Source organism: Rhinichthys klamathensis, unplaced genomic scaffold, assembly GCF_029890125.1.
Source record: "Rhinichthys klamathensis goyatoka isolate OS25496 unplaced genomic scaffold, OSU_Roscu_1.1 h1tg000133l_1, whole genome shotgun sequence".
NCBI lineage: Eukaryota > Metazoa > Chordata > Actinopteri > Cypriniformes > Leuciscidae > Rhinichthys > Rhinichthys klamathensis.
Genome location: NW_026606668.1, coordinates 2298045 through 2370133, shown reverse-complemented (window position 1 = coordinate 2370133; position 72089 = coordinate 2298045). Strand labels below are relative to the sequence as shown.

At 37.7% G+C, this 72089-nt stretch overlaps 1 protein-coding gene across 1 annotated transcript; it reads left to right on the top strand.

Annotated features, from left to right (window-relative positions):
• Nucleotides 1-11816: 11816 nt before the first annotated feature.
• klhl5 (kelch-like family member 5) lies at nucleotides 11817-70709 on the top strand. Its single transcript, XM_056256816.1, has 11 exons — nucleotides 11817-12513; nucleotides 24729-24911; nucleotides 33761-33897; nucleotides 34671-34867; nucleotides 37147-37359; nucleotides 59392-59578; nucleotides 61987-62211; nucleotides 63266-63428; nucleotides 63541-63753; nucleotides 69621-69792; nucleotides 70342-70709. The coding sequence occupies exons 1-11, from the start codon at nucleotides 11957-11959 to the stop codon at nucleotides 70396-70398; spliced, it is 2304 nt and encodes a 767-aa protein (XP_056112791.1). The 5' UTR covers nucleotides 11817-11956; the 3' UTR covers nucleotides 70399-70709.
• Nucleotides 70710-72089: the final 1380 nt, after the last annotated feature.

The following is a 72089-nucleotide window of genomic DNA, read 5'->3' as shown; positions in this document are numbered from 1 at the left end:
TCGTTCTAGCTCTCCTGCATGTGGACGTGTGTTTCCCTCGTGGCCGGTAGAAGAGGGGAAACCTGAATGATCTGTATATTTACAGTGTGAGGTTGCAGCAGTATTTATGATCCTTAAACGATAAGCCTTCGGGAGACTCGTAAAGGAGATGTGTGTGTTTGTGTATGAGTGGGGCTTGACTCAAGTAAAGCAAGACTAGGGACAGGAATATTTATTTCTTTGTTTATGTTTGAGAGAGAGAGAAAGAGAAAGAAAGAAAGAGAGAGAGAAAGAGAGGCATTGTAGGAGTTCAATAATTCAGGATGTGCTTTATGATCTCTTGAAGATGCTCTAGATCTTTAGGGTCTAGAGGTTTTAAACTTGTGTATTAATTTCATTTTAAGACCTTTCTGTTTATTCCCTCTTTGATGGAAAGCAAACGGTGTCAAGATCTCCTGATCTTTAGCACTTATAGGGTCTCAGTCTGTATGTACGATTTATCAACACCATAAAAATAAGCTATGAAATATTATGAGTCTCATCGAGGACAAATCTGTCTCCTAGGAAACATATGCCTAGCAAACACAAACACATACTTAATGTACACTCAAACACACTGTTCACACCTTACAAAAGCGTACTGTGGCATTACTAATCGCATCAGATGGTTTACCACCATATTATGATATACTGCATAATATTCCATATACAATGCTATTTATTCCTAGATCAAATACCATAAATAACAAGAATATCATTATATTTCCATGATACATGTACCACTGTAACATCATGGTTTTGTATACTGTACTGTATATTCACATATCATGATGTTACTATGGTAACATGTCTGCATTACCATATTCAATGTACCATGGCATTTATTTTTAGGTAGAATGGTATGAATACCAAGCATAGCAAGGTGTTACTATGGTATGCTACTGTTCAAAAGTTAGAGGTCAGAATGACTTTTTTTTTTTTTAATAAATGAATAATTTTATTCTGCAAAGACACATTAAATGGATCAAAGGTGGTGGCAGTAAAGACATTTACATATAATTTTACAAAAGATTTCTATTTCAAATAAATGCTGTTCTTTTAGACATTCTATTAATCAAAGAATTCTGAAAAGTATTGTGGTTTCCACAAAGCTATTTATCAACACAACTGTTTTCAATATTGATTATAAGAAAAGTTTCTTGAGCACCAAATCAGCAAATTAGAATGATTTCTGAAGGATCATGTGACACAGAAGACAATGATGCTGAAAAAATATTTGTCATTGACCTATTAGCATATTCCATGTACCATGGTATTAGGTAGAATACCATTCTAATATGATGGAACAGGTACATGCCTAAAAACATGGTATTTGACCAGAAACCATGGTATTATCATTAAACATGTCCAAAAAGCAATAATATAATGATACTCTGTCTGGGAATACCATAGTATTACCATGGTACATTTGCAGAAAAACATGGTATTGTCATGGTAACATCTCTGATTAACAATTAAATGTACCATGGTGATAGAATACCATGAACATTATAATTTTACTGAGGTATTTCCATGATGCATATCCAAGAAACTATGGAAATTTTCAATTTCATGTTTTAGTGTGTCTTTAAATGTACGTCCTGGGCTGGAGTTACAACAGAAATCCTGAGGATTTTCAGGCTCTTCAGTATGTAAAGAAAAAGAAGAGGGATATTGTTTCTGGAGGTGGTCTGCCAGCCAGATGTGTTCGTTTCTCTTAACCACGGGCCTGCAATGGGTTTTTTTTCAGAAGGAAATTCTTTTTTTTTTTTTTTTTTATCCATTCCTCCGTCCATCTCCTCTGGCATCTAAACCCTGCTGGCTTGCCCCTGTATCACCTCCATCTGCATTCAATTCCCGCACTGCTTTCTGTTCAGCTTAAGGGAGACCTATGAGAATCAGTAAAAGGAAGGATGAAAATGTCATTTCTATGTGCTAAATGGGCCTGGTGAAAATGGCCTGGCTGATGAGTTTAGATTGAATGGAGTGTTTGTGTGTGTGTGTGCGCGTGTGTGTGTGCGCGTGTGTGTGTGTGCGTGTGTGTGTGTGCGTGTGTGTGTGTGCCCATCCGGATCTGTCCTATAATTTCATCCATTGGCAGTAGAGGAAATATGAATGCACCAGAGCAGGAAGAATACTATTTGGAAACGAACACACATTGAATAGTAAGATGTTTGTGCGTACATGTGGCTTTTTGTAAAACAGAAATGTGCTCATATTATCGTCATGCTGTGTGTAATACATACTGTTGTATGACTATAAATACCCATAGTTTCAGGGAAATGTGTGTCAGATGTGTGTAGTTCTTTTCTCTTAAGAAATGAAACATATTTCCTCCCACGACTGTTGCAGACATGAATCAAAGAAATGAGATTTCTAACCTCTCAGCCCGGTTCAGTTTGGGGTTTCAGGGATGAGATTACATGGTGTGTGAGTGTAAGTAGGTGGTGTGTGTGTGTGTGTGTGTGTGTGAGTTTAATGATGGATGCAGCTGAACTGAAGTGTGGAAATCTGTATCATAGCATAACCTGATGAGACAATGCAGACATTACTGTGTGTGTGTGTGTGTGTGTGGACTTGTACGACTATCTTTGTGAGGACCAGTTTGAGTTTTAGACCATTGGAGTGAGGACAAAGAGAGTAAAGTGAGGACATTTTGGCCGGTCCTCACTTTCTGAGACCCCTTTAAAGGCCTGTTTGAGGGTCAAGACTTGGTTTTAGGGATAAGGTTATAATTAGGTTAAGGGTAGGTTTAGGGTAAGGGTTCGGGTTAAGCACTTAGTTGTGATGAGTAAGGTTAGGGTAAGCGGCTAGAGATTGCATTGTGTCAATGAATGTCCTCATAAAGATAGATGTACAAGAGTGAGTGTGTGTGTGTGTGTGTGTGTGTGTGTGTGTGTGTGTGTGTGTGTGTGTGTGTGTGTGAAAGAGGAAATGAGGACTCTGCTGTAAAACCCATCCTGTTGTCTTTTCTCCACATACACGTTTGTAGTCTCACTGTTTAACCCTCTATTGGACATGTTATGAAAGCAGTGTTGAAAATATAATTGATTGATTTCAGTTTTGTTTATTTTATAGGATGGACATTTGATTAGATAAAAAAAAAACGATATTCAGAGATGAGGCTGCAAAATCTGCTACATTAGAATTGGCTCCTATAGGTTAAATATATTCAATTGATTGAATTCACTTTCTAAATGTTATAAATGTATCTAAAATATATATAAAACATATGATACCGTAACTGTAATATATTCTCTGTAGTGGCTGTATTCATTGCATCCATCCATATCCGCCAATATCCATTCACATTCACAGCATTGTTATATACAGAGAAACAGAGTTTTTGTTTACCACACATATCTCACCTGTGTATGTCGCATGTGTGCAGGTTTGTAGTCCTACAGCAATCCTTCTTTTCACACCACAAGGAATGCTGAATCATGCGATAGTTTAATTAGTCTGCCCAGCATCTCCTCCATATGCCCATTTGTGTGATATATTTGCTGGACGGTTTTGATTTACATGCAGGGAAGATGAAAAATGAAATCAAGGGGTGGAAAGAAGGAGAGGGAGTGAAGGAGAGACGGATTGGATTAACCTTGAGAAAATAAGTAGGGGCCATAAAGAATAAATTGCTTAATCATCCTTCCAATCACTCAATGATGTTTTGTGCAGTCGCGCTAGCCATAACACTTTGTGACAACAGTGTGTACGAATGAATGTGAGTGTGTGTGAGTGTGCGTATTTATGATCACACATACAGAGGTTAACACTCCTGTCAGGCTTGCTTCCTCCAGACCTGAATCAGTGTGAAATAAAGCTTTGACCATCACAGGGTCACCATTGACTCTCTCCTCGAAGCTAGTATGACTACTGGCCTGAGACCTGTGTTTTCATGCACTGCAGTCTCCGTTCCAGCTGACAGGAGTGCAGCATTGCTGTCAGGGAACAAAGCACTCTGGGACAGCATTAAATTCCTCCTTGGAATTAATCTCCTCCCACATACACAAGTGCCACATGCATTCCTTTAAAGTGACAGCTCGCCTAATAATTAAAATTCTGTCATTATTTTCTCACTCTCATATTGTAAATGCCTTGCTTCCTTCTCTGGAACACAAAAGGAGATGTTTTGAAGAACATGCATAGTGCCTTTTTTCATACTAAAGCATATATTGACCAGGAAATAAAAAGCTAAATAAAATATGACTAGTGTGCATGCAATATCCCAAAGCCTTTTTTGAATCCAGACAGTAAAGTTTTTAGATCATGCAGTCACAAAAATGCCATTGGCACTCATGTCTCTCATAACTGATTGTGACACAGCAAGATTGATTGTGCGTGAATGAGATTTGAGATGAGATGTAACTGTAGTGACAGATCTTTTCTTCCGAATTGAAACAGATCCTTCACCCTCACACAAAATTTGTTATCGCTTAGATTCTTGTTGAAATTGGATTATTATTGACTGGGTTTTGCCTGCGAAAATTCACTGAACAACAATGTGACAATCCTTAAGAAAGGGGTGGGGTTTAAGCAGATTAAGTGATTTTTGGAGAAGTCTGGCATAGGTCACCAGAAGATCAAGTTATGACATTTTGATTAAAAATTACGATCAATTCGATCAGTATAACATGTTTTTTTAGATCACTTTATTGTCATTTTTGGAGCTTGTCAGCCCTTACGAAAAATACGTTTATTCAGGTGTGCTATTAGTATACTTCTTTTAAACTAAAAATATGAAAGTATACTTTCAGTCTACTTTTTCGTACTTTTCAGAAATATACTTAAAATTGCACTTAAGTATACTTGACTTGTAGTGACAGAAAAGTGTATATTTGGCCTAATATTTTGATCGAGATATTGGCCTACTTAAAAGTATAATTAAGTAGCGATTGTAGTTGTTTACTTTTTTGAATGAGTATCCTATTAACTACTTTTTCACATAGCCTAGTTTTACATACTGTCTTATAAACTTACATTGTTTGAAAATATTGTTTTATTATTAAACTTACCCACATTCAATTGTTGATAAAAAGGATGAAGCTACAATAAAATGTTTTTACAATGTAAAGAGTTAAAGTACAGTTAAAGGTATATTTCAAGTATAACAAATTAATATCTAAATGGGAACATAGTAGTATACTTAATGTGCAAAAATAATATAGTAAAGTTTAAGTATGATGTTATGTTCACTTAAAGACAACTTACAAATATATACTTGCTGTTTAAAACTACTAAACTATAGTTTACTGAGAGTATACTTCAAAGTGTACTTTCATACACTAAAAAATGTGCCACAAGTATTAAAACAGTACTACTAGTATACTTATAAGTTCACTTGTAGCATAGCTGCCAACTCTCACGCATTGGCCGTGAGACACCCGCATTTGATTGGTTTCACACGCTCACACGCCACACTCCCGATTTCTCACGCTGAAGTGTCAACCCGGGCGGTCAAATGCCTGGAAGATGAGTTTATCTATATATCTACCTGTTGAGCCACTCGTGATCGACTAGTTATACCGCAAATTCGTTAAAAATCTCCCGTTATCTAGAGCGAGCGTTCATGCGAGACAGAGATTGTGCTCCAAACCGCGTAGAGCGAGCGAGAGACCTTGCGCGAGCGAGACCCCCCCCCCCCGTCAACAAATCTCACTCGTCTCTACCACCCACCCCCCCCCCCCGTCAACAAATCTCACTCGTCTCTACCGCCCCCCCCCCCCCCCCCCCCCCATCAACAAATCTCACGCCGAGCAAAACTCAAAAGTTGGCAGGTATGTTGTAGTACAGATGCAGTACAAACGAGAAACGTAGTTGTGAACTTGTACACTTAAAGTTTACTACTGTTACACTTTTAGTACATTTAGTATACTTTATATATACTAAAACGTGGGCCAATTTAGTCCCAAGTAGTATTGAGTACACAAGTTTACTACAAGTACATTGTAGACGAGTATACTTACACAAAGTATACTTAAAAATAGGCTATACTTGAACGTTACTTAAGTATACTTAATCAAATTAACTTGAAGTATACTTATTTTTTGTAAGGGAGGCCATGCATGCTCTAATTGTATAGAAGAAAGCAGTGTAAATATTCTTCAAAACATCAATGGAAGACTTCCATAAAAAAGTAGAACAACATGAGTATGAGTAAATAATGACAGATCCCTCCCCCCTCCATTATTTTTATTTTTGGGGGATCTATTCCTATACCCTGCAGATCTTTCAGGGAAAGTGCTTATTTCAGGCATAAGCTATATTTGGGAAGCATTATGGGTAAGATGCTCTAAAATCTGCCTTTTTTGCATTATGTGGTTTGTATTTGGTTGCCCGATGAGAATGGTTCAGCTCTAAACCAGTAATTTTCTGGGACATGATAAAATGAAAGAATCCTGGTCTCCATATTCCACTAGTATACTAATGTTGTGCTGCTTGTCAGTGGCACTCGGGGCACGTGGGTCTGGCTGCGTTTATTTAATGCGCCCTTAGAGCCAACATCTGTGAATAATGTTACAAAAGCAGGCAGAAATTCCAGCTCTCTGTTGTGGTTTGCATGTCCAGAATTGAGACCAAACTCACTGCTGATCCTACTGTGAACGATTTACCCTTTGTGTCTCACTCTCTCTCTCACACACACAGACTGCAGTTTGCCGTGGTGGCATCACATTCACTCTTGCACAGAACATAAATTAAAGACAGGTTTGTGGCAAGGAAAATACTTAAGCTACAGAACCCAAACTCCTCCCTTCCCTTCCCTTCCTTCCTTTCTTTCTTTCTTTCTTTCTTTCTTTCTTTCTTTCTTTCTTTCTTTCTTTCTTTCTTTCTTTCTTTCTTTCTTTCTTTCTTTCTTTCTTTCTTTCTTTCTTTCTTTCTTTCTTTCTTTCTTTCTTTCTTTCTTTCCTAGCATGTGTGGAACAGCATATAGAAAACAATACAGTCGTTTATGGACTCTGTGTGGCAGATGGACATCTCCTTTTGCATCGTTGTCTGTTAAAATGAAATACTACAAACATCTATTGACTTTTTAAATCTCTTTCACACTTCATAGCTCAGTTTCTCTTGTTCACATTAATTTCTCTCACATTTTCCTGCCATTCATTTCTCTCATCATCCTTTTGCATTTCTATTGCATTTGCATTGTGTGTAAGCGATATTGCACTTAATGAGTGGTATTGATTGTATAGAGCGGTTGTCTGGTTTGCATTTCCATTGACTAAGTGAGTTATAAGTAGAAAAGGTCAAGGAATCAACAGGCGTAAAATTTTAGAGGGATGCGTGTGCTAAAAACAGCAAAGTGGTGTATTTGTCAAGGTACACATTTTTAAAGTGTGGTGGAAATAAAGGTTACCTTGAGACTCTGGGGGTGATGCTGGTGGAGCACTTTTAGTGGAATCTTTGCTGATGTGCAAAGTTACAGTGTTTTAGGCTTACCTTAAAAACGATTGTGTGGGTCTGATGTGACTGAGTAGTGGTTCATGTAGGCTTAAATAATTTCCTTAGATGATGACCTCATTGTAGATTTTTTTAAATGACTAATACAATACAATACCCACATTGCCATTCATAGAGAGATGAGGTGTTACTTTTTTAAAATGGTATTTAAGGGTACACTGCACCATCGGTTTTGTACATCAAGCTCTTCTACTGTTCATTCTTGATCTGCAGCAAGACAGCTTGGCTGCATCCAAATATGCATACTTTCCTATAGTGGGCGAAAAATGTCAGCATGTTGAATTTGTCCAGATTACATTTATACTACACACATTAAGAACCTAACGGTCATGAATTAAGTGCCTATTAAAATGGAGAAGTGAGTATGCGATTCCGAACAAAAGGTGCATTTACGCCATGCCGTAGTTACCGTAATTACGAGATTCCAACTTGTAAAAAGTGCTCACGTCCTCTCGTAAATACAACTGGTAAACTGGGAATTTTCTGAGAGCTCATTCTTGTACCACATGACAACTGTACAACCTGACCGCTGCAGATTCATCCGTTGATATTGTTGCCATAAAAACGCATAAATCCCAGTTCGAGGACGTGAACAGCTTTGAGTAGAACGTCATTTGATGTCATCACGAAATTATGGTAATTACGACATGTCAAGTGGTGCTCACTGCAGAGCCAAATTACGGCTCCCAAACGACGGGTCCCCCTCTCTTGATTTAATGGGTGGAGCTTGACCTAGTCCAGATCCACCTCTGTGGACCTAATGGGATGAGTTATGTTTAGCAATAGGTTATGGGTAGGGTTAGGGTGTGGTTGGACCATCTAGCTCCACCCATTACATACAGCGAGGGGGAGCTGGACGTCAAGCTCCGCCCACTGGCTCTGCAGTGAGCAGCCTCTCCAGTAAATGCCCATGAGGTGACCTGCTCCAATTAAAACTGCATTTTGTAGAATAGGGTTTCCCAAATTGGGGTTTGTGAGTTGATGAAAAGCTAAAAATGAAATGGTGAAAATGTGAAATTAAATTATATCAAGGCAAGTCAAGTCAAATTTTATTTCTATTGCACATTTAAAAGCAACAGAGTTGCGCCAAAGTGCTGTACAGTAAGACAATGTGAAAAAAAAAAAAAAAACATACAAAGAGACAAGGCAGATATACAGATAAAAACACATTACACTCAATACAATCCAAATAGTAAATATATAAAATCTATCAATAGCGATCAAATCAAAAGCCAGAGAGAATAGATACGTTTTAAGAGACGATTTAAAACTGGCTAATGAAGGAGCAGACCTCACAGCGAAGGGCAGACTGTTCCATAGTTAAGGTGCTGCTGCAGAGAAGGCCCGACCACGCTTAGTGGTACAACGAAAACGTGGGACAGTTTGAAGCAACTGATTACAAGACCTAAGAGTTCTTTGGGGAGTGTACGGAATCAGAAGGTCACGTATGTATTTTGCTGCAACACCAGATAGAGCCTTATACACAAAAACAGCAATTTTAAAATCGATTCTGAACTTAACAGGAAGCCAATGTAAAATCGCTAAAATAGGAGAAATGTGATCTCTCTTTTTAGTACCGGTAAGAAGTCTCGCTGCAGCATTTTGGACAATTTGCAGGCGAGAGATTGTAGTTTGAGGCAGGCCACATACAGGGAATTACAGTCCAGAGTCAGACGTGATGTAATGAAGGTGTGGATTACAGTCTCTAAATCTTTTGGAGACAAAAACTGTTTTACTTTCGCAATCGATCTCAAATGAAAGAAACTGCCCTTTACCACGGAACTGATTTGTTTTTCAAAATTTTGTGCCGAATCCAATGTAACACCAAGATTCCTTACATGAGGTTGAACACTGATGGGGATAGAACCTAAATTAAAAGGGGATGAGGACCTAGATGGGCCTAAAATCAAAATTTCACTCTTGCTTTCATTTAATTGCAGAAAATTATTTTCCATCCAACATTTAATCTGCATAGCAGTGGTAGGATTTGTTTCTCAAAAATGACACCCAATGGCAGCATATAAAGTGAAAAGAGGAGCAGGCCTAAAATGGACCCTTGGGGCACACCACATAATAGGGGAACTGATGACGAAGAAGACTTCCCCATGTCTACTGAGAAGGTTCTGTCTTTAAGGGGATACTCCACCGTTTTTTCATATTAAACTATGTTATTCCCTTAAAGGTGAACTAAGTAACTTTTTTACCTTAACCGAACAGCTTTGGACTCATTGTAATGTTTATATTACTGATTTCGTGTTGAATGGTGGTCGTCTCGCACCCCCCTGGTGCCTGTGAGCCGCAAAACCACCCTTGCAACTTTGGACCGGCGAGCCGCCGCCCTCAGTGTTAGGAAGTATCGTGTGATATCAGGTCTCGCGAGGTAACGAATTGCTTTACGGCAAAAAACAGATCTGATAAAATTCTGATAAAATGAGCATCAAACAGAAATAACCCGGCGCCGTATACATGTGGTGTTGGGCGCGCACAGCTCTTAAAGGGGCCATACCTTATTTCCACTCGTTACAGCGTCCATCCTACTGAACAGGTACCGGTGTACAGGGGGAGGGGATCCGGCCGTGAGTGCGAGCCATCTCTGCGTGAGTGCTATTCACGACAGTACAAGTACTCCACAGCGACTCTAGGGGTCGCTGTTTGACAAAAACGGAATTCCTACTTAGTGCTGCTTTAACTAAGACGAGTTGATACATGCCTCTCTCGTCTCAGTGCGTGCACTCAATCGCTCTGGCGCGCGAGACACTTTGATAGCACTTAACTTAGCCCAGTTCATTCATTAGGATCCAAACAGAGAAGCGACCAAACACCTCCGAATTTTCCCTATTTAAATACAGTTACACGAGGAGTGTAACTCGACCAAGAATGGTGACACAAAATAAAATGAAAAATAACCCGGCGACAATGGTGTGGTGTTGTGGTGCTTTTCTAAGCGTGTAAAGTGGATAACTATAATGTATGGCGGAATACCATAGCAAGTGCTTGGGAGCACTTCGACTCGGCGCATATATATCTATGGACTCGGCGCAGTAATATCATCCCTCCGGAGAGGGAGAGGGGGAGATGACTTTTCACGAGTGATGATATTACTGCGCCGAGTCGAAGTGCTCCCAAGCACTTGCTGTGGTATTCCGCCATACATTATAGTTATCCACTTTACACGCTTAGAAAAGCGCAAAGTTTTATTTTGTGTCACCATTCTTGGTCGAGTTACACTACTCGTGTAACTGTATTTAAATAGGGAAAATTCGGAGGTGTTTGGTCGCTTCTCTGGTTGGATCCTAATGAATGAACTGGGCTAAGTTAAAGGAGAACTCCGGCGAAAAAATGAACCTTTGGTCTAATAAAACATTGGTACCTAGTCAACCGTTCTCTGAGATTTGTTTTCATGATAATCGAATGTAAAGAGTTTTATCTCTAAAAACTGTTTAGCGTATAACGCTAGTAATGGGGGCATTTAATAAGTAAAAAGAAATCGCTAGTTAATACCACTAACAAGGCTCAAAATAGCCCCACACTAACACAGTAACATAATGAGGGTCCCTACATAACATAGTTTAATATGAAAAAACGGTGGAGTATCCCTTTAAGATAAGAGGCCAACCACTGCAAGGCGACACCCTGAATACCCACCACTTTTTCCAACCGATGCAACAAAAATACTATGGTCAATTGTATCAAAAGCAGCACTTAAATCCAACAAGACAAGCACTGCATGCGAACCGGTATCGAGGATATATAGGCTATACAATTATATATATTTTAAATATATATTAGAAATATTTTATTTGTTTACCTGCATGTAATTTGTAATTTGACCATGAACCGACATAATCATGAACATGCAAATGTATTTTTAAATTATGGAAATATTAACTTAAAAACAAGTCTGGAGTTCAGCTGACAAAATAGTTTGTGAATTTCTCTCCAAAAAGAATAATTTCAAGTGAGAGAACGCCATAGGCTACTATTTATATTTTTCAAAAGTGGTTTTAATTTATTTATTTGCAAAACTTTTTAATTAGAAAAATAATATAAAGTGCACCTTTAAGTCTATTGATTCTCCAAAACATCTTTAATATAGACTCCAAAAATATCATTTTCTGAATTCATCAGCACGCTGCCAATGAAATAGTCATGCCAATAAGGTTCATTGAATTGACATTTGGCTGACAGATTATATATTTTTTCTTTCTATTGATGTAGCCTACGTAGGTCATTGAAAAGTGAAGAGAGGTTTTACCGCACAAATTACGTGCTTGACTCTTCCGCGAGAGTGAGAGAGCGCGCGCGCGCGCGCGAGAGAGGTGTGTATTTTCCTTGCCCTCCGTACTCAGTCTCAGTCTCACTCTACTCGTCGCCTCCGTGATCTTCGCCAGCAGCGCTCGCGTGCTCCGTTACCAAGACAATCACGGATCACGAGGCTCGTTTTTCCTTCACCGCGTCTCCTGTTACCGGAGTCTCGGGCATGTCGAATCCCAGGAAAGACTTTGACGTGAAACAGATCTTGCGCATCCGCTGGCGATGGTTCGGCCACCCTGTATCTCCTCCTTCTCCCGGTAACCAACCTCCGGGAGATCTCTTCAGCAGCAGCAGCGGTGGTAGCAACCGGGGGACCTCATCCGGCGGTGATCAGCCCTCCCTCGGCGGCTGCAATAGCCCCAACGCCGCTGCCGGTGCCAGTCCGAGTAACGGCAACTCTTCCTCCAACATCAACAACAATCGAAAGTTTGCGGATTCTGGTCCAAACAGCGGGCACTCAGCGGCAGCAGTGGTGGTTAATGCCTCCGCGTGTCCTCGGTCCATGAGCCAGCAGGAGTGCCGGAGCACCCCGCCGGCGCCTTGGGTCTTCCCGGCTCACTCGCGCTCCAGCGAGAGCCTGGAGCCGCTCCAGCAACAACAAAAGCAGCAGCAGCTGAAGCCGCAGAAGCAGCAGAAGCAGCAGTCCACGCGTGTATCAGACGCCCCTGGCCCTGGAGACGAGGAGAACAATAATAACGTGGAGTCTGACTCCAGCTCGTGCAGGTATGGGAAGTATTACTGGTGTGGTTCCAGTCGAGCACAGCAGGGCGCTTGTACCGAACTGGTACCACTTCACAACAGATGCATCGCCAGCTGTTCTCTATTAAGATTAAACTGTTACCACGAGCCCTCCTTTTTGTTTCCTCACACTTTCTCTGTATGCATATGATATATTCAAATAATTAACTGGTTGTCAAAAACATTTTACAGACAGTAAAACGTGCTTGCATTTATTTTTCCCTAAATATGAGATCTTTGGAATTTTCTTTTAGTGCGTACTTTTTGTGTAAAGTGTATTTGTGGATTTTATTTATATTAGGCTGTACTGTGTCAATTGTGCTGAACATAGTTGGTGTTGGTGAAAAGAAAATGCATTCACACCTTAATGTCATGATGATGTTGAGTATTTAATGCATATGGGCAGTTGATATGAAATCTTTTTTTGGGAATCTGCGGTGAAATCATAATTTAGAAATCGTTAAGCATGACGCTTTTATGACCTCATATTAACTGAGACATTGCATTGAATATTTGTATTTATTAAAATTAATGTTCACACTGCAGGAACATTTAAAATGAGAAAAAAAATAAATCTTGACCAGTTAAGAGAAGAACCGCACCCCACCTCTTGTTTAGGAGGTTGAATAACAACAGCAGTCATATATTTAATAGATTTTGGCAAATGTCTTATCGAAAGTGTTCTCCATGGCTGTTTTGTGTTGGGTGTGGTGTTACTTCACTTAACAATGCCAATTTTGTCATCATTTACTCACCATTGTGTTGTCCCAAACCTATAAGACTTTGTTTCCTCTGCAGATCAAAAAATATTATTTTTGAAGAATGTCCTGATGTATCTTTTTCATGCAATGACAATGAATAAGTGACTGGTGTCAAATCTCAAAAAGGATAATAGGACCATAAAATTATAACTGTTATGTACTATATTCAAGGCCTTGAGAAGCCATACAGTAATTTTGTGAGTAACGACCCACATTTAAGTTGTAATTCACTGCTAATCATCTGTCTTGTGAGTTATTAACATCTACGAGCAGATCGAGTCAGTGAGCTAAATACACTCAATCAGTTTGAAGCATGAATGAATCATTTAGGGCTGTTTCCCAAAAGTATTGTAAGCCTAAATCATAGAAATCAATGCCACCAATATGCGTACAGTGCTTTTGGGAAATGCTGCCCTGGGCTGCGATTCCGAAAATTGTAAGATTAATTAGATTGTAGAACCATTGCCACCAATTGTCTCTTTACTAGTTGTCAGGTCTTTGCAACAAAAGTAGCCCAATGGCCAGTCAAAGTAGCCCGAAATATAGCCCAATGCGATTTTCTCCGTCGGGCGGCCACATTCTCCACTGAATTTGTACGGGGATGTTTTGGGGGAGTTGGAGAGCCACAATCTTACATACGGGGGTAGAAATCAACCCACGGGGGAAAAAAAATTAACCCAACAAGCAACAACTTAAAAGTAGCCCAATTTCGTGGGAAAACTGCAGACTTGGCATCACTGGCCTCTATGATTAACTTAGCTCACAATGATTTAGAGGAATGCAGCCCAGAGCAGTTTTGTGAATTAGATCAACCGATTCATTGAAAAGGTTAGACTGAAACACATAATTTATTCAATAATTAGACATCCATATCTCTTATGATTGCTTCATACAAGAGTAGACTAGGGCGGATGTCAGGTTTGTCGGAATGTGTTTCTCACACAATCACTACTGTATGGCCTCAGAAGGCTTGAAATATAATACATGACTTGTTGGACCACTATGATATTTGATAAATTTTTGCGTCCATTATGAAGCTTGACATCTACAAGAATCAGTCATCATTATTTTGTTTTATTTCATGAAAAAGACAATTTCTTCATTTGTTGTTCCACAGAAAAAAGTAAGCCTTGGAACAACACGAGGTTTCACAAATAATGACAGAATTTTCATTGTTTGGTGAACTATCGATGTGAGAGAAAGATTTGAAATATATACTCCTTTTGTGACATGAAAAGCTGTTATCTCACCTTTGATGCATTAGCTCTCTTGCGTGTAGTAGAGCGAATATGATGTAACGTCCATTAAACACTTTTGTTTCAGTAAGAAAGTGATGTGTACATAAATTGTGCTTAATGTTCCCTCACAGATCCTTAGTGTGATGAACAGCTGTGAATCTTTTATGCGAGAGTTCAAAAGATGAAAATAGACTTCAGTTCTACAGTATGTTAGGCGTTACAATGCTTTATGGCTTATGGGATTGCAGAATGTACTGTATATGCTTTACAAGGGTGTCTGTCTTCCTGATCTGATACCCATTCTTGGGTTCGACGATTCATTCTGTGGTGGTCTCTTAATAATGACCTATAAATATGTGCCATCAGCTTTTTTCCTTGTTTGATTGTACTGTGGACTTCATACTCTGGTACTAGCCTGTGTGAGTGGATGTTTACTAGAGTTTTTTTTATATGAGAGAGCAAAGGATGTGGGTCTGTCAGTGTGGTATAGCTCTGAAAGGCACTTAGTCACTCATCACCTTGGAGACGGTAGATTGAACCTATTGCTGCTGCTCCTTACAGTTCATACTAGGAAGAGATAACCACACAGACACACATGTAAGAGACTGAATCTGAAAACTGTGAGAACTGTCTCTCACTACCTTGCTATTTACCTCAAATGACAGATGGATACAGATGCACACAATTACATGCACCATCATTATGCAATTATAATAAGATTTAGGCAATATTGGAATTGAACTTTACCATGTAAAAAAACAATACTTCGATCAAATTGATGGGATTAAGCTCATAATCAATTAAAAAATCTATCCAGAAATCTAGCCAAACATAAACCAACATGAATTCCCCGTTGCTCCAGGCTGGTTTATGCTGGTTAGAGCTGGTATAGTGTTGGCACTGGTCTAGTTGGTGGACCAGCATAGTCATGCTGTTCTAAAGCAAAATTGAACTGGTAGCCGGTCCACCACTCCTGTTTCCTATGCTGGTGACCAGCAAACCATCAATCAGCATCCCATGCTAGTTCCAGCATAGAAAAAAAAGCCTTATTCTAGTGAGCAGTAGTGCTGGATTTTTCAGTAAGGCAAACATTAATCTGTGTAAAATATGTGGCGTATGCCAAATTTAATGACAAAAAACAGTAGGTAAACACTTAAATTGCATTTGTTCCACTCTGATCAAAGTGTGCATGTGCGTCTGACGTTGTCATCCGCAGATTCATAAACATGGCAGTAAATATAATGCATCACATTTTTGGGTTGCTAAAGAAAGTGAGCTTATGTTGACAATGTTGTGTGACATGAATATAATGCAGCGTTGGTCAAAAAACATTGAAAGGAAGACATGTAGGTGTGTCACTGAAAAAGGCTAACAAAAGTTTTGCCAATATGCGTTTTGAATTTGATGTAAATAGACTAAAACAATGGCCAGTAACACACCTGTATGTGAGTTCATCACTTGTGCAGTGGGGTATGTGAATAATGGCGGTAAAATTAACCATAATTCTTAGCGAATAATCAGAATAGGTTTGCCCGTGTCATGTAAACATCTTAAGTCGGAAATAATCACATTATTGGTGCACACTGCACATGTAAGTGTAGTCTGTGATTTTTTTTTTCTTCTTCTTTTTTTCCCCATCCTCCAAATGTACTTTAGTGAAAATGGCCCTCATCATAGTGTTCACAAACCAGATATGCATTTGCCTTTGACTGCCACATCTTTGTTCTTTCAAACACAAGGTTTGTTATAGTAGAAGCACAAATAAGTAGTGACTATTTGGGAATTCAAGTATGACTCCAGGCCCTTGGGCTGTTTATGACTTACAGGAAAGTGAGAGAGGGATAGAGAGACAGATGAAGATGAAGAAAACCGTCTAGCCGACTGAAAACTGCAATTACGATCTTGAGATAGTGGGGCAAAGCATCTGATATCCGTTGAACATTCAAACCAGGGCTCTCCCTTTCTCTTTGCCTCCGGCTCACACTTCCATTTATGTGGACATACGTAGATTTTACTCTACAGTCAATTATAGAGCAATGGAGAGTGTGGGAGGAATCCTTTATTTTGTGGTTAAATCCTCAATTTTTTTGTCTGGGATTAGAGAAAGATGGGTTTTATTTTGATCTTCAATTTATAGTATAGGCAATGTTTTTTATGTCTAGAGGGATGAGTAAAGCCTGGGAGAACTTTCAGTGATCAAATGGTGTTCAAAATTAATTTTTTCGTATTATAAAATTAAAAAAAAAGTAAAACGTTATTACCTAATAAATTAGGCTGTTCTGTCATCATTTACTCAGCCTCGTGTCGTTCCTAACCATTTAAGATGTTCAGTCATCTTCGTAACACAAAATGCTTCACACTTAGGCATGTCTAGAACTTGCAGTTCTCTGATGAAAAATTGAATACATGAAAAACAATCAAATGTTATGTCAGGGGCAATCATTTACCAGATTCCTTTAACTCAAATGGGTAGTCCTGGACTCCTTATTCCTCCATCAATTCGAACCCTGAAAACAGTGTTTTCTTTAAAAAGTTTCTTGTGAGAGCTAGAAAAGAGCTTCTGGGTTTATGGATAAAGTGAACAAGAGCAGAATGTCCCCAGAAGAATTTATAAAGATTATTTTTATATCTGCTCTATCAGGCAGGTTAAAACTTGTTTCTTGTTTGCTGGTTTGGAAGTGTTGAATTGATATTTTGGACTGCTTGTCTTTAATTTCCCACATAACACCATTTTCCCCTTTCAGTTCCATTTCCTCCATCTCTTTCCTGTTCCTATTTTTTCACCCTTTTCCTTCTCCTTTTTTATGGCTTTCTATGTGCATGACTCCTCAGCTGCACAAGTCGTCAATATATGAATGTGTGGTTATGTGTATCCATTTGTAGAATAAGACTCAGAGTCTTGTAAGATGCTGTTTGATATGCTACATAATTAATGTTCACCAGAATTTTCTAAAATGTAAAATCTCTTTCCCCCCCTCTCTATCTGATATATTCCCTCATTCCCTTCTGAATTGGCCTACAGAGGCTTACATCTGATCCAGATCTCCAAATGGTGTCGAAATCCCAGCTCAAATCCATTCTGAAATGACAGCAGATATCAATGGAGCTCATTATAGCTTGGAAACCACCTCACTTCTCTTTACCCTCAACTGAAGTGATCAGACATGAATATGCATATTTTAACTTTTCATTTTGAAGGACTGAATGTCAGATCTTTTGACAGCATGAGGGTTAAAAAATAGAGCAGAATACTCATAAAATGAGGAGATGGAGTTGTAGAGAGAGAGAGCCTTCTGCTTGTAGTCGAATGGAAACTAACAATAGCATAGACTGAAAAAATTTAGTGATTAGGGAAAAGAGCCAAAGGGGCAAGAGAGGGAATTCTGAAAGTTAGAATATGAAGTTCACAGTAAAGAGCGAAAGACAGCAGTGTATCCAACAGTGTTGGAGAAGCTGCTTTGAAATTGTACATTTCCAAGCTAAATGCTATACTTATAACAGTTCAGCGTAAATCCCACCCTGCAGCTGATTCTAGAGATTTAACTGGTCATGTCAATAACTGTACTGATTGCCCACACCAAACACCCCTAAACCTACCCGTCACTGTATCCTTAACCAATGAAAATTGGCTGCAGGGCGTAATTTCCTCTGAACTGTTTTGGAGAGAAAAAATCACGCCGTCCAATGACGTATAAGAGGGAGGAAAGTTTAGAAATGCTTGTTTAATTATTGCTTTAGTTTTGTTGGCAGTGCTGCGTGTTCTAACAATGTGATATCAAAATAGCAGTGTAGCGTTTTCACACTTTTATTTGTTAGAAAAAGAAGCTTATTACTGAAAAATCATTATTGTGGATACTGTCATGCTCTAGAATGTAGCTATAGTATGTTAGTTGCACTATACTTTCAGTTACTGTTACACCCCAATGTTTGACAGAAAGAACAGAGGAGAAAGACAGGAAATAAGGAGAATGTTCTGTGAAAAGGGAGTAAGAAAAAGAGTGCAAATATGAATGGACGAGTGTCCACTGGGGATGTTCAGGAGCTGGCAGGTGTTTATCTGGCTTTTTGAGATAACTTGCTGCCTCTCTCCTGTGTGTTTGCGCTCATGCGGGGTGTGTGTGATGTTTACTTAGGTAGGTCGTGTTTGGAGGATTGTTAGTTTGCCTGTGTGTTTGCTGTAAGTGTATTTGTGTATGGTTAATGTTGCCTCTAGTCTCTGTTTTCATTTGAGACTAAATAATTTTGGCATTGAGAAAAGCCAGAGGGTGAAAACCTGCTACCCATAACTTACAGTTCTAAAGCACTTAAGAGAGAGAATCTCTGCAGTTCGTCTCGGCATCTGCACTCTTCTTCCTGTCTGCTTCTCTTACTTTCATAATCCGTGTCTTAAAGGAACAGTTAACCTAAACATAAAAATTCAAACCCACATGGCTTAACCCTTTGATGCGCAAGCTATGGATACCCCTTCTAATGCGCAACATGGGTCTAAAAAGACCCGTATTCATTTCCTGTGTTATTTCAGTCATGGCTGAATGTTTCTTTGCTGAATCTTTAAAATATATGCATTTTATCATTTGTTATTCCAGGTATTGATTAAATATCTTGTTTTTGACTTCCACAAATCATTATGTTTATGTTTCCTTTCTTACTTTATAAACAAACACAGTTTTTGTATTTCTACATCAATTTTACATACATGGGTCTAAAATGACCCGTATTCATTTCCTATGTTATTTCAATCATGGCTTAGTGTTTCTTTGCTGAATCTTTAAAATATATGTATTTTATCATTTGTTATTCCAGGTATTGATTAAACATCTTGTTTTTGATTTCCACAAATCATTATGTTTATTTTTTCTTTCTTACTTTATAAACAAACACAGTTTTTATTTCTACATCAATTTTACATACACGGGTCTAAAATGACTGTATTCATTTCCTATGTTATTTCAGGTGGCTTTGACAGTTACAGATTTTAAAATCAAAAGGCGGGGAAAAAAGGACCCTAAACTCTTAACACATCGAACCATTTCAGCATAATGGCTTATTCAAGACTATACGGTTCTTAATAGAACTTTTAGGCCTATTACATGTAAATAAGCTTTAAAGGGGCATTTGGCAACTATTTCAACTTAATGAAACCGTTTAGCAATCATTTGGATGGTTTAATAATTGTTCTGGTGAAAATGGTGACTTTCCCTGCTCCCCCCAACGTTCCTAGGCGGAAAACCAACCTTGCAACATGGGGACTAACGTCCCAGTAAGTTGGAAACAGGAAGTCTTGTGAGAAGCGAGAACGAGCGAGAAACACAAAATGCTTTATGGCAATTCGACATAAACACACACGCCGCCCTCAATGTGTATGATGTATTACCCACCTCGGTATAGCTCCACACGATAAAGTTGGCCGGCTCCGATAATAACAAATGCTCATGAGCAGCGGTAGAAAGGGGGAGGAGGGGCCGCAAGTGAGTTTTTTTACAACATTGTTGTGAAATATACATCCCACAGCTGTAGGGGGAGCTCGTTGAGAAAACATGCGACAACAAAAGTGAAAATCAGCGAAGAAATAGCTAGAGTTGCTGAGTTCCCCTTTAAAAACCCATCTTTTTTTAGTGTAGCTAACATTAGCTAGCTAGAATAGAATATGTCGACAGCTAGCTAGCTAATAGTATTGGATATGTTTCTCTTTCTCACAAGTAATTTCTCACTAGGATTTCGTGGTCAAGTAACCATAGCCTAATATTCAAATATTATGTCCAGTTATCTTTTACAAAATATCAAATATTTTCTGTGGTTAAAATAAAATAAGACTTGCATCAAATATACAAAAGCAGCAGTGTTGAATTGTGAAATGTGTGGCAGGTGAATAGTATTATGTAATAATACCATAGTAATAGTATTTATGCAGTAAATATGTTCCTACTTGCAAATATGTGCAAATATCAAAGGTTTCTATATGGGTCATTTTTGACCCATGTATGTAAAATGTATGTAGAAATACAAAAACTCTGTTTGTATATAAAGTAAGAAAGAAAACATAAATATCAATATTTAATGAATATCTGGAATAACAAATGATAAAATGCATATATTTTAAAGATTCAGCAAAGAAACACTCAGCCATGACTGAAATAACATAGGAAATGAATACGGGTCATTTTAGACCCATGTATGTAAAATTGATGTAGAAATACAAAAACTGTGTTTGTTTATAAAGTAAGAAAGGAAACATAAACATAATGATTTGTGGAAATCAAAAACAAGATATTTAATGAATACATGGAATAACAAATGATAAAATACATATATTTTAAAGATTCAGCAAAGAAAACACTCAGCCATGACTGAAATAACATAGGAAATGAATACGGGTCATTTTAGACCCATGTATGTAAAATTGATGTAGAAATACAAAAACTGTGTTTGTTTATAAAGTAAGAAAGGAAACATAAACATAATGATTTGTGGAAATCAAAAACAAGATATTTAATGAATACATGGAATAACAAATGATAAAATACATATATTTTAAAGATTCAGCAAAGAAAACACTCAGCCATCACTGAAATAACATAGGAAATGAATACGGGTCTTTTTAGACCCATGTTGCGCATTAGAAGGGTTGTGATACAAAAACTATTTTTATTCAAAAAGTAAGAAAGTAAAAATAAAAATAAGGATTTGTGATGATCAAAAACAAGTTAATTGAGGAATACCTGGAATACTGAATGATGAAATTAATTTCTTGCAAAGATATAGAAAATTAAAACTCAGTCGGGTCTATTTAGACCCATGTTGTGCATCAAAGGGTTAATTACATAGGATTTTAAAGAATACTGTTACTGCTCTCGTCCAGTGTTGTAGTACTTGAGACCGGTCTTGAAAATGAGTCTAATTAATACTATTTATATGGTTTTCGTTAGGGATGCACCGATGTGAAAATTTTGGCCGATACCAATAATTCTTTATATGAGAGCCTGATTACAAAAACAAAAGTCTCACCATTAAAATCCATGTCCCAAGCACACAATTGACCCTTCGCAGGGAGTTTGATTGACAGGCGATCTGACCAATTATAATCAGCCACATTACAAATGAACATATATCGGCCGATTTGGTGGCCGATATATTGTGCATCCTTAGCTTTCGTCTTGTTTTGGACTCTATATTTACCTCTCCAAAGGAACTGATTAACTAAAACAAAATGTTATTTCATGCTCAGGTCGTCATGTGGTTCATATTGTAAATCAGTGGATTGAACTTTTTTTTTTCGAACTGCTTGATTAACATGAATCATCCGCACTAATTCTCGAGAACTACAACACTGCTGAACTTTTTTGTGGTTTGTGCCGTCTTGCACATGTATAATCTGTTCTTCTGTACTATTATGTCTCTGGACCAAAGCGTGACACTGACCCGAAACCTGGCTTCATCAGCTGCAAAGGAAAGCATATACAGTCTGAATTGTGACTTGTCTTGACTTTACCCTTTTTTGGTCTTGGTCTTGACTCCGATTGAATCAGGTCTCGACCTGGACTTAAATGAGCTGGTCTCGACTACAACACCGCTTTTGTCCATACAACGGAAGTGATCTGGAACAAAAAGGGCTAAAAGCACCATAAAATTAGTCCATACAACTTGATCACCATGTTCCAGATTTTCTGAAACCATTTAAGAGACAAATTTTAAGAATTATCTAAACTTCTGGCCCTCTGCCATATAGAAAATCTCAAATCTCAATGAAGACTCTTCTTCTCTATGAATTTTTCTTCCTCATCTCTCTCAATCTTTACCTAGTCTTGATAGACTAGGTTTTGACTCTCGTCTGACTGCAAGTCTTTAATTGCGTTTAGAGATTTGGAGCTGAGAGCTCAAATATACTCACACTCTCTCTCATCATTTCCCCATCTGTCTTCTTTCCAAATGGTGTGATTGAAAGCTGTGTGTGTGTGAATGAGCTGTGTTTTGAACTTTCTGCTTGAATGAAATAGATTTTCCATTTGATTATGATCTGTGAGGCTGAGAGGTCTTGGCTTATAAAAGGTTGTAGTCTGAATGCTGTTATCTTCTGCTGCTGATAAAATTGAAACCCCAGAGATCATCACTGTGACACGCTGCTCTTCCCTGGACCGATATTTTCCAATAGCATGACCAAGACTCTAGAAATGGTTTAAACTTGTGTCATTATACCAATGCATTTCACAAATAATCACCATTTTACCATGTCAATCACAATCACAAACAAACAAAAAGTTGAATTATGGTTCTAACATGTCACCCACACACAGCTTTTCTTCCAAACTGATAAATCCTTCAATCTTACAAATGGGCCTGTTTTATTCTAAGTATGTTAAACAATAACTAATACTATTTTCTGTAGTGTATATATTTTATTACAACATACGTCTGTTTTGGATCTGTATCCAGAACTTAATTTCACCTGTAACATGAGCACACATCTGGTTATTAAAACGATTTAGCTGATATATCAGTCTCACAAACCTGAAGGTCTGGTTCTCAGTAATGGATATGACCGAAAATGACTTGCATTTCAGTGCTTGAACGTGTTAGCCTGTTAACTTGTGATTCATTGAAAATAACGAGCTGTTAGAGTTTACTATCGTCTTCTCCTCAGGCTCACTTGCTGGCTATTGTGATTAATTACAGCAAGAACTATTCATTATCAAGGATCTTGGATGAGTCAGAAGCTCAGCGGCCTTAAATGTGGACAGAATTTTTACTATAGAGATGTGTTCACAAGAGCAACATTAGGAGAGAAAATAAGTGTGAACATGGGAAATGAGGATTGCAAGGCAATCTGCAGAGATGGAGAGAGACAAGAATGACAGGAAGCGAGTGATTAAATGGAGAGAGCGAGAGGCAGTAGAGACGACAGCCGTTTGGGAACCGGCTAAATTGCTTTGTGTATTTCATGGCAGCTTCATCATCAAAGCTAATTACTAACAGCTCTCTAAAGCCCTCTATATTTATCCATCCATTGATCGTGTGCATGAGTGTGTAATTTTAAGCGTGTGTAGCACTAATTTTGCAAGAAAAGCTTGCCTCCATTTAAAATGATTTAGATTTTTAAATGTAAAATGAAATTTGTTATTTTGTTGACCAATTAAGCATAAGTTAGTGTTCGAATTGTGGTAGGACTTGGCAGGGAGGCTGGTACTTTGTGGTAGACTTGGGGGTCCTCAAATATTTTTGTAAAGGTTCTCAAACTTTTACTCAAAGGCCCCCTATAGTGTAAAATTATTATAATGTTAGATATTTCTGGGATTTCTGCTGTAAAGTCATTACATTATAAAATATAATATAAAATAATTACAAAAATGACCAATCAATATTTTAGATTTCCAGTTTAAATATTGATTTTAATATTTTTAATATTTTTATTATACTTTTATTGATATTTTGAATGAACTTTTATTTGAATATGTTTAGCCTTCATGTTAATTTTAGTTTATTTTTTAGTAATTTCGTTATGTGCTTTTGTCATTTTTTTGTCATTATATTATATATATAATTAGTTTAAGTTTTAGTTAGTTTTAGTTTTCATTTAATTTTAGTCGTTTAACTTAAAATTATTTCAGTTTGTTGAAAAGGCAACGTTTCTTATTTTGATTGATATTAATATTTAATTTTATTTCAGCTTTATTTCAATTAACAGAAATGTTTTAATAGTTTTGTTTTATTTAACGATAATAACCCTGTTTAAAATTTGAATATTTTAATTAGGGCTGTCAAAATTACGGATTCATTTTGTGATAATTTTTTTTCAGTTTAACGCGTTAAATACATTTAACGCAGTTAACGCATAGCATTCGTTTTTTTTCTGTCATCTTTTGCCTGGGCTACTGTGTATGATCACACTATGATTCCTTCAAGTGCTATTAAACCACTCAAGCACCATAGATGCAAAAAAAAGAACTCAAATTTGTATTGGCATGCTGTGAAGTTTCATTTTAATATATGAATAAGTTATTATTTTATATACTTTTATTTTTATGTTTTAATCAGTCAGCAAGATGGAGAATTTGGTGAATTCCTTGTTTACAATATATGAAACATATTTTATTAATAATACTCAATAAAAGGAATGTAAACAAATACTATAACGAACACATACTCATCATTTCATTAAGTCGGATTCTGATTGACTCAGATTAACACAGTGCATATGTGTTTTCAGGACGTCTAACAGCAGTGCGACTTTGTCCTCATGTGCGTCGATGGAGCCGTGTGTGTCAGATGAACATTTCCAGGCACACAGTCATGCTGAACACACCTTCAGACGCATGGAGGCCTACCTGAGGACCAGGAAACTCTGTGATGTCGTCCTTCTCGCCGGAGACCGCAGAATACCGGCTCACAGGTAACAAAAAAACTGTACACATGATTCAAATATTCATACAACCAAACCAAATGTTGAACCAAATGACCTCAAACCAAACCGCACAAACTTTAGTCCAATGACAAGTTTTTCTCCAATGTTGGGCCTCTGACACAAGATCTGAGTGGATCCAGTTCATGCTGCTGAATCACAAATGCCCTGGAGATGCTGGAGATGAGTGATGGTAGTTACATTTTACTGCTGAATGTTGCAGCAGTGGCACATTTATAGCACATTTCATTGTCAGCAAGTATTGCAGTTTCTGAATTTGACAAATAAAACTTTGGACTTTTGATAATGGCTTTTGATAATGCGGAGTGTCTGTTATAGAGACGGAATAAGGTATGATTACAACATATGTAAACTAAAATTATACTTAAAAACACTATTTATGCCCAATTTAAACTACCTAACTAAATTGAAAACCAAAATGAAAATAATCGACATTTTCAAAACTCAAAGCAAGATCAGTTTAACAGGCAGTTAAATGGATGTGTGTCTTCTCTTTTGTAAACTGCATTGTCTTTGTCTGCTCACTGGATTGTGTTTGCAAATATTAGAGTACATGAAAATGAGGATGTAAATGTTGGCCGGGATTCGACCAAATCATAAAGGGTCTCTCTTTATAATGTTAGTCAATGTTTCTTGGACCAAAAACATAAATTAACTTTACATAATATATTCTTTTTAAGATCTTACAACAATTATATAATTTTAAGGGGAAAGGTTTATTTTAAGAGTTCTTTTTTTTGGGACTATTTTCATCTTCTTGGTTTGAAATCAACATTGAGAGGATGTCATGTGGTTGTGACATTCATGTTTCAGAGATAGACTGCACTGAACACATACATCAGATCTCGATATTATTCACGAGACTTTGGACTTTGACAATGACAAGTGAGATTCCCCTGTGATGCTGATAGGGAGAGACAGGTGTTCAAAAACCATTTATCATGTGAGGCCCTGTTTACACCTGGTATTAAGATGAGTTTTGGTCGCTCGGATCATAAGTAGACGACGCTAAATACAGGTGTAAACAGACTCTAAAATCTTTTGAGCTTGTCCACTTTTGACCACTTCCAGAGGTAGACAAAAATGCATTAAGACCAGATTGCGTTCGTAGTGTAAACGTTCATGTCACACTCGAAGAAATCAGGGCAGAAGTGGTTGGAAGTGGACAAAAGAGACAGAATAAAACACCAGGTGTAAACAGGAATGTGTCTCCCTTGTCTACTTGTGATCCAATCGACCAAAACGCATCTTAATACCAGATGCAAACAGGGCCTGAGAGTTTCTAGATTTATGGAGAGGTGGACTGGGGCTGGTTTGAGACGCAATCTCAGGCACAAACAGCATCTATTCTTACTCTGTGTGTGTGTGTTGACCCAATAAACGTATTTGTTAATCAATGTTGTGGAATAAAAGTATCAAAAGTTATTAAAAATGCATTTACATATATTTTCAGTGCAGAGTACAAATGCAAATGACTCTGAATTTATTGTTGCTTTCAATTACAGAAATAAAATAAAATCTGTGTGTGTATTTGTGTAATGTATTGTGAACGTACAAAACATAGATTACAAAAGTTATATTACAAGATATATTTTTTTGCCTTTTGTTGCATGTGAGAAATGAATATTTTATACTGTTAACTGTTATTAAAGTGAAATAAAATGGACTGATTCAGACACAGTTGTTGTATTCTCCACCCCCCCCCCCCCCCCCCCCCCATTCCACAAATTTCCACTCATGCTGTTTTTGCATTTTTCCAAAATGTTTATCCAGCTTAGTTTCTTAGGGTCTAAATCCAGCTTAGAGAGTTTGTAATTTTTTTAAGTATGTCATTTCAGTGCATCAAGTACATCAAAGATCTGTCCTCCATAGACAAATTATGCACACCCAAAGATTTTTTTTTATTTCATATGTATTTTTATATTGTTATCTTAATGGAAATGCTTCAGTTTTTAGGTTAAAACGTTGTATTTACAGTAATAACACAACAAGTTAGCTAGCTGTCAGTTAATTCTGAACTGGTAAAAAGGACATTTTTGTTCCTGCATCAAAGTTATTAAAACTCACGGGTTTAGATACGGTAATTACACCCAATAAACTTACTCTAAAATCATAATATAAAATTATTACAGTAAATTGCATGATCCTCAAACATTTTCTGGCACATTTTCAGATTGGCAGATTTATGAAAAAGTAATTATAGAGACAAAAGATATTAATGTTATCTTATCTTTTTTTTTTTTTTTAGTTTTTTTTTTTTTTGTTAACATAATGCAATAGACTCAAAACTAAACCAAATAATAGGCCTATATATAATAATTAGATTCTGCAATAAAATTTTTTTTGCTCGTACTGAAAATGGCAGATTCTGTATTTCTCAATCTGCATCAGAACAGCAGGAAATGCAATCACATAATTTAATGCACATGTGCTGTAATTCAATAATAAAACAACTTTAAAAAAAAATAGACTTAATTTTCACATTAACATCTCAATGCATGACAGTATTTCACTCGTGGGAGGAACTTTGTTGATGATTCAATTCCACCATACAAAGATTGCAAATGGCTCTGTTAAACGTCCCATTTGTTATTGATTTATAAATAAATTACCCATATTGATGGTCTGTCTCTATCATTTACTGTTAAATGCATGCTTTGCTATAGGGACTTGTGTGCGTCAGTTCCAATCCCCACAGTTTTTGGAAAACACACAAAGCAAATGTAGCCATTATTGTCAAATTGAATAAATGCATTAATACTGTAGCTTTAAAATGTATTAATTACACGTGTTAACAAGTTAACTATTGACAGCTCTACTTCAAAATAATAGAAAGGGACAGAAAAATTCCTCTAATTGAAGAATCACCCTTAAATAGCAGCACCTTGGCATTCCATCACTCTAATCTTCTCTAATCTGTTCATCCCATGTCTCCTTCATTATTTTACCCTCTTCTTTGTGTCGTTTCCATGTTTGTTGATGGCATAGTTCTGCTGATTGCAAGGCTGCCTCAGGCAGCTGGAAGATTTTGCTGGTGTTTTATTTATAATGATGCGCAGATGCACACTCATATAGTGAATAGCCTTTGTACTTTTTCTAACTAGAACGCCATCTGCAACCTAAAATACTTGCCTAAAATCTTGCTTTAGCACACAGACTTTCAGGCTGCTATGAGAAAGAGCATTCAAAAAAGCTGAATCGGTTATCCAGTGACACTCTAATATGAGCAAAACCAGCAGAGAACCGCTAGAATAGTGTGTGTAAAGTGAAAGGTTTAAAAGCAGTCTGCTCAGTGAGAAAAGAACATAAGAGAGAGTGAAGGAAAGTGTCAGAGGGCAAATGCCGAGTGTTACTCCTGCTGCTAAATGAGTCTCACAGGCTCTTTCACTCCTGAAGCCTCATTTGTGTTCCCTTTCTTTCTCTTTTATTCTCTCACCTCTACTTTTCTTTCATCATAATTCTTGCATGAGTATTCACCATTACCAGCGTCATGTGTTTCCATATCTCTGCGTTTGCATGTACTGTACTTGCTTAAAGTGGTGCAGGAGCAAGTTTTGAAGTGTGAGGCGCAACACCCTCTCCAGGCAACTATTTTACTTTCGATGAATTCATATTATGGCTGCACGATATATCGAAATATCGCAAATGTACATATTGTGGTATGCATATTGCAATGGCTTGCGATAACTGCATGATATTATTAATACTCCAAAAGATTACAGAAAAGTCTAGGTTTTAGGTCGACATAGATACTGGTTTACATTGATGTTAAAATGACACTTTTTATGTAATGCTACAGTAGAACAATTATTAACAAAAATAATGTGAAAATGTGTTGGTAATACAATTTTCAGTTTTTAAATATAATTGAAATTTATTTCACACACTTAAAGCATTATCGTATTGCATATCGAATATCACATTATTTAACGAGTTCTTCAAACTTGTGCAGCCCTAATTCATATCAATTCGTATGATCTCATACATACGTTTTCGTACAATCTGAATATGCCTCACTGAATATTAGTTTTATGTGTGGACCATCATGCTTACTTTTTTATGTATGTTTCCATACAAACTAAGATAAGATACATTTATACAAAATTGCCTACTTGTAAAGTTACATTTTCTCCTGAGATCGGGTTGTGGGCAGGGCCTTTTTGTGACATTACAACATGATGATGGCTTATTTCATTAATATTAATTGGAAAGGAAACTAGTAAAATAATGAATATTTCTAATGGCAATTAGAAATGACAGGAAAACGATAACAAATAAAAATCCTCACAAAACTGAGATCGGGAACAAAATCCCTTTCCAAATTGAAAACGTTATTTTTAAATGCAGGTAACTTAGTAATAACATTCTAATCCCTCCAATAATTATTCAAAAATGTTTGATGAAACCAAATATGTTTCACAATAATCTTTCAGGATTACTTCACTTCACTTACACAACTTTAAGGGATAGTTCACCCAAAAATGAAAATGAATCAATCAATAATTACTCGCCCTCATGTCGTTCCGTTAGACTTTCGTTCATCTTCGGAACAAATGAAGACCTTTTTTTTAAAAATCTGAGAGCTTTCTGTCCCTCCACTGAAAATCTACATAACTACCACTTTGACGCTTCAAAAAGTTCATAAAGAGATCGTAAAACTAATCCAAATGAATTGAGCGGTTTAGTCTAAATTTTCTGAAGAGACACGATCTCTTTATATGATGAACAGATTTAATTTAGTCTTTTATTCACAGATAAACATTGATCAGTGAACATAAACAGAATCTCAACTGAACCTGCTTGACTCGCGAGAACAGACCACATTGGTTCCTGCAGAAGCTCAAACATGATGCGTAACTGTAACGGTCACCAGCTGGAGTGCCCTTGAGAGACACCAGAGGTCACTCCGCACAGACTATTATCACTCCCTCACAAACTACATTTTCCATAACTCACTGCCCGGACTCCTCATCACTGATTGCATTCACCTGTGTCTCATTACCCTGTTAGTCTCAGCCTATTTCAACCTTGTTCACGCATTCACTCACTGCGAAGTTTTGTATGTTGTTGCACTGCATTTCCGAGCGTTTTCCCTGGTTTTATGTCTCTTGGTTTTTGGATTTCTTGCCTGTTCCTTGGATTAGGCTACTCTTTTGCCTCTGACCTCTGCCTGTTTTGTTTGTTCGTTTGGACTGCTCACCTGTGTTTCGACCATTGCCTGTTTCCTGGATTACGTGTCTGGATTAACCCTAATAAAGCTGCATTTGGATCTCAACGTCTTGTCTCTGAGCAGTTACGTAACAGTAACACACGAGAATGTATCTCATTGGTTCTCTCACGTAAAGCGAACTGCTGAGCTTCTGTTTATCATAACTGATGTATGGGTTTATGAATGTTTATATGTGAAATAAAAGCCTATAGTAAATTCAGTCTGTTCCACATATAAAACGATCGAGTCTCTTCAGAATATTTGGACTAAACCGCTCAATTTATATGGATTATGGATCTCTTTATGAACTTTTTGATGCGTCAAAGTGGTAGCTGCGTACAGTAGCTGTCAATGGAGGGAAATAAAGCTCTCAGATTTCATCAAAAAGATCTTCATTTGTTTCCCGAAGATGAACGAAAGTCTTACGGGGTTGGAATGACATGAGGGTGTGTAATTAAAGGGATAGTTCACCCAAAGATGAACATTCTGTCATTATTTACATACCCTCATGTTGTTCCAAACCTGTATGGATTTCTTTCCTCTTTTGAACACAAAAGAAGATATTTTGAATAATATGGGTAACTAAAGAGTTTCTGGTCCCCGTTGACTTCCATAGTAGGAAAAAAAATACTATGGAAGTCAATGGTGCCCAACAACTGTTTGGTTACCGTGACCGTATGCATGATCTGTATATGAAACGTGCATATAGGCAGCTAAGCGCGTCCACAAGCTACTACGGAGATGACGTGTCAGCATCGACTTAATCTCTGCAGCCAAAAACACAGGAAACATTATCAAAATTATTAAAATGTTTAGACAGTCTCCTTCGTTTTTTTTCACGACACACTCATAATCATTACGTTTGTCGGTGCGCTGTGGCAAGCTTTATGCGTGCGTTCGAGCGCTGATTAGGCTATGTAATATATAGGCAATTATAGGCTCGTTATTATGATTTATGGCCTATTAATATAAACGCGCGATTAGTCGACTAATCGTTTAAATGAACGACTACTACTTTAGTCGAGGGCAGCCCTAGATTATATCAGTGGTGTTCTGTGATAATCATCTTTTATTCATTTCTAGTTAAGTGTTGATGTCGCATTTATAAAGTTTAGTGGTTGTCAGTTGGTAATCTGGTTTGATGTGTATATAATGGAAATGACTCATCAAATATGTATTAATCTTATTAAACAACCAGCATTCATGCAAGCAGAACAATAAAATTGCTTAGTAATTTAATACGTAAAGCAAACAAAAACAAACCTCACAGAGTTTGCCTTCCTTTCAAGCTGTAATACAAGCATGCACACACTCTCAGTTCTTTGATATAGTAATTAGCATTTTGGCTATGAGTCTAATAGATTTAAAGCCGCAAGCTTTGACTGAGTGTGTGTGCATGTGAATATCTATCTTTGTCTGCAGAGCTGGATTTGAATAGGAAATCCTCATTTTACCATGCTTCAGTTAACAGATCCTCAAATCCTGTCTCTTACAGTAATCTCTCTCTCTCACTCTCTCTCTGTTTCTCATTTCTGTCTATTTTACCCCCTCTTTTTTATCATGCTGTAACATACAGCACACAAGTGTCTATTCCAGGGGTCTCCAAACTTATTTCACTTTTTAAAAATGAAAGTGGCTGAGAGCTACTCATTTTATACAATACTGAGTCATTACTCTCAAACTAACAACAATCCAAACTGATATACACCTGAAAGAGTTATAGACGTCACCTTTTAATGTTAGAGAAAAGAACAGAATCACAGAATACAGTTCATTATGGAAAACAGTACTTTGCATATTTGCATATTATACTGTAGTTGTTAATAAAGTTGTTATTATAGTGCATCATAACTAGAGATGAAACGGTATGAAAATTTCATATACGATTAAAGTGACTAAAATGATCACGGTTTAAACATATTGTTAGAATGTGCTGGAAATGTTCAAAAAGTACTGATACTACATACTGAAATCATTTCACCAAGTTTTAATGTCGAAAACCAACAAACAACAAATACAATTAGCAGCGCTATGCACTTTTAGGTTGAATAAACATTACAATATTAACATACGGGTGCCTTACAACATAACGTGTTATCTACTAACATGTACTGCATGTTCAAATAAAGTTTTGACAAAGAACCTCACAGTTCAGCCTTTAAATTATTTTTATGAAATGGATGAGTCAAAATGATAAATTATAGGCATTTTATCTGCACCATAAACAATTCATAAACATAAACATTTCTACATAGGCTACCTTATTATCTGAAGTGTTGAGATTTTTAGAATGCACATTAGCTAATTTTCCACCTACAAAAATACAAATTTGGTCCGATTTTTGCATTGGTCAGAAAAAAAAAAGACAGACTGGCTGAATGAAAATGTAAATCCACTCTCTGGCAGGTGGTGCTTATGGAACAGCAGAAACAGAGCTGTTTCCCCCAGTGTAGTCAACTCTTTTCAGACCCCTTTAGTGACTTTTTTTCCAAGAAAACGCCTAGTGACAAATCTAGCAACTTCTTGGGACAAAACTTCAAGGTTATACTGTGAGTTTTTCAGATCGCAATAATCAGATACGGTTTTAATGATGATTAAAATATGAAACGGTAATACTTGCCTACATTTGTAAAAAAAACCTCATGAAAATAATGTTTTTTTTCCCCCTTTTCTTTGCTTTAATGCTATCTTTACTCATCCTGATGCAAACAAGGTTTTCTAGCTAATACTGCCTTGTAGCTGTAAAAGCGTGAGGATGTGCTTGACTGAAACTTTTAATTGTTGGTGGTTATTCGGTTATATTGTAATTACATGTTCATAAATAAATAAAAAATAACCTTAATGCCGATATGTCAAATAAATACTTGATTTACATTGGAGGGGGTGAGACATTCCTAATTCAGAGGCTGCGTCCTTTGAAGGACGCCTTCGTCACGCCTTCGAAGGCAGAGAAATTTGGACCGAGCTTTGGTAAATGGGACGGTCTAGCCTATGGAGGATTGTTCTTGTCGCCTAGCAACTGTGACAGCTGTCGTTGACAAGCGTTTTCACTGAACTTTTCTGATATTCAATATTCAACTGGTTCACTTCACAACCTGTCTAAATATGTTCACCGTGCGTGGTCCATTTCTGTAAATAATAAAGAGTATAAACTATATAAAATTGCATCTTAGTAAGACATTATAACTGCTTTCTTATTTTTACATTTCTATCAATTGTTATTTGAGTAAGTTGAAACCCCAAACCCCAAAATTCTGTGGTAGGCTAGGCCACGAAGGACCCATCTGTTGTATCCTTCATTGCCCGGGAAATGAAGGACTCATTTTGAGGCCGCATTTGAAGGAGCCTTCAAATTGGGACAGCCTTCATGGGTGTCGCGGTGACGCAATCAGCCTTTGAATGCGGCCTTCGAAGGATAAACTCTCTGAATTGGGACGCAGATTATATTAGCTCACTCTGATGAAAAGTATATTTTGGCGAGCTACCTCCAATCAGGCCACGAGCTATGAAATGTATGCTGTGAAAAAACAAGAGCATGTACAACATGTCGGCACTCAGTGAGATACAGTATAGTGTCATCTCAGTTTCTCTCTCTGTCTTTCTCTCTTAGACTGGTTCTCTCATCAGTGTCTGATTACTTTGCGGCCATGTTCACCAGTGATGTCCGAGAGGCAAAGCAAGACGAGATCAAAATGGAGGGTGTGGACCCAGATGCATTATGGGTCTTGGTACAGTACGCTTATACAGGTTTGTGTTTATCTGGAAGAGATGTTTGCACATGCACATATGCACATTAAAATTTTAGCTGATAGCCTACAGATAAATCAAAAATTGCAAAAATTGTTGCAAAAACAAAACAGAAATGGACTAAAAATAAAATACTTTTAATTATAACGGTGTAATGTTTTGCATTTAAAAGTCTGAAGGACTGATATTCATTTTGAAATCTTTTAAAGATTACATTTAACAGTTATTAAAATATTAATGATTTATTGTCATTAATTATACATTTTAAGTTGATTACACCACTGTTTAAAAGTAAGATTTTATGCTCACCAAGGCTGCATTTATTTGATGAAAATTACAGTAAAAATAGTAATATTGTGACATATTATTACAATTCAAAATAACTGTTTTCTATTGGAATATATTTTAAAATGTAATTTATTCCTGTGATGGCAAGGCTGAATTTCCAGTCTTCAGTGTCATAATATCCTTCAGAAACCTTTCTGTATCATACAAATGGTGATTTGGTGCTCACGAAACATTTCTTATCACCAATGTTCAAAACAAGAGCAAATAATGAAATAGTGTTTGAAATAATAAAGCTATTTATGTTACAAAGATATTCTGTCACTTTTGATCAAATGAATGTGTCCTTGCTAAATAAAGAATTAAATTCTTAAAAAAAAAAACAAAAAACTCCACACCTTTGAATGATAGTTTACTTACTAAATAAATAAACCAATAAGCACTCATTAACAGATTTGCACACCTAATCTCAGTCTTTCTTTCTACAGGGCGTTTGGAGTTGAGAGAGGACACTATAGAGAGTTTGTTGTCGGCTTCATGTCTTCTGCAGCTGTCTGCGGTGGTTCAGGCCTGCTGCAGTTATCTAATGAAACAACTCCATCCCTCCAACTGTCTGGGCATTCGGTCCTTTGCAGATGCTCAGGGCTGCCTGGACCTGCATAAGGTGGCACACAACTACACAATGGTGAGCACACACACATTGAGAAGAGTTACACACTCACTTAATTAGTGCAAAAGATATACTGGCAAAGTCAAAAGGAGTTCCTGCTCCTGGAAATTTGATTCTAAACCTCTTGGTTTTTTTTTATCTTTAATAAGCACCCCTCTCATTCAGCCTCATTTTTCATCTTTTATCACTTTTCTTTCATTCTTCTTTGTTTGTGCGCCTTCCAACCAAATGCATACTGAAGGATTTATCATCCGCAGTTCACCGAGTTAAAACTTGGAAGTGAATTAGAAGACACTATCGAGCGCGTGCACGCAACAGCATATGATATGCTTAAAGTTACAGACACGCTGTGTATTTTTTTTGTTCGTCCTTCAGCGTTCTGTATTGCATCTATGTGGGCGGCTGCCTCAGTGAGTGTGTGTATTTGTATTCATCTATAGGTGTCTATGTCCATCTGGCTGTCTGTGCCCGTTTTTGTGGGTTTATGAGTGAGCAATTGAGCCCATTTTAACAGGCGTGGAAGCACTGGTGCCGAAAAAGTTCCCTGAACGAGGCGAGTGTGTTTAATTGGACATGCTACTGTTCCTCTTCGCAAATTTTCCGCTCAGCGTTTGATGTTTCACTGCTCCTGAGGGAAACTCATTCAAGAAAATATAACCCATAATAGCCCGCCCACAGTTCACAACAGGGGGGGTTGTCATGGAGACTGCAGTGAAAACTTGTTTTCCATTTTCCATCAGTGCCTCTGTTTCCTATCTGGCTTTCCTTCCCTTGTTTTTATTTCATCCCCCCATTCCCCAACAATGCGAAGATATGTCCAGTTCTCTTGTCCAGTTTGTAATAGCAGGGATGTCCAGGATGGGTAGCAGGTCTGTTCTACAGGAAAAACAGGGAAATCTATGTCAAATTCGAATACTAAAATGCAAATAATAACAATATAATTGTGCATTGTAAATATAGCAAAATAAATATTATCAGCTTTTAAAAGGGAAGAGAATGTACTTGAAAAGTCTGGGTCCTTAAGCAAAACCAGTTGATAACTTCTAGTCTGTGCTGTGTAATTGCTAGTAACATATACACGTCACATATATACAAATATACAATACCTGTGTCATATAAAGTTGGTAAAAACATCAATAATAGCTTGGATTAAATGTTATGATTATTAACAATAGATAAACATTTTAGTGTGTGTGACTGTGTGTGTGTGTGTGTGGTCTGGTAAATCCTATGTTATGGGGACAAAATGCCCACAAAGATGGCAATATCTGAAATCCCTGTCCTTGTGGGGACATGTTTTGGTCCCCATGAGGAGAACAGCTTATAAATCATACTAAGTGATGATTTTTGAAAATGTGAAAAAATGCAGAGAGAGTTTTCTGTGATTGGTAGGTTTAGGTGTAGGGTTAGTGTAAGGGGATAGAATATACAGTTTGTAGAGTAAAACATCATTATGTCCATAAAACATGAAAACAACAACGTGTGTGTGAAAGAGAGAGGTTGTTTGTGCTCACCAAGGCTGCAGTTAAAGCAAAAGAAGTAAAACAGTAATATTGTGAAAATTATTGCAATTTAAAATGGTTTTCTATTTTAATTTATTTTAATGTGATGTATTTATGAGATGGCAAAGGTGAATTTTCAGCATCATTACTCCAGTTTTCAGTGTCACATAATCCTTCAGAAATCATTCTAATATGCCGATTTGATGCTCAAGAAACATTTATTATCAATGTTAAAAAGAGTTGTGCTGCTTAATATTTTAGTGGAAACCATGACACTTTTATTGTTTGTTTTTGTTTTGATAAAAAGAACAGAAATGAGCATTTATAGCAATATGTAACATTATAAATGCTATTACTGCATCTTTGCTGAATATTTTTAATGTATATTTGTTATGTATATATATTATATGTGTGTTTTTATCTATACACATCATATAGCCCGTGTCACGTGTCTAGAATTTTGATTGAGTTATTGTACAGGGCTGCACTGCAAACACTTTTTTTTTGCTGTGACTAAACATCTACAATCCCGAACCTGATCTAAACATCACGTGCCACTGATCCACCATTCAATTTTGTATTTCCATTTATTCTCTTGGTAGATGGTATCTGTCAAATCGACTTATAGGAGAGTGCTCATTCACTTTGTATTTTGTACGTTGCTATGCTGAAAGGCCATTAGTCACACTCACACATTCTGTGATGCTCTACTTTGTGACAACCACATCCTTGGTTCCATCAACCAATTTAGATAATCTCTTTCTCCCTCTCTCTCTCTATCTCTCTCCCTAGGAGCACTTCATGGAGGTCATGAGGCATCAGGAGTTTCTGCTCTTGCCTGCATGTGAGGTAGAGAAGCTTTTAGCTTCTGATGACATGAATGTTCCAGAAGAGGAAACCGTGGTAACAGCCCTGCTCAGCTGGGTCCGCCATGATGCGCCCACCCGTCAATCACAGCTTCCTGTTCTTCTCGCTCACATCCGCTTACCCCTGCTTAAACCACAGGTCAGTCAACCATCCATCCATCCATCAGTCAGCCAGTCTTTTATTCTGCTGTGCTGTTACTTGTTCAGTCGGCTTGATCAGTATACCCATGAAGCCACACCAGAAAATCATTAATCTGCATTTATTCATTTATCAGCTAATCAGTTAATTGAGTGATCAGTCAGTAAGTCGGTCAGTCACAGTGATTAATGCTCACATGCTTCTTGACGCTTTGCAGTAGAATGCTAAACAGCCTTTTAGCTTTGTCAAAGTCCCTTTTTTAGGCAAGTCGGCCCACTTTGTGACCATCATCTTGGTAACACCCCAGCCAAATGGCTCTCAAAATTGATAATAAGGTTTACAAAAATGCATAGTAAATACTTCATGTTAGTAAAGAGCCTAGAAACATTAAAAACACATTAACTGATGTTCAAATGGCTTCTACTTTATCAGTGAGCTTCACAAAAGTGCTTCATTGCTTTTAAGTAACTTTAATAAAGTGCTGTGCCTTGCGCATAAGTGTTGTTCATTGTTAGTTCGTGGTAAATAATGCTTTAAGTAGCATGCATCTTGAATGTTAAGAAATCTAAAAGTAGAAATTAACATAAACCAAGATTAATTCATCTCGTAAAGACAGAGTTGTTGTTCATTGTTAGTTCATGCACTAATGCATTAACAAATGTGAACAATTTAAGCATTTAATGTAAAGATGCATTAGTCTATGCACAAGTTAACATTATTAAAGATTAACTAATGCTGTATACAGGTGTTGTTCATCTTTAGTTCATGTTAACTAATGCATTAACTAATGTTAAAGGAATAGTTTATCCAAAAATGAAAATTCCGTCATTAATTACTCAACCTCATGTCGTTCCAAACCTGTAAAACTTCCCTTAATCTTCGGAACACAAATGAAGATCTTTTTGATGAAATCTGAGAGCTTTCTTCCCCTTCATTGACAGCTACGCAGCTACCACTTTGACGCTTCAAAAAGTTCATAAAGAGATCGTAAAACTAATCCATATGGAGCGGTTTAGTCCAAATTTTCTGACAAGACTCGATCGCTATAAAAGATGAACAGATTTAATTTAGGCTTTTATTCACATATAAACATTCATTAACTCACACATCAGTTCAGTTCATGTTAACTAATGCATTAAGTAATGTTAACTAAAACAACCTCATTGTAAAGTGTTACCAATATTTCAGATCACTCCAATTCCTATAATGGAGCCCAGCACATAGTTGCATTCTGACGCATTTTGAAATGTGTTAATGCGTAAAATTGAGCTTGTGTAGCTAGAAGCCTTTGCATTTATGCTTTTGCGTAGAGCATTGCTATTTGGCCCTTATATCTCTGGTCTTTATGTGTGTGTGAAGGTCAGTGCTGTTCTGCTGGTTCTGCTATGAGGCTGTGTACTCAATGATGGGATGCGTTTGGAGCCTGGAGAGTGTGATAAGGAGGATGTTGTTGTGTCTTTTTTTTCTCTTATCACATTCTTCACTTCTTACACACGTACACACACTCCACAGAAATGTTTTGTTGTTGTTGCCTTCTACATCTTTAAATTTGATCGGTTTTAAACAGGTCCTTTTTAAATGTTGCAGTGCAGGGCTGTGTGGCAAAAATTATAATTGTTGATTATTTACCTTGATATTATAATCATGATTATTCATTGTGATTTATAGAATTGAAATACTATTTGTATTTGTGTTATGTTGTATGGAGCATTGTTTTATTTAGCCTTCTTTATGCTATATATCTCAAAGCTGAGAACTATGTTCCTGAATTACTTAATTGCTTTTTATATATGGCTGTAAATCAAGAAAATTGTTAACCGCTCAACTTTAACAGAATTTACTGCACAACAATATTATTCATATTGCCTTATTTACACTGTGATTATAATAGGAGAGTTGCAGTTTTGTCGCATTGCTCTCTGGCAGTGCATATTGTAGTGTGTATGTTTTAAATGAAACTACAAATGCTCTAGTGAATCCAAATAATTTGCAAATAAATGTTTTTTTGCTTTGGTTGTAAAGCTATTAGAAGTAAAGCATAAATTAGAAGTACAAGCACATAGCATGGCACTTTCAACACTAAGGTCATGGGTTCAATTCCCAGGGAATGCATATAAAAATATATACCTTGAATGCTTTCGAGTTGCTTTAGATAAAAGCTTCTGCCAAATGCATAAATGTAAAATAAAACAAACATTTAGGAGTTTGACCACTTAAACCCGTGCTTTAGCATTGGTTGTCATTAAAAACACATTATTCTGTAAATAGATATTTTGATGCCAAAGAAGTAGACAATTTTCACAATTTGTAATCTTTGTTATTTATGTGATTGTGCAGCCCTACTGCAGTGTTTTAATGTTATTGTCAAGCACTCAGTCTGTGGCCTCAGAATATGATATTTAAATGGAAATACAGTTTAATTGACCTTGCCTTCTTTCTCGTAAAGGCTCAAAGCTTTGCACTTTTTTCATCTTAATGCATGATGAATTCCACTGAACTCCCTCTTCTCGCTTTTTCTCTCCTTCTACCTTTCTATTTCTCTCTTCCCCCCTTTTTTTCTAAGGTGAAAAAAAGAGAAATATTTAAATAATTCCAGATGAGCGTTCTCCCACTCGTGGCTGGCTGAGCAGAGTTTGTTCAGTTCCATCTAAATGTAAATTGCAGGTTGTTCTGTGCTTCCTAGTGAAGAAAAAAAAGGCCTTTCTAAGCCACCGTCCAGCCGTCCTAACTCAAGAACATTAATTCCTCTTCCACACGTATCCTCAGTATTCACGTTCAGTGGGGATGATCGATTTTGTTCCATGACAGATGTGATCGTTCACTGTATGTGACATGGCCACTTTTATGAAAGAGGTGGCAATGATTAGCTTTTTGTTTTTAGCACAAAGAGGAGAAGAGAAAGGTTGGAGTGGAGATAAATGGAGAGTGGGAGGGAGGTGAAAGCAGAGACTGAGGAGGTGGAGGTGGTGTTGAATGGGTGGGATATTGGAGCTCTAACAAGACAACTCTGAGCGCAGTGATGGATGTGATTATGGATTAAGTGAGATGGTGCTGACTGATGGTGTGCGCGCATACTGTATGCATGTGAATGTTTTTGCAAATTTGAATGTCAATACATGTTGTTTATGTAGTATATGCCAGTGATATTTTAGTACTTCTTTCTGTTCTATTATTTATTAATATATATATATATATATATATATATATTATATATTTTCAGGTTTCAATTTAATTTGAGTCATTTTGTTATGTGCTTTTGTCATTTTTATTATTTTTTTACATTTCCATACAGCTTTATTTTTTATTACAGTTTTTATTAGTTTTATTAATTTTATTACTTTAACTACAACTTATTTATTTCAGTTAGTTGCGAAAGTTAGGGAACAATTCTAATTAGCGATTACATTAGACAGAATACATTTCTAATGTACCTTCTGATGTTCATTCATGTTTATTTCGTGCTATAACTAGTGAAGAGAAAGAGATGATCCGTTTATTTGCATGAGCTGGCTACAGCGATCTATCACGCCACTTTAAAGAGCATCAAAACGATATTATTATATTATGATTTTTTACTTTATTTGTTTTATATCAAAAGTAACAAAGCCAAAAGCTTATTATTGTATGGTATGCACGCTACAATATTTTTGTTTATGCATCAACTGAGAACAGCATAGACTAAAAGATTTCAGTTCATCAAAATAAAGAGATCGATTAAAATCTTGAAATTGATATCGTCAACTCAGCCCTAGCATCAACACAGCTGACATGTTTGCCTGTTGTAGCTTATCCACATTTTGTGCACAGACAATGACACCATCAGAGAAGCGCTACTGTTTCAGTCAATGATTTCAGTCCTCCAAAACCATTTCAGCCTCAACTGAAAATTCAGTATTTTTGTTTGCCAAATTTTTGGTGCATCATTAAGAATGATTGTCTGACCTGCACGATTGTTATCAAAAACATACAAATGTCTACTTAAGAAATTGTCTCTGTGTGATGACTCATACAGTATGTAGAATTTATCACATTATGTCACATATAAATATATTTAAAAAAATAATATTTTGTTCCATACATTTGTATATCTAACATAAAAAATATTAACATTTACATTTGGCTGACAGTCTTATTCAAAACAACTTATGTTAAATAATTATGGATGCTAAATTTGACCAATTCTCTTGCCCTTAGCAGGTATGGTGAGAAGCTAAGTTTGGCCCAGGGTATGTTTTACTTATAGAGTGTCTCTATAGGGCCATATCACTACAGCAGAATTCATTAAGCCATTATTATTATTGTTACTATCCAAGACGCTCCTCTAATTAAAACCTTCTCTATTCACTAGCCGAGCTGAGAGAAGAGATAAACAGGACAGATGAGAGGATGAATGTGATGAACGAACATTCGTTAACGGCCACGAGAGGTGTCATTTGAAAAGGATTACGAGAAAAAGAGAGACACAAGAGGAAAAAGAATAAAGAATGGCCTGTGTGATGTTTATGTATGAGCCGGTAATGATTTAGAGTTTATTAGAACTTGCAGCAGGAAACAGGTTTTGTGTGCGCGTGTGTGTGTGTGTGTTTTAGCTTCTTAAAAGCTTGTTTGCTCAGGAGTTGTTGCCTATATAAGAGTATCTGAACTCTGTTAGAGACCCAGAGGGACACTAGCTCTGTCTCTCACTGGGATTCCCTCTTTTTTTAAAAAGGAATGTAGGTTGGACCTTTTGTCAGAAGTTTCATCAGAAGCTTGTTTCCTCTCTTCATTCTGTCCCCAGAGTCCTCCCCTCAAGGTCTGAGAAGCTGGGAAGGATTCACAACTGTCAGGTTATCAAAGTGTATCTTTAAGTGGTTGAGGGTAAGGGTTCAATTTGAAACCTATTCTGTTGCTCTTTGTGGCTATGGTGTTTAAAGATCTCCTGTGCTGTATAATAGGTAATCAGAAAAAAACATGTATTATGTTATTTGAATGCCAGAACTAAGCTTTAAAAAAGTATTTAAATTTTCTTTTGATTCCCCCCCACTGACCTTCTGAGAAATCCGATGGTCAGTGAACAATGGGAGATTGGGAGACACTTGGGAGACTATTGTGTTTTTTTGTTTTATTTCACTAAAATTTTAAACAAACTGTCAATACTTTGGTGTCATTGAAAATCTTTCTTCAGTACCATGTTATATACACTAGCTGTTATGGAATGACACAGACAGATGATTCAAGTGATAAGGTGATTTATTGGAAACTGCTGGCAAATGAAGAGAAGGATGAAGATGGTAGAGAAATCCTAAACAGATGCGAAGCAGCAGCGAATATGTGGAGTGGAAGTGGTGAGCACACACGTTGGGTTGATTGGAATAGCGTTGGCAGACACAGACGAACCAGGAAACACTCCGGGAGATGACAGGGGAGATGCAGGAGCGCAAGTAAGCGAAAATCCGATTATCTGTAACACAGTATAGAAGTCTTTACTCAAACGAGACCAGACAATAATGCAGCTCGAGGTGTGTGCTTAAATACTGGGGTTGATGAATGACTAGACTGGAATCAGGTGTGCGTGATCAGTACTCTGGAGAAGGTGCTCTTTGTGATTGGTTGCTGATTGAACCTGGTACGTCTGTTACAGTACCCCCCCCTCCACGGCCCGCTCCAGAGGGCCGAGGACCCCGGCGTCAAGGTGGCCGACCTCTACCACGAGGTGCAGGACGATCTGGATTAGACTCATGGAAGGTTGTGAGAAGTGTAGGGTCTAAGATGTCACCTCTAGGAACCCAAGCTCGTTCTTCAGGTCCATAACCTTCCCAATCAATCAGGTACTCTAGTTGGCCACCACGACGTCGGGAGTCCAGAATTTCACGGACAGTGTAAATGGTCCCATCCTCCTGGATCAGTGGGAGAGAGGGTTCCTCTGTTGGTTCAGGTTCTGTTGTAGGAGCGGAAACAGGTGGGTAATATGGTTTTAGCAGTGAAACATGGAAAGTTGAATGTATCTTGTATTGTGGAGGTAGTTGTAATTGGTAACAGACTTGATTGACCTGCCGCTTGATGGTAAAGGGCCCAATGAACCTGGGACTTAGCTTTTTGCAGGGTAGGCGCATTCTGACGTCTCGTGTTGATAACCAGACCTTTTGTCCGGGATGGAAGGTAGGAGTGTCGGCTCGCCGAGTATTGGCCTGGGTTTCTTGCCTGCGCACTGCTCGCTGCAACTGATGATGGGCTGCGTCCCAGACCGTCTCGCTCTCCCGGAACCAGTAGTCCACTGATGGTACGTTCGATGGTTCCCCGGACCATGGGAACAGAGGCGGTTGATAGCCGAGTACACACTGGAAAGGTGTAAGTCCAGTGGCAGCTTGTCTTAACGAATTTTGGGCATATTCAGCCCAACCTATGTACTGGTTCCAGGTATCCTGGTGGCCATGGCAGAAGGTTCTGAGAAATCTCCCAATCTCTTGTATCTTCCTTTCCGTCTGCCCATTGGATTGTGGATGATAGCCTGATGTAAGACTAACGGTCACACCAAGGAGGGTGAAGAAGGCCTTCCAAACTCTTGAAATGAATTGTGGCCCACGATCAGAAACAATATCTTCGGGGATGCCAAAGTATCTGAAAACATGGTTAAAGAGTAACTCTGCGGTAACCATGGCTGTGGGGAGCCCCTTCAGGGGAATTAATCTACAGGACTTGGAGAAACGATCCACGATGACCAGGACTGTGGTATTACCAGAAGATGGTGGTAGGTCAGTGATGAAATCCACTCCTAGGTGTGACCAGGGGCGTTGAGGAACGGGCAGCGGGAGTAACTTGCCGGATGGTAAGTGGCGTAGACTCTTTGTGATTGCACAATCAGAACATCCTTGGACGAACCTCCTAACTTCTTGTGCCATGCCAGGCCACCAGAAGCGATTGCGTATCAGCGAGAGGGTAACATTGGCCCCTGGGTGACCAGTGCCCAAAGAGGAGTGAACGGAATGGATGATGGCAGTACGTTGAGATCGTGGTATATATGTCCGGTTTGGAGGACACCCTGGCGGAGGCTGTTGGGAGGCATTGGAGGAGGAGAGTTGTTGATCCAGGGACCATTGGATAGCACTGACCAGAATCTCTTGGGGTAAGATGGGTTCAGGTTCATCTGTGGATTCATCAGGAGAGTGAAGACGGGACAGAGCATCTGCTTTTGTGTTCTTGGTGCCTGGGTGATAAGCAATGGTGAACTTGAAACGGGTGAAGAATAGAGCCCATCTAGCCTGACGGGGATTAAGTCTCTTTGCATCTCGTATGTATTCTAAGTTCTTGTGATCTGTGAATACCAGGAATGGGTGCTGAGCTCCCTCCAACCAATGCCTCCATTCTTCCAGGGCTAATTTGATGGCCAGGAGTTCTCTATTGCCGATGTCATAATTCCTCTCTGCTAGGGTGAGTTTCCTGGAGAAGAAGGCGCATGGATGTAGTCTGGCTGGGTCCCCATGCTGCTGCGATAACACTGCTCCTACTCCAGTAGTGGAGGCGTCAACTTCAACCACGAAAGCCTTGGTGGGATCGGGATGAATAAGAAGCGGTGCACTGGTAAAGGCAGTCTTCAGTTTCTCGAAGGCTTGCGTGGCAGCTGGTGACCAGAACAGCGACTTGGGCTTGCCTTGAAGGAGGTTGGTCAATGGAAAGACGATGGAGCTGAAATTCTTGATAAATCGACGATAAAAGTTAGAGAATCCTAGAGAACGCTGGAGTTCTTTGATGGTAGTTGGAACGGACCAGTTGCGGACAGCCTCAACCTTCCCCTCGTCCATCTGGATACCGTGTTCACCGATGTGATAACCAAGGAACTGGACTGATGACAGATGGAATGAGCATTTCTCAGCTTTGAGAAATAGCTGATGGTTTCTCAGGAGTTGTAGGACCTCCGCAACGTGCTGGCGATGTTCGGTCATATTTCGGGAGTACACCAAGATGTCATCAATGTAAACCAGTACAAACTTGTCAAGAAACTTCCGGAGAATCTCGTGCATAAAATCCTGGAACACAGAGGGGGCATTTACCAGTCCATAGGGCATGACCAGATATTCATAGTGCCCCGTAGGGGTTACAAACGCTGTCTTCCACTCGTCCCCCTCACGTATTCGGATAAGGTTATAGGCGCTGCGGAGGTCCAGTTTGGTGAACACGGTAGCACCACAAAGTTGCTCAAGGGCTGCTTGAACAAGGGGAAGTGGATACCGGAATTTCACTGTGATTTTGTTGAGGGAACGGTAGTCTATGCAAGGCCGCAAGCCTCCGTCCTTCTTGGCCACGAAGAAGAAGCTTGAAGCAGCTGGGGATGTAGAAGGACGAATATAACCTTGACGTAGGGCTTCCTCAATATACTCTTTCATGGCTTTCTGCTCGGGTATGGAGAGTGGGTAGATCTTACCATGGGGCACTGGTTCACCCGGCAGCAGGTCAATAGCACAGTCCCATGGTCGATGCGGAGGCAATTGGGTGGCTTTTACTGGACAGAATACGTCGTTGAAGGAGGCGTAACAGGTGGGAATATTCACAGACTGCTTCTCCACCGGGCTTTCAATGGAGGTGGAATGGAGAGATAAGATCTCTGGAGTCACTGGAACGGGGAGAGGAAGACGAGGAAAACAATCTGGAAAACAACTATCCCCCCATTTCTGAATTTCTCCAGATGTCCAGGAGATGTGAGGGTTATGTTGCATCAACCATGGTCGCCCTAGAATGATGTCAGCAGTGGAGTGCTCCAGAACCAGTAAACTGATGGATTCAACATGACATAGACCAACTTGTAATTGAATGGATTCAACATAGTAGCAGATCTTACGTTTGCAGAGTGGTTTGCCGATCACGGAGTGAACTTGGTAACTGGACTTCGTACATCTCTTCTTGAGCTTGAGCTGACGGCAAAGTTCCCCGGAGATGAAGTTCCCGGCTGACCCGGAATCCAGGAGGGCTGATACAGACACAGAAACATCTTGGGCAGTTACTATTACATTGGTGGTGAGTGGTTTCATTTCAATTGAGGGAGTATACATAGAACTCACCACAGGTCTGGGCGGACGTACAGGACAGGTTGACTTGATGTGACCAGAACCTCCACAGTATAAACAAAGACCCTGGGTGAGTCGTCTCTGACGTTCAGTGACTGATAAGCGTGAGTTACCAAGTTGCATCGGTTCAGGATAAGATTCTGGAGCGCTGGAGAACTCTGGCTGGCGGAAGGGATTGTAGAAGTGTTGGCCCTGTTGGTCTTCCATACACTGTTGAACACGGCGTGCTACCTGAATAGACAGCTGGATGAATTGTTCTAAGCCCATCAGGTCATTATATGTGGCGAGATGCAGCCGCAGTTTGGGATCCAATCCCTGTCTGTAGGTTGTGATGAGAGCGCATTCATTCCAGCCACTAGATGTTGCAAGGGTACGAAACTTTACTGAATAATCGGTTATTGACATTCTTCCTTGTCGAAGATGATATAGTTGTTCACAGATGGATGAATCTCCTTCTGGTCTACCAAAAACTTCACGAAAGTGATCAATGAAATCATCCAAAGAACGAGTTACTGGGGATGCTTGATTCCATAGGGGTTCAGCCCATTGCAGTGCTCGTCCGGACAGCAAGGATATAATGAACGCGATTTTGGATCGGTCAGTGGTGAATCTCTGCGGTTGCATCTCCAGGGCCAGTGAACATTGCAAAAGAAACCCGTTGCAATCCTCCGCCGAGCCAGAGTAGGGCGCCGGATTGGCCACGGGACTAGCGGAGTTTACCGGAGAAGGAGTCGTCATGGCGGAAGTTGAAACGGTTGACGAGCTGAGAGCGCGTTTGAATCCGTCTATGAACTCCTGGAAAGTAATCCGGATTACTCGTATCGCTGTTTTGGTCTGGTCTTCTGTTATGGAATGACACAGACAGATGATTCAAGTGATAAGGTGATTTATTGGAAACTGCTGGCAAATGAAGAGAAGGATGAAGATGGTAGAGAAATCCTAAACAGATGCGAAGCAGCAGCGAATATGTGGAGTGGAAGTGGTGAGCACACACGTTGGGTTGATTGGAATAGCGTTGGCAGACACAGACGAACCAGGAAACACTCCGGGAGATGACAGGGGAGATGCAGGAGCGCAAGTAAGCAAAAATCCAATTATCTGTAACACAGTATAGAAGTCTTTACTCAAACGAGACCAGACAATAATGCAGCTCGAGGTGTGTGCTTAAATACTGGGGTTGATGAATGACTAGACTGGAATCAGGTGTGCGTGATCAGTACTCTGGAGAAGGTGCTCTTTGTGATTGGTTGCTGATTGAACCTGGTACGTCTGTTACACTAGCATTCAAGGAGTAAAGACTGGAGCAACGACTGCTGAAAATTCAGCTTTGTGTCACGGTTATTTGGACTCACACATCTTTAGTTTCACCTTTCAGTTTTTGTTGTCATCAGTCACATGTTTCTTTGTCTTTGTTTCCCGCCACTCATCTGTTCCCATGGACCCTAATCTTCCACCACAGCTGCACATCATTTAGTTCGTTACCTCTGTGTATTTAGTTCCCCTCTGTTCAGTCTCTAGTTGTCGGTTATTGTTTGCGTATTGTACACATGCTGATACATATGCTGTTACATTTGCTACCTTCTAGTTTAATAAAACCTTGTTTATGTTTTATAATCCTGTCGTCCATCTCCATGTTCATCCTTGTGACACCATCACCCGAATAGATACAATTTGAAAATATATTAAAATAGCTAAATTATTTAAATTGTAATATTATTTCACAGTATGAAAATATTTTTTGGTCAAATAAATGCAGCCTTGGGGGGGCGATGGCGATATACCGTAGAGTAGACACAATAAACCGGTAGAAATTTGTCAACCGGTAGATTTTGGATGATCATTTCTATCATGGTTACGCTGACGTTTTCTTCTTACCACTCCCTTGCAGATGCCAAATCTCTGATGTTTTGTTCATTTCAGACAAAAGAACTCTCCAAACTGTCAGTGTTGTGACTGGTGTCTTGGTCACTCCTCTTATAAATACCCTTCCTGTCTGGAAGGTTTAAAGCTTTTAGCTAATCTTAAAGCCAATCTTCTCCAGCATAAATCAACATTTTGAAGTTGGCAAGCAGCTCCTTGGTCTTTATGACAGCATAACTGATGTGATTTCAGTTTTTAGAGAAGCAATTGAACAATAGTGGGTTTACAGTAAACACCAAGGTGCCCTGAAGTGAGCTGAAGTGCTTTTTATCCTAGTTGATTATGCAAGGATAAAATCAAGGAAACCAAGAAAAAATAAGTATAATACATTTTGCAACATTAGAATAAGTTTAGGCAGACAGAGTGTTTGGCCTTTGATTTTGGGATGTCATTTTTTTCACACTTTATTTTTAATGTTATCAGTCAAATAAATTTTTACTTTGTTTATATAGTTTTTCTTTTTTACCCAACAAACATAAGGGTACAAACAACAAAATCAAGTGCAAATACAAATACAAAAATAAGATAGTTCTTAATAATCACCCTTTATTAAATGTATGAACACAGATACCCCCTGTTAACAGGTTAATGTCACGTTTCCCATTCCATGACTAGTAAAATAATCGCGATGTATTCTCTGTAAAATTGCGCCAAAGCTGGACTGGGGGCTGTTTTGAATCAGGTGCATTCTGGAGGGTTGAGGTCTGTGGCTTACGCAAGCCGGAAACTGAGTGCCTCAGAACAACGGTATCCCATACATCAGCTAGAGTTCTTGGCGCTCAAGTGGGCGGTAGTGGATAAGTTTCACGACTACCTATATGGAGCACAGTTGGACTTGTGAAACGTCATCAGTCACTGCCCAAGTACTGTCCCAAGTACTACAAAGTTCACATCTAGCCAAGTCCAGTTCAAATCCCCGGATGTGTTCTTGATCCGCCCCATTTACCGAGGATGCATCGAGAGGTGACTTGTGCGGACTTGAGACAGCCAGGTATCCCAGAATGCATCTCGCATCAATAGCAGAGGAGAAAACCCGCGTAATATCAAAATACTACTGTTATTGTGTCATGAAATGTAATTTTAAGAGTGTTTCAGGCGAGAATGTGGTTGTTTAAAGCTCAAATCTGTGCTTTATTTATAAAGATAGCGCCTATTTGAAAAATGTATCTGACGTTTTGTTTTCGTAGTTGTGACATCCAGGCGGTCACCGGGTGTTCAACGCTCATCAACCCCGACTGGAACAGCTTTTCCTCGGCTAGTGCTTCTGACGTTTGCCGCTGGCTATGATGTCTCTAGTCTAGTGGATAAACTTGACGTATAATTTGTCTTTTGTATAAGTCGATCTTTGGTCTCATTAATCTATAGTTTGTTCCATGGCAAAAATCTTTTTGGCTGAGGGCAAAGTGAAGTTTCATAACTTTATTTAGGCTATTTAACTTTAACTTTGTAGCTTAGAGAGCTTACTTACTGTATGTTTGACTGAATTGTTTGCTTTATTTCTCATTGTAGCTTCTATACCTTTTAGGCTAGATATTATTGATCATTAAAACTGACATTTAACAAAAAGAGACAGGGGTTGTGTAATTTTATTTGATATACTTTAAAATATATTTATATTTATTTTAACATTCTCTTCATATGTATATATTCTATATGTACAATAAAATAAAATGACACAACCCTGTCTCTGTTTGTTAAATGTCAATAAAAATCAATAATGTTTCATATTTTTTTAAATGAAAACAAAAAGATCATGTTCATATTGTTATAAATATATACAGTGAAGATAATCAAATGTACGCGTTGCCTGAACCACATGGCCATTAGGCTATGTTTAAGAATTATTTTAATGAAAAGAGGCAGAGTGGTGTTTTATAACATATTTCGTTTTATTGTTGACGAAAAGAGGCAGAGTTGTAGCATATTTCGTTTTATTGTTGCCTAAAATATACATAAAGAGATAACCGGAGTAGCTAGAGCGTGCTGAGTGACGCGATCAAGAACGCTGCTGTCCCATTTGCAGAATAACCGGACTTGCGTCCTCTCGTCCTCTGGAGTTCGTTCTCCTGAGTCGAACTTGGCAAGTCCGAACTACCAAGGACGCAAGTCCGAAGTTTACGTACTTGGTATACATAGTTCCCACAGGCCAATTAATGTCACGTGACCTCCCCGGAGACGCCATCTTTGAGGGCATAAGCTGCTGTGTTTACAAAGTTTTACAAGCAAATTTCGAATATTTCTTTCTGTTTATAATGTTACGAAAATCATGAAGAGGCAAAGTGACAGAGATTATAAAGAGATTCTATTAACACAAGACAGAGAGAGGTACAATGCGAAAATTTCAGTCATAAATGGTGTGGATCCGTATGCACTAACGAAGGAAGCACTGAGCACTGATTATGCAGCTTTGCCTCATACAGTATTATCATGTGTATTATAACGTTACCATTATCTGGTATTTTTTACACGTGAGCAATTCCGAGCCTGGAAATCACTGGAGGCGTACAATCAGTTTGTCGAGGGTTGGGTTGGTGACGTTTGCTCAAGTGCAATCAATGGAAAAGTAGTCATCATAGCGAATGTATGTAGCATGATGCTAGACTATCTGTCTATTAAAAAGCCATAGCCTGCACAATTTAATTCCTGTTCCCCTTAAAACAGTCATCGGTGCTTTCTGTAATATGCATGTACTTATTTGTACAGTGTAGAATAGGGTTGGAACGGTACATGTATTTGTATTGAACCGAAACTGTACGGGCGTCACGGTTCAGTGCATGAATATACACGGTATAAAAATAAATAAAACTCGCGTGCAAATTAATTAATGTAATGCGGAACTACTTTATACGTGGGTTCTTTAGGGACATAATCTGAGATTGCAATGCTGGAATGTGTGTGTGTGAGTGAGTGAGTGGCCCTGTCCCAAATGGCACACTCCGGACTTGTGGACTTCCTCAGAGTCCACACTTCGGTGACGTCATGTAGTGCAGACCTATAGGTCCCTTAGCGCGAGTCCGCGAGGGCGCATTGAGAGGTATTTTTGGGACAGACTCGATCGTCACGCCGGAAACAGGAAGACGGTCTGATTGTTGTTATGGACAGGAGCTACAGGTTCGAGGAAATATGCTGCCTATTGTTGTTGTGTTTACATATGACTCAGTAAAGCCCTGACATTCTGTTCTATTTATTTAATGAATCATAATGGGATCGTATTATTCAGCTCGCTATTATTAGCCTATGTTTGAGACATCAACCACTGGTCGATGATCATAATGTTTGTATAAACTTGTCATAAAAACCGTAATGATAATTACACTTAAATATTTTCTTCTCAGCCATGTTAACAATTGTCTGTGAGCGAAATCTTCTCCCATCCGTTGTCTGATTGGCCTTTCGCAAGGATTCCTGAGTAGTTAAAGTGCGTGGAGCCTGCATCTATGCGGGCTTCGCGGAAGACCGCTTCAAGGGTACAAAGGGGGGCGCTGCTGAGCACACTTCAGAGCGTTAAAATGCTAAATGGGACGGCCTACGGACTCGTAGACTCGGCGAGCACGCGCAATTTAAGTCCACGAGACCGAAAGTCCGCATGAAGTGCGCCATTTGGGACAGGGCCAGTGAGTGAGTGAGAGAGAGAGGCGCAGGCGCGATCGAACAGTGGAAATAATGTTGTTTTTTAATACCTCGTCATTATTTTCATACAGGACATCATTCAAACTGCAAAGTGTTAACTTGTTTATCCACGCCAGCCATAACGTCGTTGTTCTGACAAAAGCTTAGTCTTCTCACATTCATGAAGTCTAAAGACAGGTATACTGTAAAATCCAAATTTAACTGAACCTCCGGCACGATTTGAACATCCATTGACCCATCAGGAGATGACCATTTTCACTTTTTATCACGAAATTAACTAGTTTCAGCTTCTTCTTCTAATATTCTGCCCACAACATGCCCACAGAAATGGCGCCGGGTCGGCAAATGCCCGTATGTTGTGACGTCATGTAGGAACTATGTATTGAGAAACGGCCTCGCTGTCCTGAGCCCCGGGTTTGGGCTGGTCTTTGCTGTCCTGTGCCCGGAGTTTGGCTTGTTGGAACAGTTTTTCACAGGAAGGAACTGAATATTACACAACGCCCTGGTCACGAGCTCAAAAACAGAGGGGAAACACGCCAGTCTGCTGATCTCACATGCATAGCTTCAACGTTTTGAAGAGGGCAGAAAGCAAGTACGTTGGAAAATGCCTCCAAAGAAGAACGAGGAAATCGAAGAGATAAAGAAATCGCTTGATTTTCTGTCTGAGGAGATCTCAACTGTCTCAAAACAGCAGAAAATGATCATTGATTTGATGAGCGAAATTAAGGAACTGAAAAAACAAAACGAGGAGAAGGATAAACGTATCGCCAGCCTGGAGTGCCGTGTGGCCGACATGGAGCAGCATTCCCGCATGAACGATGTTGTTGTCAGACCCCGGTCCTATGCCAGAGCGGTGACAACGACAGGCAGTGGCAGTGGGGAGCTAATCAATCCAGACACGGACTCTGTGGAGCAACAGGTGACTGTTTTTTTTTCACAGCAAAGGCATATCAATATCCAACTCAGATATTGAGGCGTGTCATCCTTTACCTCGGAAAAACAAAAATGACAAACCTTCATTAATAATTCGTTTTATGAACAGAAAAAACAAAAATGCTTTGCTCAGGCAAGGGAAAAAGCTCAGGGGAACCGATGTTTATGTAAATGAGCACCTAACGAAAAAAATGCAGACATAGCCAGAAGGGCACACTTCCTAAGGAAGCAGAGGAAAATCCAGTCAACCTGGACAACAAACTGCAAGGGGTTCATTAAACTTAACGGGTCACCTGAGGAGGCGAGAGTACTGTCTGTAAGATACATTGAGGAGCTGGACAAGTACCAGTGATTCAGGAACATGTAAATGTGACTGATTTGATCTATAATGAATATGTAAAACTTGTACGTATTAAACTTGTTAACAGCAGGAAATGAGAGTGTCAACGATGAGTGTGATGGTTGGAACTTAAAATCTTTCAAATTCACTGATCATAATCTACATGATTTTGATCATGATCTTGACCCTGAAAATAATTTTCTTAACAATATAAACAACAACTGTTGTTATTACTCTGATGATCAATTTAACAGGAACTCAAAATCTGAATATGGAATGTCAATTATTCATTTTAATAGTAGAAGCTTATATGCAAATTTTCTAAAAATTAAAGAATACCTAAATCTTCTAAACAACCCATTCCAGGTGATAGCCTTATCTGAGACCTGGCTTACTCCTGAGAAAGGTGTTGATTATGAGTTGAATGGATATGAGTTTAATTATGTTAATAGAGATAAAAAAAAGGAGATGGAGTGGCTTTGTATGTAGATAGAAGATTAAATTATAAAATTGTGAAAAATATGACAACCAATATTGATGTTGTGATGGAGATAATAACGGTGGAAATTAATGTTGAAAAACAGAAAAATTTAATTGTAAGCTGTGTATATAGAGCCCCGGGTTCAAATATTGAAATGTTCATGAACAGCATGGAAAGTCTATTTATTAATGTTCATAAAGCAATTTTCATTTGTGGGGATTTCAAAATAGATCTCTTAAATCCCAATAAGCATAAACTGACAGATGAATTTATCGATGTAATGTTTAGTATGAGTCTTTTCCCACTTATCACCAAACCAAGCAGAATAACATCTCACTGTGCAACTTTAACCCTCTACTGCACGCATTATTATGCAATCATGGAAAAAATTTTTACAGTGTTTTTTTATATATAAAATAGACTCAAATTAACATTTCTTTTTTTTTTTTTTTTTTTTTTTTTTTGGGAGGGGTACTTTTGGGTACGTTGCCATATGGCAACATTGTGCGACAATGGAACAGCCTGATGCGTTTTCTCCCAAAATGATATGAAATTCATAGATGATTACAGACCTGTCTTTTAGAAATGAAATTGTTTTTATTATTTAAAATGTTTTCAAGAGCTTTGTGTACAAAATATGAAACTAATTTTAAAAAGTATTATTTCAACAATATTTACAAAACATCTGACGCAAACTCATAAGAACTGTTCAAGTGAAACTACTCAATGTGAAACGATTATTTCAACAACATTTACAAAACATGTGACGCAAACTCATAAGAACTGTTCAAGTGAAACTACTCGATGTGAAACGCCTTAAAGCAGTTGTTCTCTCCGTTAAAGGTGGGGTATGTGATTTTCTTTTTTGACCATTTTTTCAAAATCACTTGAAATCCTATTCCTAACCCACTTACAGCCACTGAGTTAGAAGCACTGACATGAAAATTAAAAAATGTAATCATCTGTGGAACGGGCAGGACTCGAAAAACTCCAGCCAATCATTTCCAAGACCACCTAGAATCATTGGACAGTAAGTGCGTCAATCAAACGGTCGTACCATACCCCCCTCCCCCATGCCCCTCTTCGAATGGGTGGAGTCAGGGCCAGCGTTGGAGGAAAGAAGGTAGGACCTTTTGAGTTGTGTATTTTCAAAATCTGCCGGCCGTTTTGCAAATCACATACCCCACCTTTAGGGCAGAGGTGCACCTTGCACTTAGAGCAAACCCCTCTGACGATGCCCTTGCAGCCAGGATTCTGGCACCTTCCTTTTGGTGCACCCATCTCTGGCCAGTGATCAAAGCGGTCAAGACGGATATATATTTTACTTTTATACTTTACTTTTACTTTACTTTATAAATATATACAAATATATATAAATATATGAGTATAATACAACCATCCAACTATATCAGTGCATCCATACATTGTCATTCATACAAAGCTACTCTGCATTAGCATGGGCAAAATATTGTTCCATTACCGCACAATGTTGCCATATGGCAACATACCTATTTTATTAAATAAAAGGGTAATATAAGTATCAAAACAATGTGACAATGATTGAAAAAAGATTAGAACTTATCCCAGATGCTTGATGTATTTTTTTATTCCGAAGAAATATGAAAAAAATGAGGAAAATCTTCACATATACACGAGCACTTTTTCAGCAGCTGGAGTCATCAAAAGTGTGTGAAAAGAATGACGTTGCAAGGGTGTGTGTAGAGTCGTGATGTCATCAAAGCATATCATTGGTTACCACCGGGTTCTATTATGAATTTAAGATCAATCAGAGCTCATGTTTATTTTCAAATTTCAAGAAATGTCCAAAGAAAGGGTATGTTGCCATATGGCAACACTGTGCAGTAGAGGGTTAATAGACAACATATTCACAAACAGAATGGATAGTAGTCTAAAGAGTGGGTTGCTACTAAATGACATAAGTGATCATTTGCCAGTTTTTGTGATGTGTGTTTGTGATCATGTGAAGTATAAGGAAGTCAATGAGATTAGATGCAGGAGAGTAAGAACTGTTGAATCAATTAATATATTAAGAAGTGAATTACTTGCATATAATTGGAAAAAATTGTATGATGAGACTGATACCAACAATGCATATGCGACATTTCTGACCACTTTTAAATCATTATATGATGAACACTGTCCTTTAAAACAATTTAGGGTAAAGCACAAATTTAAAGAGAGACCATGGATGACAAAAGGATTAAAAAATGCTTGTAAAAAAAAAGAACACCTTGTACAAAGACTTAATTAAACACAGAACTATAGAAGCTGATAATAAATACAAAATATATAAAAATAAGTTGACCAGTATCATGCGGAAAAGTAAGAAAGATTATTATAACAAAATATTAAATGATAATAAAAATGATATCAAGGGTATATGGAATGTGCTAAATAATATTATCAGGAATGGATCAAAGAATAAAAAATACCCTCAGTATTTTATAGATAATGAGAGGACCTTAAGCAACATGTATGAGGCAGTCAATGGGTTTAACAATTTTTTCGTAAGTGTGGGAGCAAATCTGGCCGAGGAAATTCAAATTCCACAGATTGAAGGTGAGGTGAGGGCTGTGGATTATTTAGAAAGTAACCCGAACTCGATGTTTTTGAAACCTGTTGATGAAATGGAGATTATTGAAATTGTTAGTAAATGTAAGAATAAAAAGTTCTACAGACTGGAATGACATTGACATGGTTTTAATTAAGGATGTCATAGGTACAATTGTTAAACCGTTAACTCATATTTATAATTTATCTTTCAAAACAGGTGTATTCCCAAGCAAAATGAAAATTGCTAAAATCATACCACTATATAAAGCTGGTGAGAGAAATCAATTCACGAATTACAGGCCATTGTCTTTATTCTCGCAGTTCTCAAAAATATTAGAAAAATTGTATGTAATTAGATTGGATGATTTCATTGAGAAGCATGAATTATTAGTTGATAGTCCGTATGGATTCAGGTCAAATAGATCTTCATCAATGGCTTTAATTGAATTAATGGAAGACATTACTAGTGCAATAGATAATAAGAAATATGCAGTGGGAGTATTTATTGATTTTAAAAAAGCATTCGATACAATAGATCATCGTTTGTTAATCAATAAACTGGAAAAGTATGGTATTAGAGGAGTTGTATTAGATTGGATGAAAAGTTACATAAGTAACAGACTTCAATTTGTGCAGATAGAGGATTACAGATCTGAGTGCTTGGATATCACATGTGGAGTACCACAGGGGTCAATACAGGGTCCAAAATTATTTATTATGTATATTAATGACATATGTAGAGTGACTAACCTCTTAAAATTTGTGATTTTTGCTGACGATACTAGTATTTTTTGTTCGGGTGAAAATCTTGAGCAGCTTTTGGAGTTGGTCACAGCAGAAATTAATAAGTTAAAAATATGGTTTGATTTAAATAAATTATCGATAAATTTAGACAAAACCAAACTTATGCTGTTTGGTAATCTTAAAACCAATACACAAGTAAAAGTATTGATTAATAATGTTAAAATAGAAAGAGTGTACGAGATACAATTTGTGGGTGTGATTCTGGATCACAAAATCTGTTGGAAACCCCACATCAAATATGTCAGAACAAAAGTAGCGCAGAGTATTGGAGTAATGGGGAAAGCAAGGCATGTATTGAGTAAAAAAGCACTTTATATATTGTATTGTTCACTTGTGTTGCCTTACCTGAATTATTGTGTTGAAGTATGGGGCAACACACAAGACCACCTTACAAACATTAAGCACAATACAAAAAAGAGCAATTAGGTTAGTTAATAAAGTAGGATACTATGAGCACACCAATTTACTGTATTTAAAATGGCACACTCTAAAGTTTAATGATCTGGTTAAATTTAGGGCCGCTCAATTAATCTATAAAGCAATAAATAAACAGTTGCCTGGAAACATACAACAACTATTCACAGACAGGAAGGGGGGTTATAACTTGAGAGGGGAGTTAAAATTGAGACAACATAGGACTCGGACAAAGCTCAAATGTATGTGTATTTCTGTTTGTGGGGTGCTATTGTGGAATGGTCTGAGCAATTCGATCAAACAAAGTGTTAATATGTTGCAATTTAAAAAAGGTACAAAAGTTTTATTTTTGATAATTACAGAAGTGGTGAGGGCGAATGATAACTCTTAACTTGTAAAGCATGCTCGACAATTGGTTTCTGTTTCTTTATCTTAATATTAGGATAATGCATCAGTTAATTCAGTAATTTTGTTTTGTATTTTATTAAATGTTATGTTGATTTATCTTGTTCGATTGTGATTTGGTTTGGTTAGTAACTGGGGGTAGGTCCTGATAAGCCTAGGGCTTCTATCCCTTTTCGAACAGGTTGATTATTATGCAACATTTTTTTTTTTTTTTTTTTCTATTGTTTTGTTTTTATTTTACAGTTGGAAATTGTATATGTGTTGCTGTCTTTTTATTTTATTATTTTCTTTTTATTTTTTAAATTGTTCTAAATAAAAGATTACATTACATTACATAGCTGCGCGGACCGGGCTGCGTCTTCTTGTTTGATAGGTGTCAGCGGGTGCAATACAGCCACCTGAGAGGTCAACCAGGTACTTGCGCTGGAGTATTTACGTGTCATGTTATCATAACAGTCCTATTCATTTTAAACATCGTGGTTATCGGTATGTTGCCACACTCTAAATTAACACGATGTCGATATTTCATGCTTTGAATATCACGATTATCGTCAACATCCGGTATATTGCGACACCCCTAAGCCTAACTAATGTAAAGTTCAAACTTTACTAAAGAAAAGTGAACGGTCAGTTATAAAATAAGAACAAATAAACAAATGACAAGTAATAGCACAAATAGTAATACAAATATACAAATTAAATAATTAGTGCTTTACGGTTTTCAGTTAGGTCTGACAATAGTATTCAGGTACATAAATAGAATAATTAAATGTAAAATCACATTGCATAGTCTTCACTGTATAAATTAAATGTAGATTAATCCTTGTTAAAGCTACAAAAGTTATTCAGTCAAGAGCAGTGAGTGATTTTCTCTTTTTCATTAGTTGTTTGATGAAAACGAAAACAGACATCAGCATGTTTATTAGTCTGCTGTCACTTAAAGACCTATCACACGGATCCAATATAATGATACACATCCGATTTCTTTCTCAGCTGTTTATGTTCACTTAAGACATAAACGACTGCGCCTTGACAGGCATTTTGACATAATGCTGTGTGTATTTGTCCATTTAAGCGCAATACGACGTGAAAAAGAACTTATTTCGTGAATGTGTTCCTGCTGTACATTTTACTTTTTACCAGTTAACACTTAGTTTGTGCTCCTGCTTTTCTTTGTTATTGTTTTTAATATAGTGAATTAAACCACCTTTCTGATTCAAAACTGCAGACAAGCCATGTGTTTTTATAATAAAGCCTATTTTAAGACATTTTTTGCTCACAATATAGAAACATTTGTTGTCATTGCCTTCAGTTTGTACATAGCAAAACTGGAATAGCATGTTATGAATAGCAAGGTATTAACCCCCTCCACTAAACATAAAGATTTTATTATTCATTTTATTATTTATAATAGATTATAAGTCTAATAGATTGTATAATATGTTTAATCTGTAGTTTTTGGGTCATACAGTTATTGTCTTTTCTGGATGCAGTTTTTAGCCGATATGGAGGCGAATCCATTGCTAAGGGACAGCGTGGAGTGTCAGCGGCTGGTGATGGAGGCCATGAAGTATCATTTGTTGCCAGAGAGACGGCCTCTCCTCCAGAGCCCAAGAACACGTCCACGCAAGGCCACTGTAGGGGCACTTTTCGCCGTGGGTGGCATGGATGCCACAAAAGGTATTCTTTTCATATAATTTTTATGTTGTTTCTATAGTTCTAAATGCCTTCAATTTTTGGTTTTAAATGTTATCTGGGCTGATAACAAGGAAACCCCTCCTCTTCATTTCTCCCTCATTCACTCTACCTGTCAGATTTTCTCCATTAGTGCAGTAGACTGCTGAGACATTTCCATTTTAACAGGATAGTCTTGAGTCTTTTGAATTAATGGTGCTTTAAACAGTAAGTGTTTTACATTTAAATAGGCCAAAAGAAGTTTGTATTTAAATTAGTGTTGTGTCCTAGTTATGGTGAAAGGTCTGATCTGTTACACACTTGCAGAAAAGCTTTTTCAGTAGCAAGACCTGACGTATGTATTATTTTTAATGAGGCTGAAGGTGAATAGTCTTGGCTGAATTCATAGAGATGGTGAATTATGGTCAATAGTTGATTCACATGATTCATAGTTTGTAATGAGTGGTGTATAGAGTGCCACAGTGACCGCCCACTTGGTTCCATTCATGTTCTCCATTGGGATTTCATAATATTTTTCAATAAACAGTTCCAAGGCATGAACCAAATCACCCAGCTCTGAGATGAATCACAACATTACAAACTTGGATTTGAAGCAAAAACGTATTTAACAATCAGACGGAGAATATGAAGTCCATTGGAACTTCGCAGTCCATGAAGCACCGCAAATTACATAATCATAATGATAATATATGATAATTACATAATCATAATGATACATAATGTAAAACACTTTGCCAGGAATTTGGCTATTACGCATTTATGTTCTTAAATTATGTTGATGTATCACTGACTTATTGCTTCTATGAAACACAATGATATATTATATTATAATATATTAACCTCACAACTTATGGTAAAAAAAAAAAGAAAATCTAGTTCTTTATGGAGAAAATGAATGGGAGTTTTTGCTCTCTATTGGCCTATAAAGCCAATGACCTGTAAAACTAGGTTCACAAGGTTTTTGAATCTTACTTATTCCATGCAATTCGCCTTTGGCTAAGCCACACCCTAGAATGTAGATTGACCAATCACAACGCAGCCAAGAACGAGCTCCCACAGTGGTCCGACACTTTTTCACAGCGCTCCATTGACTTTAACACAGGCGTCTCATATTTTTGGTCTCGGCAGGCTATTGCCGTCGTAGTTTTATCAAAAATATGGTTAAACGTTGTGCCTGGGGCATTTGTAACACAGATACGCGTTTCCCAGAGAGGTTGGAGGGGGGTGTCCATTTTTTCAGGAAGTCAAATCCTGACAAGTGTCGTCTAGCTAGCACACGGTGCTAATAAATACAACGTTATACTCGCGTAGTCCGTTGTTTTGTAATAACGATTATAGAAATGAATAGAGACCTACCCAGCTTTGCATGAACAGTGTTGCTCCTTGATATTGTTAGTCCCAGCCTCCGTCTCGATTAATAGGATATGCGGTGGTTCATTTTTTGACTGTGACCGGTATGCTTTTGCCTCTATTTGGATGCCTTGTTGTTCCTTGCGTTTCACCTGTTTGTCGTTAATATAGCCTTCCAACGTATATTGCAGCCCCTTTTGCCTACTTCTATTGGACACTTTATTTGCTGCTTTATAAAAGTTTGATACATTTTCAGCAGGAAGAGCCGTCACAGCATAAGCCATGTTGATACCAGAGCCCATATGAAGTTTGTTTGTCAGACGTAGCAACAGTAACTAAGGGGGGCGGGGCTTAGCCAAAGGCGAATTACTGTACATTTTTAGAAGACAATTAGCCAATTGTCTAGAAAAGAATCATGGAGACTTCTGCTTCCACAGTTTGGTCCTTAGGGCTTTATACTTCCTGTTGTTCTTTTCTTATTTTAGCCTATTTACTCAGAGATGATTAAAAAACAGGTTAATCTGTGTTCCCAATGTGTTCCCTGTACCCAGTAAAAATGCCTCAACTGCCTCAACGAGGTAGCCTTGAAAGCATAAGATCCCACCCTCCCTTCAGAGCGTCTCCAAAGCCACATATCCTTCAAAACACATGCGGAGCGGGGAGCAAACAAAAGAGCCTTGAGAGAGGGCATTAAACTACCTCATGTCTCAAAGCACATAACATAACAAATAATAATGAACATAAACAACTTAAAGAGCACTGACCTGTGTCATCTGACTGCTGCAGATTAATTTCGGCGTTAACAGTGTTGCCATTCAAACGCATAAAATCGAGTCACGAACCGCTCCGAGTATAACGTCATTTCATTTCTAACAGACTTTTTTCAGATTTCTGCTTATCTGTAACAATCAAGACTTTAAAGAGATTCATTTGCTCTCTATATCAATAGAGAAGGTATCTGAATTCTTGTATATGTCTGGGAATTCAGATGGGCCCTGCTGATGTACAGATGTCTTCATAAATGATTGTAATGGTTTTTAAAGGGGCCACTAGTATTGAGCAGTATTGTTTGAGGAGGGACACATGGCGGCAGGTGGCTGTTATGAGTGGAAGAAGGCTGCAGTTCGGTGTGGCGGTTCTCGACGACCGCCTGTATGTGGTTGGAGGAAGAGATGGCCTCAAGACTCTCAACACAGTAGAATGCTACAACCCCCGAAGCAAGAGCTGGAGTGTCATGCCCCCCATGTCCACGCATAGACACGGCCTAGGTGAGGAATAACATTTGCATTTAGTGTTGACATTGGAGTTTTTAATTGTCATTCACTTGAATTATGTTTCTTGACTGCTTGACACAATGTTTTTGGCCCTATAAAAACCTTTTTTAACCAAATTTACTGTTCTTTATTAATAATTATTACAATTTTAACAATAATAGTCTACTATGAAATGTACTTTTTCAGAAATTCTGTCCATTTTAATTTTTCTGGATCCTGGGTTTTATGATTTAATAAGAATTTGTTATAAAAAATGATCGTAATCAAATGAATGCCTAAAATTTTAACAATTTACTTAAGATTTTTAAATGTGTATAAATCTTTAAAATACCTGTATAATCTACTGAAATTGGAACATTACCTTTCAATTTTGGGCGAACAAAGTGCTGCACAACAGAGTTTTTCTATTTAAATTAAAATGTGGATGAACAATTGTGATATTGTGTGTGATTCCTTAAAAGTAATGTTTTAATAAACTGTAACTATTTTGTTGTTGTTGTTATAAGTAATTTCTACTGTATAATAGTGAGATATTTCTGTCATAATTTCTTCAAGTTAAACTGAACTTTTTGTTTAGCAGTTTGTAGTAAAGACCTTTGAGTTTTAATGTGTATTTGACACTAGTTTTATCAAATGAAATTGTGAAATGCTGGTGAAGTGACTTCCACAGCATCTCTGGTGATGAAGTTTGTGTGTTCATGTCCTGAAAACACCACAAGCGCCACACATGCTTGAGTATGTTTATAGTAGATGTAAACATTCACTGTGCCACTCATTCACACAAAGACGCGCAGCACATGGAGTCTTGGCAGTCTTTTTGTGGTTTTCTATTCACAGACACTAGTCTATATCACAATTGGAAGTCTACAGTATAGCCCTACTTTTGATTTATTCATTCAAATATGACCAAATTTCATGACATTCCATGTTATACCATAAATTCTATCCATCCATGCAATGCATTGTAGAAATCATTGGACCCTTCATGATATTTTCAAGCATATTGCACAAATGAAAGCTTATATGATCTGTGATCATGTGTTTGTAGGTGTTGCGGTGTTAGAAGGCCCCATGTATGCAGTAGGAGGTCATGATGGTTGGAGTTATCTCAGCACAGTGGAACGGTGGGACCCTCAAGCTCGCCAATGGAGCTTCGTTGCATCCATGGCAACACCTCGAAGCACTGTGGGAGTTGCAGTTTTAAACAACAAGTAAGCATAGAAAGCAAAAAATTTTGTTTCTAATTGAACAGACTCCATGTATGCCATTAAAATGTTGTCTGTCCGTTTAATCTATAATTCTCATTCTCTGTCTCTCTTTAAGGCTGTATGCTGTGGGTGGCCGGGATGGAAGTTCATGTCTGAAATCAGTGGAGTGTTTCGATCCTCACACCAACAAATGGAGCAGCTGCGCGCCCATGTCTAAACGCAGAGGCGGTGTTGGCGTAGCGACGTGGAATGGCTTTCTGTATGCGATCGGTGGACATGATGCCCCAGCCTCAAGCTTAGCATCTCGACTGTCAGACTGTGTCGAAAGGTAAAAAAGGGCTGAAATCAAAGGGACAGAAACGGGGGTCAATGTTCTTATTAACCGGCTGTTGTCAACAAAAAAGAAGCTTTAAAGATGCAATATGTAAGAATTTTGTATCAAAATATCCAAAAACCACTTGCACAGTGTTATATATTTCTTTCAATTGTGTACTTCCATTATCCTAAATGTTTCCAAGAATTTGTAAATTCAGAGAAATTCACAATTTTAAATAGAGCCCGTACCTTGTCACTTGTCGCCTGTCAATGACATAATATCCGGGTTATCCCTGGTTTCCGCTTGTACTACTGCCATAGTAACCATGGCGACAGACGTGGACAACTGCGTTACGTCTAGTGGCACGCTCACGCTGTTGTTGTTTTGTTCAAACATTATGGACCATGGCAGGCAGACTTTGGGACAAAAGGCAGTAGCACCTCAATGGAGTACATGAGATCCACGGGGAGGAGTCGGATCAAGATCCAAGGGGTGGAGATGGGTAGGATTAGGGGTGGGTTTAGGGATTAGGGGTGGGTTTAGGGATTAGAGGTGGGTTTAGGGATTAGGGGTGGGTTTAGGGATCAGGGGGCGGAGATGGGTAGGTTTAGGTATATGCAAGGTGGGAGGAGTTGGATCTGGATCCGACTCCTCCCCGTGGGTTTCATGTACTGCATTGAGAACCATCTCACAAAAGGACAAATTAAAACGAGGATCAATATCAGCGTGGCGTTTTCGAGATGCCGAGAGCTCCACGTCCGCGACTAACATGGACTTGACAGGGAAGCCGCTCTTGCATGTACTGTATTAGACCTGTGAGCAAATGTACATAAAACAAATCAATTTATATAGCTCAACATGATGAAATGTTAGAATATGATAAGTATGTTATTCTAATGTTGATCTAGCTAGAATATCATTATAACTTTCAACTCACTCAAATGCAGTTTAGTATGACAGTGTAATGTTAGACCAAGTTAAACAGCACTGCGTTTCCTCACAAGTTTAATTCGTCAAATAAACTGACCTGTGTGAGTAGTAATTCAGCACTTGCATGTAGTTCGGTAGAATTAAATGTCCTCCTTCCTTTATATCCGCGGGACTCGCGTGTGGCGCTGATATCTGTCTCTCATTAGCAATCGCGCCCTGCTTCATACCAGTCATGTTCACTCATCCAAAAACATTATTAGATCCATCAGCACTACAGCAAGTCCCATCATTCCGCTTATCACTGCGTCATCAACCTACGCCTTTGTTATTGTAAGAGGTTAGTGACCCCTAGCAGCGAAAAACAATTACATATTGTAGCTTTAAGGGCTCATTATGGGTTTCCGCCAAAATAAAAGCATGATGATGTAACGTTATATATATTAATAAAAGATATTATAAGTCATACATAATAATATTGTAATTTTACAAGTGTACTTTAAGATATTTTAATATATTAAGATTTTTCTTAAATGCAATTTACAGTGAAATATTACTATAATAATTGATATAACATAATAATAATAATATAGTCATATTGATAAATCACAAGCTTTTATCTTATAGTGAAATATTACAATAGTAGTATTATTTATTATTTTGTTTATTCGTTTTTAGTTGTAATATTAATACTACTAATAATATATATATATAAAAATATTTTTTAATTTTTGAATCACTATTTTTATCAGAAAGATTGCTAATTGTGAAGCCCTATGAGATGTAGTTCATGGCGTTTTCTTCTCCCTATTAAAAAAAATATTCAAAATTTTTTTGGCAGTCCTATCCTTTGCACAATTATATGGTTAGTCACAGACTTGAGACCTATTTTTGTCTCACAACCCACCAGTTGAGAAACTCTGCTGTAGTCTTAACTCAATATTTATGATTTTTGCAGACCTCCAAAGAAAGACAAGAAGTTTCTCATTCTTGTGTAGGTGGTAAATACCAGTATATGTCACTACAAATAGTCATATGCTATGGTTAGGTCTCAAAGCCCAAGGCGAAGATGAAGAAGACAATATAGCAATCCCAGAACAAATGTGTTTACATCAAAGTGCTACAGATGAGTCCCTAAAGAGAAACTGACTCAATGAGCGCAGTACAAACTTAGGGTAGTGCAGGTTAGTGAAGGGTATGAGATTTTTCCTTTGTAATTGTTTCATAGTTGAAAGTCAGGGAATGTGCAAACTCTTTTAAAGTATTCTGAAATTCATTGCCACGTTATCTCTGTAGAGTTCTTTTTTGTGTGTATCATTTAGAGAGCATTACAATTTCCTTAAAGTGTCATGAAAACAACAATTTTAGCACAGCATCATTCTCACTGTTTTGAGCTAGAAAGACAAAAAAAGCATCTATCAAAGCATTAGGTCATACCTTCTAATGAATAATATGGAGGTGTACTGTACCACTGGCATAGATATGTACAAATCTTATGCTACCTGGGTCCTACTTTTGAGTCTGGATGTCATAATTACGCCGTCAAAATCGGGTACTCAAATATTGTAAATGCAAGCTCAACCGTACTTACTTGACGCGTGAGAACCTTGAGTAAATTTGGTAAAAGGAAGCTCAGATGTGCTGCTGTGACACGTGAGAATGAACCTCATTGGTTCTCGCAGAAATCACTCAGATTTCGTTAAACATATCTTCATTTGTGTTCCAAAGTTGAAAGTCTTATGGGTTTGGAATAACTGAGAGTAAATGATGACAGATTTTGTTGTTGTTGAGTGAACTATCCCTTTATTACAGAAAGTATTAAATGCGATCCTACGTAAGAGATGGAACATCATGCACTATGTATTATTATTGTATTGTTCTTATAGAACAATCCCCGAATCCGGCCCTAATTGTCCCGAAAATTATACTAAAGCAAAATCTTGAGTAGTTATTGTCTGATAAAACATTAAAAACTGTCCGTGGAGGTTGAGTCGTCCTGCAGCCAGCCCCCGCCGGCTGCTCATTGGCTGCAGCATCTTTTTTTTTTTTTTTTTGAAATTCTACAAAGATACCGTAGGCGCGGATTTTCATTCATTCGTTTCGTTGACATGGCTGGTGTACCGGAACCCCAACACGCCTGCAGGTACCGGGAGGAGTGTGTGGGGAAGTATCCATGGATTGCGACAGACTAAAGACTAATGACAGACTGTTGATCTTTGAATAAAACTATGTTTGGTTCAGGTTTGAAATTCATTATCTTTTATTATAGGCTATGTAGTCTAATATCATAGGCCTACCCCGACGCTTGGGTATTAATGAAAAATTGAGAGAATCCATTTGAACAGAGGCTTAGGTAAAATCCCACTTGTGATTTATGCATGACCTTGTGAAGAAAGGCTTGTTTTATCCTGGTGAGTTTCCAAATAAATGAACAGATAAAAGCACTTTTCCAGGAGAAGGAACACCATGCTCCACAACATTTAGTTTTTATGAGCTGCTTTTTATGTACTTTTCAGCTTGCCAGGATGATTTTTCTGTGTGGTTAGTGGCCTCTGAGCGTGATTTCCTCTTGGCCGTGTCTTGGAAACACTGTTGACTAAGAATGTTTTTGGTCTTTAGTGTGACTGACTCATGCTCATCATCTTCTCTCATCTGTCTGTCTCTCTGCCCCTGTTGCATCTTTGTTTAAAAGAGCTGTCTGTCTGCTGAACACTTCTTGCACCCTGACTGCTCTTAGTCTCTGTCAGTCAAAGTTTGCTCGACGGGACTTCTGACAGAAAGGAGACTGAACAGATGCATGTTTCCCTCCTGCATATCTTTCTCGCCTGTTTAGCTGGAGTTTTTCTCATTACAGATTTCTTATGTTTTTGAAAGAAGTCTCTAAGGCTCACCAAGGCTGTATTTATTTAGTCAAATACAGTAATAACAGTACAATATGGTAGTAACCATACAATTGTGAAATATTAATACAATTTAAAATAACTTTATTTATTTTAATATATTTTAAAATGTAATTTATCCCTGCGATGGCAAAGCTGAATTTTCAGCATAATTACTCCAGTCTTCAGTGTCACATGGTCCTTCAAAAATGATTCTTATTTCTAATATGCTGATTGGTGCTCAATGTGCTTAATATTTTTTTGGAAACTGTGATGCTTGTTTTCCAGGATTCTTTGATGAATAGAAAGTTCAAAATAACGGTTATTTTAAATTGTTATGATATTTACAATATTACTGTTTTTACTGTATTTTTTATCAAAATAACACCATTTATTTGAAATAAATATCTTGTAATATATTTTTACACGATGTGGTGATTAATTAATCTAATCACACATCAAATTTGGCTCTGAAATTACCCCCAAAAGATAATTTAAAGTCATTATTGTGTTAAATGAAAAAAGCATCAAATAGACATTGCAAAAAGTAGCTTTAAAATGATTATTTTTTTATTCAACATCATGAACGAATTATTACACATAAACTGTTAGGCTTCAACAGCCATTCTATTGGCTACATCACGCAGTGAGTTGTTGCCCTGTTTCATGTTCGTCACCAATCAACTATGACTAATTTTAACTGAATTTTACTGAATAAATATAATAATTTAATAAAAAAAAAAATACTGAATGCAAATTTCAAATGGTAGTATATCCTTCTGAGAAAAAATGATCAAATATTTATCAACTCACCCCATATACTGCATGTTGTATGGGTCTTTCTTTTGGACTGTGGACTTGCTAGATTAACTCTTATATTGTATTCAATAGAATTCTGTGGTGGAAATGACAGAAATAAAAATGGCATTTTTTAAATAAAATGGCTTTTTTCTTTTCTTATTTCATAACTAGCATTTTATGTATCCTAAATTCAATTTAAAATAGTTTCACATATTATTAATAATATAACAGACTGTACGTAAATGCTGCACGATAAAAATATTCCCAAATTGATTGTTTTTTTCTTCACTCATCACATTTCTCATGCTTAGTTTCAAGCACTTTTCACCAACGCTGTTTTCTCCTAAACGAGTATAACAACTTTGTATAATTTATTTTGAAGTAATGTTGTAAGTAATACGTATTGTGATTTATTCATATTTTAATATGGTTTATTTGTTTTAATACGGTTATGTGTTTGGATATGTCTGAGATAAGTCTGTTATGTGTGTTTTAAGCCTTATTGTAATTGCCCCGTGTAGGATTAATAAAGTGGTAAACTAAACAACTTTTGATACTTTATTGGTTCAAAATTATTCTGGTGGTGAAAATGATGACACATCAGGGTTTAGTTGAACAATTCAATTTGAAGATGTCTTCACAGCTACGATTGATTTGTTATATTTAAATATAAGATTTTAAATATTAATGTATTTGTGTGCAAATCTAATATGGGTACTTTATTGATGACTATATTGTTGACAGAAAAGAGACAAAAGGAAATTATATGACATGAGCTCCACAACTCCAAAGTTTTGGTTCCTTGCCACTGTCGCCTTTTCCCACTGTTGTTGCCATTGGCTTGGCTTGCTTAGTTGGGGACATTAAATTTAACATTTAATTTAATATTCAACAATAATATTGATCTGTCTGCATTGACTCTATTATACAAGAACTGAACTGAGCTGGACGATGACATCATGGTTTACTCCAGAGCGGCTATATAATGAACTAAATTAATAACGTTTTTAAAACAAAAATGAAACATCACTGAACTTACTTAAGCTGGACTGTGACGCTATTTTCTTCTGGAAACAAACTTTGTTGCATTATTTTCCTGTTATCTCTGTGAAACAATCTGTATTGTAAAAAGCGCTATATAAATAAATGTGACTTGACATGAGGTATAGAGATGGCAAGGTCTAGCGAAATATAAATCTATAGAATATATTTATAAATTAACTTGGCTGATATTTCCTGTCTATATAATTACTATTATACCACTTCTTTCAGGTACGACCCGAAGACGGACATGTGGACAGCAGTAGCTCCCATGAGCCTCAGCAGAGACGCTGTTGGCGTGTGTCTGCTTGGGGACCGTCTTTATGCTGTCGGTGGTTATGATGGGCAGGTGTACCTGAACACAGTGGAAGCCTACGATCCCCAAACCAATGAGTGGACGCAGGTAAACACTTTGTGTTTGTCCATCTGCCTTACTTTCTTCCAATATCTGCACATTTACATTATTCATCCATCTTCTGCTCCCTTCATGTCGCACGTACAGGTAACAGCTCCGTTTTCTGTTACTGTTTGATTCTGCCTCGTTCCTCCTACCGCTGTTTGTTTACGGTGCTGTTTGTTCATTATGTAAATGCAGGGCCTCCATCATTTTGACAGAAGCACAGCTCTTCTCTGCATCACAGCGTCTGTTATTACCTCGCGCTATAGCAGCCGCCTGATTTCTCCTGGGCTTCATTTCTCATTATGTTTTAGGCGACATTTCCTTCGCCCACATGCCGAGAGTTCATATTGTTTCGTTTGTAAAAAAACAAGCCTCGGGATGTGTGTGGGTGACGATGTATGTTTACATATAAGTGTATGTGAGTGGGAGAGGGAGCAAAAAAAGCAGTGTGTGTTGACAGAGAGAACATCAATACCATAAATGCACCGCCGAAGAGACCGCTTGTGAAGTCGAATCCATTCTCTCTAATTGGGATTTGTGTTTTTGTTCCAGGTGGCGCCGTTGTGTTTGGGTCGAGCCGGAGCTTGTGTGGTTGCTGTAAAGCTTTGAAATGCCTCCTGCTGTCAATCATCTCCATGGTGACCATCCTGCAGTACAAGCCTGAAGCCTCCAGTACTCTTGTTGTAGTGTTTCCAGAGTCAGACAGATCTGAGCTTCTGCTGACCAGAGCAGAGAAAATCACACTTGCTGACATACAGCTGAAAACTCAACTGTGGTCTTCCTTTATGCCTTCTAGTATGTATTTACTATACTATATATAGTAAATATAGCTATATAGTATATGTAGCTATATAAAAAAGATTTTTTTATTTATTTATTCTCTTTTATTCACCAAAGATGCATTAAGGGATAGTTCACCCAAAATTAAAATTCTGTCATCATTTACTCTTATAGTATCTTTCATAGTTTCAAGTCAATGGGGCCCATCAACTGTTTGGTTACCCATATTCTTTAAAATTTATTTTTTGTTCAGCAGAAGAAAGACATTTTGGAACAACTTGGGGGTGAGTAAATGATGACAGAATTTTCATTTCTGGGTGAACTTTACCTATACATTGACCAAAAGAGACAGTAGAAACATTTAAAAATGGTACATATTTTTATTTCAAATAAATGCTATTTATTTGAACTTTATATTCATCTAAAAATCCTGATTTTTTTTTTTAAATCCTGATTTCCACAAAAATATTAAGCAGCACAACTGCTTACAACATTGATAATAATAAGACAATTTTATTGAGCAGCAAATGAGCATATTGGGATTTCTAAAGGATCATGTGACACTGAAGACTGAAGTTTTGGCTGCTAAAAATTCAGTTTTGCCATCACAGGAATAAATTACACTTTAAAACATATTCAAATAGAAAACGGTTATTTTAAATTGTAATGATATTTACAATATTACTGTTTTTACTGTATTTTTTTATCAAATTAATGCAGTCTTGGTGAGAATAAAAGGCTTCTTTAAAAAAAATCTTACTGATCCCAAACTTTTGAACGGTAATTTGCAACTAATTATTACATCTATAGTTACTTTGGTGGCTTATTTACAACAGCCGGATTTAAAACTACAATATTTAATACATCAAAGAGAAGAAACAGAGTGGCAATGATAAAGAATTAAGAGAGAGTCAATTAAAATATAACTGTAATGTGCACAGCCATATTTTCTCTGTAGAAATGGTCTGTCGTCTAAGAATAGCTGGAGTGCAGTAAAGTGTCTCTAGGGAAAAAGAGTGCTGGAGAGAGAACCAGACAAGGATTGTACTGTGTATGTATGAATGTGTGTGTATTTCCTTCCATCTATTTTAAAATCAAGCATTATTATTAATGTTTTAACAGTGAAATCAAGGGTGACCGCGGTTCTTTATTTAGTTGTATTCACTAAGAATGCAGATTTTTTTCTACAGAACAGGTCAGAACAACAGTCCTGTAGCAGAAAAGAGATTTGATCAAACAGTACTGATCGAATCACATTAAATCTAGCAAATGTGTCTATATTAGACAGGCAAAAACAATGGAAAGTATGAGGAGAAAAGATCAGAGGGAGAAAGCTATGGATAGAAGGACCAAAATTGGGAAGGAAGACAAGAGATGGAAATCAGGCCACATGCTGAGAGTGGAAATCACTTTGACATTATCAGCCCATTGTGAGCGAGTATGTTTTCGATGTATATTTAATTCACCTGCCCAAACACAGTTAGAGCATATCAGCAATATTGCATGCGAATATGGTAATT

What these genes read in the sequence shown, in the direction of transcription:
- klhl5 (XM_056256816.1), top strand. Translation starts at nt 11,957, where the DNA reads ATGTCGAATCCCAGGAAAGACTTTGACGTGAAACAGATCTTGCGCATC. An exon ending in TCTGACTCCAGCTCGTGCAG is followed by an intron (nt 12,514 to 24,728) that starts GTATGGGAAGTA and finishes ATGTGTTTTCAG; the next exon opens with GACGTCTAACAGCAGTGCGA. An exon ending in CTGTCAGACTGTGTCGAAAG is followed by an intron (nt 63,754 to 69,620) that starts GTAAAAAAGGGC and finishes CACTTCTTTCAG; the next exon opens with GTACGACCCGAAGACGGACA.